Source organism: Pieris brassicae, chromosome 2 (assembly GCF_905147105.1).
Source record: "Pieris brassicae chromosome 2, ilPieBrab1.1, whole genome shotgun sequence".
NCBI classification, from domain to species: Eukaryota; Metazoa; Arthropoda; class Insecta; order Lepidoptera; family Pieridae; genus Pieris; species Pieris brassicae.
Window position 1 is genome coordinate 9,255,598 of NC_059666.1, and position 54,618 is coordinate 9,310,215.

The 54,618-nt window shown below is 35.0% G+C and overlaps 4 protein-coding genes and 1 pseudogene across 6 annotated transcripts; all 5 read left to right on the forward strand.

Annotated features, from left to right (window-relative positions):
- Positions 1-7,305: 7,305 nt before the first annotated feature.
- LOC123720409 (sulfotransferase 1C4-like) lies at positions 7,306-17,475 on the forward strand. 2 transcript variants are annotated; one of them, XM_045677001.1, is made up of 10 exons: positions 7,306-7,396; positions 8,120-8,300; positions 8,752-8,847; positions 10,000-10,457; positions 10,891-11,013; positions 11,357-11,456; positions 12,175-12,494; positions 15,947-16,041; positions 16,495-16,675; positions 17,268-17,475. In XM_045677001.1, the coding sequence occupies exons 4-10, from the start codon at positions 10,394-10,396 to the stop codon at positions 17,378-17,380; spliced, it is 996 nt and encodes a 331-aa protein (XP_045532957.1). In that variant the 5' UTR covers positions 7,306-7,396; positions 8,120-8,300; positions 8,752-8,847; positions 10,000-10,393; the 3' UTR covers positions 17,381-17,475. The 2 variants fall into 2 exon arrangements, with proteins under 2 accessions (XP_045532957.1, XP_045532956.1); XM_045677000.1 differs by having other exon boundaries at positions 8,752-10,457.
- A 3,283-nt stretch (positions 17,476-20,758) lies between these two features.
- LOC123720220 (sulfotransferase 1C4-like) lies at positions 20,759-24,248 on the forward strand. The gene is made up of 7 exons (XM_045676759.1): positions 20,759-20,931; positions 21,388-21,522; positions 21,918-22,017; positions 22,699-23,018; positions 23,167-23,261; positions 23,657-23,837; positions 24,051-24,248. Exons 1-7 carry the CDS (start codon positions 20,853-20,855, stop codon positions 24,155-24,157), a joined length of 1,017 nt encoding a protein of 338 aa, XP_045532715.1. The 5' UTR covers positions 20,759-20,852; the 3' UTR covers positions 24,158-24,248.
- A 2,343-nt stretch (positions 24,249-26,591) lies between these two features.
- On the forward strand, positions 26,592-32,225 carry LOC123720157 (luciferin sulfotransferase-like). 2 transcript variants are annotated; one of them, XM_045676673.1, is made up of 7 exons: positions 26,592-26,713; positions 27,686-27,820; positions 29,890-29,989; positions 30,361-30,680; positions 31,228-31,322; positions 31,538-31,718; positions 32,113-32,225. In XM_045676673.1, the coding sequence occupies exons 1-7, from the start codon at positions 26,644-26,646 to the stop codon at positions 32,223-32,225; spliced, it is 1,014 nt and encodes a 337-aa protein (XP_045532629.1). In that variant the 5' UTR covers positions 26,592-26,643. The 2 variants fall into 2 exon arrangements, with proteins under 2 accessions (XP_045532629.1, XP_045532630.1); XM_045676674.1 differs by lacking the exon at positions 26,592-26,713 and adding an exon at positions 27,332-27,372.
- A 3,586-nt stretch (positions 32,226-35,811) lies between these two features.
- On the forward strand, positions 35,812-38,837 carry LOC123720133 (luciferin sulfotransferase-like). The gene is made up of 6 exons (XM_045676632.1): positions 35,812-35,923; positions 36,284-36,383; positions 36,993-37,312; positions 37,886-37,980; positions 38,175-38,355; positions 38,651-38,837. The coding sequence occupies exons 1-6, from the start codon at positions 35,875-35,877 to the stop codon at positions 38,761-38,763; spliced, it is 858 nt and encodes a 285-aa protein (XP_045532588.1). The 5' UTR covers positions 35,812-35,874; the 3' UTR covers positions 38,764-38,837.
- Positions 38,838-39,484: 647 nt separating this feature from the next.
- Positions 39,485-45,639, forward strand: LOC123720743 (annotated as a pseudogene).
- The last annotated feature ends 8,979 nt before the right edge of the window (positions 45,640-54,618 follow it).

Below are 54,618 nucleotides of genomic sequence, written 5' to 3' on the forward strand. Positions count from 1 at the left end.
ATTTTACAATAACTTATCATGTTCCTGTTTAATGAAACTATTATTTAACATAAAAAACCTACTAAAATACTGTACGTAAAGTTGTAATTGGGTACTACGAGAGTTACGTGGTCAGTCAGTAGTTAGTCGAACAAAATCCAAAACCCGTTGATAATTTCTACAAGAGACATTTGCCGTTTTGTGTTACGCTATTGTGCGAAAAGTAAGGAAATACCTATACAGGAGATGTATAGGTATTTCCCTACTTAACTTTTGACCCCTGAGTCGATTTGTCGCTGTTACCGAAGCTGGTTATGTAATTTGTCCAAGTGCAGGTCCCTATCCCTTAAGCGCGCGTATAAATTTTAAATCTAACGAATAAAGAAGTTGTGATAATAGTTGTAGTACCTTAAGATCCTAGGAATAGAAACACCAATTAACTGTAGATACAAATAAATGTAAATTAATATCTAGAAAGTAAACAATCGCATCCTATTAATCTTAACTGTTATGATTTCGTCACAAGTGAACTAAGCTGTAATGTTTACGTCCCGATTGTAGATATTCTTTTGATCCTATCGAAAGGCGGCGGCCTAAAGAAGGCGTCGGGACGTGACGACCCCATCACCCACTGATGAAATAACCTGTGACAGAGGTTATTTCACCAGTGCAGTCAGTCAACCCCCTTCCTAGTGGGAGTGCCATGCTGTTGCTTTCGGGCTTCAGCCAATTGGGCAGGCACGACCGGGGCAGTACCACTGTCTCACAGAAAACCGGCGTGAAGTGATGCAATAGGTTCATCTTATTGTACTCGCGTTTCGTGCGGTGAATGAGACTCCCGGAGCCCATCAATTCCCCCCCCCCCCCCCAGAATATGAAGATGCAGTTTAAACAGAGATTACCCCAGGGGGGTACCACACGTTTCCGCTGTGGAGAATCCCCCTCTGAGCGTCCATCATCGGAACAATCAGTATTCGGTGGTGGATGCACAGGCTGCCCTTCGTATTCTGGGGTGGGCAAAAACTGCGCAAAAAACTATAGGTTTCGATCTCGGGGCAAACGGAAGAATTTACTGAAGGCATCCCCTTCCACGCTCTCAGTGGACTTTACCAATGTTAGGGGGCTCAACTCTAATCTTAACGCGGTTCACTTTCACCTCGAAACTGCGAAGCCGGCCTTATTCTTCCTTACTGAGACTCAGATATCCTCCCCGGCTGATACTTCCTACCTCTCCTACCCGGGGTACAAATTGGAACATTCATTTGTGCCGCGGGCGGGAGTTTGCGTGTACGTCAGAGAGGATATCTGTTCTCGTCGCCTCGGGTCGCTTGAAGGAAGGGACCTATCTAGCCTCTGGCTGCGCGTAGACTGCGATGAACATCCGCGATTCTACGCATGCCTGTATAGGTCCCATAGCGGAAATACCGAAACTGAGCGAAATTCATTGAGCACATCCAAATGGCTACAGATTCCCTGCTCGAGGGGGTTCCTACCGCTGAAATCGTGATACTTGGCGATTGGCTCGGTTCGGAAACCACCGATCACGCGGGAAGATCGTGTCACGACTTTGCTTTAGCTTACGACCTGTCACAAATGATTACGAATTACGCGAATACCAGATGTGGATGGTCATAAACCCTCTTTGTTGGACCTTCTGCTGACCTCACATTCGGAGACCTATCAAGTCTCTGTTGACCCGCCATTGGGTTCATCGGATCATTGTGTGGTCCGGAGTACTGTGCCTACTACGCGCCCTCCTCGGCCCCGTTTTTCGGGTTGTCGTCGTATTTGGCACTATCGGTCAGCAGATTGGGCTGCTGAAGACCGCATCCCATGATGCGGTGTTTCTTTGCCTACCCTTGGGGCCTATGTGCTTTTCGTCGGAAGCTCCAGATTCCGTCGCTGCCTCTGTCGCCGAAGTGGTTCTACAGGGCATGGAACTTTTTATTCCATTCTCTGCGGTGCCGATCGGTGGCAAGTCACAGCCCTGGTTTAAGCGTTCTTGCAAGGCGGCATCGCGTCGAAAGCGAGAATGCTTTAATGCATGGGCGGAAGCGGCGATATCTCGTGATGCCAATACCAGCGAACATAAAAAAGCATATAACTCAGCCTCCAGGTCCTTCAAACGGGAAATCGCTAAAGCAAAGTCAGAGCACATCGCCAGATTTGGCGAGAGATTGGCCCAACTCCCTTCTGGGACCCGAGCCTTCTGGTCTCTCGCCAAAGCTGTACAAGGGAATTTTTGTCAGCCATCGATACCACCGCTGCACAGAGAGGATGACTCGCTCGCCCACACTGCGAAGGAGAAGGCCGACCTCTTGGGCTGTCTCTTCGCGTCCAACTCGACTTTGGATGACCGGGGGAGATCACCACCGGCGATTTCGCGGTGTGATAACTCAATGCCGGAAATCACATTCCGGCAACGTGCTGTTCGCAGAGCACTATCTTCCTTGGACATTCATAAGTCGAGCGGGCCGGATGGTATCCCTCCAATTGTGCTGCGTACTTGTGCTCCTGAGTTGGCTCCGGTCCTGACGCGCCTTTTCCGGTACCTGTACTCGCTCGGCACTGTCCCGAAGTGCTGGAAGACCGCTTCGATACATCCGATCCCTAAAAAAGGCGATCGCTCTGATCCATCCAACTATCGCCCAATCGCAATAACCTCCTTGTTCTCCAAAATAATGGAATCCATTATTAATGGCCAGCTCTTGAGTTATCTAGAGGGCCACCAGCTGATTAGCGATTATCAGTACGGCTTTCGTCGTGGTCGTTCGGCTGGTGACCTTCTAGTATACCTTACTCATAGATGGGCAGAGGCAATTGAGTCCAAGGGGGAGGCACTAGCGGTTAGTTTGGACATAGCGAAAGCCTTCGATCGGGTGTGGCACAAAGCACTGCTCTCGAAGCTTCCAGCCTACGGGCTTCCTGAGAAATTATGCGACTGGATCTCCAGCTTTCTAGCCGATCGGAGCATCAAGGTCGTCGTCGACGGAGCATGTTCCGACCTTAAACCCGTGAATGCTGGGGTCCCACAAGGCTGTGTTCTGTCCCCGACCCTGTTTCTTCTGCATATCAATGACATGTTGCAACTTAGCAACATTCATTGCTATGCGGACGACAGCACTGGGGATACTCTTTACACTGGCCGGGCAGGTATTTCTCGGGCAGTTGTCGATGAGTACCGGAACAAACTTGTGTCTGAAGTCGAAACTCTTTTACGTACTTTTACAAGAAGACACAAGTTTGCGCGTTTTCCGCGAAAAAAATACCCTTTGTCGCTACTCCTCTTTTCGAAAACACTCTTCTTGAAGCCACAGCCAGCATCGGAATACTTGGCGTTGACATATCGAACGACGTTCAGTTTCGCGGTCATTTGGAGGGAAAGGCTAAATTAGCCTCCAAAAAGCTTGGTGTGCTCAGCAAGGCGAGACGGTACTTCACTCCGGGCCACCGCTTGCAACTCTATAAAGCGCAAATACGGCCCCACATGGAATACTGTTCTCACCTCTGGGCGGGGGCTCCCCAGTACCAGCTCCTTCCACTTGACCGTATCCAACGAAGAGCGGTTCGAATCGTCGATGACCAATCCCTCTCCGAGCGGCTCGATCCTTTGGCGTTGCGTAGAGATGTGGGGTCACTCTGCATCTTCTACCGCATTTACCATGGAGAGTGTTCAGAGGAGTTGTTCGGATTAATACCTGCAGCTGAGTTTCAGCATCGGACGTCGAGGCAAAACACAAAATTCCACCCGTATCACCTCGACGTCCGACGTTCCACGACTGAGCGTTTTTCAAGGCAATTTTTGCCGCGCACCACCGCTATGTGGAACCGGCTGCCCGCTGAGGTGTTTCCGAACCAATTCGACTTAGGGTCCTTCAAGAAAAGAGCGTACAAATTCTTAAAAGGCCGGCAGCGCACTCGCGAGCCCTCTGGCATTGAGAGTGTCCATGGGCGGCGGTATCACTTAACATCAGGTGAGCCTCCTGCCCGTTTGCCCCCTATTTTATTTAAAAAAAAAAAAAAAACTAGCACGGCAAAGCCCGGCATTGCCGTTCTTCACCGATGAATGAATTTGTTCATTTGATTCTTGAGAATTTATTGACCAGATAGGGTCATAATATTTTATTTCTTAAACTTAGAATTTATCACATTAGGTATGTTGCTGTGGGAACAATATAAACGTAAACGTAAATGTAAACGAACTGCACTTTTTACGCTCAATTATCAATTTTTTCTCACTTTGGTTGCCTGGAAAAAATCGCTCAAAAGACGCCGGTTGCCTTCTGATTCAAAACTAAATTTCTATAACACCACGCTAATACTAATAGGAGGACACCATCAAGGAGAAATGTTCAATAAATGTGCTTAATTAGTTTATTAATACCAGGTACACTTTGAACATTTCTCCATTAGGCCCAAATACGAGCACCTATTACTTAATAAACGTAATCACTGATAACAGTCGTAAAAAGATAAATCGATAATCAGATATTTTACGTAAAGAAAACGTGTAAGGCATATTAATTTATCAGCGGTTTCGATAGGTCGTTAAAAAGTTTTAGCAAAATGACCAACAAAAACTATCCATATGAAATTAATGTTGTGGAAATGGAAGTAAAAGGAACTGCACATCGGTTTCCAGGTTAGTATATGCTTCAAAATTTTGCCCAGCTTTTAATACATTATAATTTAGGGTGCTGGCGGACATTTAATTTAATCACATTTTATTTCGAATTGAAAGAAATTAAAGTTCCGATCCATACGACAAAATCTTGTAATAATGAATTGAGATCGTATGTTACTGCGTTTTTAAGTTAAAGCGGTTTAAATGTATAAATAAATAGAAACTAAATGATTTGTATATCTGGTGCTAGATTAGGGACAAGTTTAAATTACCTATAACTGATGAGCATGCCTGGTGAATGTCATGAAAGTGACAGTGTGAAGGAGGTATGGCTACGGTCCTCTATCAAGTCCTGTAACCCCTTCGGGAATAAGGCGTGATAATATAATTAAATAAAAATGAATTTGATTTGATTTATTTTGAATCAGTTTTATAATTTCATACAAATTTAGAAAAGCATATTTTTAAATTTTACAGTAATAGTTCGCGTAGGACCTAAGGGCTATGTGTTTCCCGAAAATTTTAAACACGCAGCGGCAGATATTTACAATATGGAGATCAGGTCAAGTGACGTTTTTGTCGACAGTTTCCCAAGATCTGGTAAGATATACACTATCTCATCGTTATCGTCATTGTAAAATTAAAATTTTCAAGGCTTTTCGATGAATTCAATATATGACTACATTATTTTATTTGAATTAATTTACTACTAGGATTGGGATTAAGGCGATTTTGATAAATGTATTTGACATAGATTAAAGAACATCAAATATCATTTAATTTTAACACGTATTTATTACATATGTTTAGTAATATCAAAGTATTCTTGAGAATGACACAATTTCGATATAACGAAATCATAGTACAAGTAAATAGTTGGATACCAAATCTAGTCATAAAAGTTTATAAATAGGAGGGCCAATTGTTAGATGTACTAAAACAGAAGTACTTTTTTGCTCCACCTCACCTTATCTAAAACATGCTGTTTAAGTTGTCTCTGTTAATTTATTCCAGGAACTACGTGGACTCAGGAAATGGTTTGGCTGATAGTGTCAGACTTAAACTACGAAAAAGGATTGAATATACCACTTACAGAGCGATATGCTTTTCTCGAGTGTGTATGACATAACAACTAATACTAAAAATGCTTATAAAAAGTAGGGATAAATATTAATAAAATTTTCTGGCTTTGCGGTATTAATAGTAGCAATCATTTTTTTAATCGTACAATTACAAGTACATTATATCAGTTTAGTTTAATTAAAAACTAGAACTTAATCACTCTTTTTATCTATTAACATAATTTGTCAAAAGAACAGGATAGTTATTAAGGTGAAACAGATCAATAAGAAATATTTATTTTTATAAAAATAATCAAATATGAATATTTAACATTTAAATCAAAATATTTAATATCCGCACAGGATAAGGTAAACGTCAAAATTAAGTGTGTGACTGACTTTCTGTTCTATGATAGTGAACACATATAACAAAATGTTACAGATATTTTGCAAATTTCGATGATGAAGTAAAAAAGAAATATTTCGACGCCTACAAGGACGACGAGGCGAAGCTCAAACAAATTGAACTTTTTTTTAAACCGGCGCTAGAGATATTGGAAACCACACCATCTCCACGGTTTATAAAGACCCACCTACCTCTCTCCTTAATGCCACGGAAGGCTCTTGAAGCGAAGGTAGTATATGTGGCAAGAGATCCGCGGGATGCAATCTTCTCTTTGTATAATTTAGTAAATTCAATGAGATATAAAAACATTGACGGAGATTTTAAAACATTTTGGAAGACAACAAGGTTGTAAACAATTCTCGTAAGTATAAGTTAATCTTAAATATAAATATTTAGTATATGGTGCCAACGGGCAGGAGGCTTATCTGATCTAAAGTGTTATCGCCGTGGTCACTTAATGCCAGACTTCTCGCGAGTGCATTTAAATATAGCGGAGCGGCACAAATGTTTTACGATTTATTTAGCGAATCTATTCAATATTGCCCATATTTTTATTTAAATAAACTGAAACAGCGTCTTATAATGCTCCTAAAATGTTAATGATAATATGGCTTTGATTTTCGTATACGTGATGGATGTATAAAATGATAGGATTTTTAGGTAGGTAGGTACTGTATATACTAGTGATTGAAGAGAACATTAACATTTATATACAACACACAAACATACAGTTTTTGCAATATTCTAGTTTTTGTATATAGCTGATTCTTGTGAAAAATAATAAATATTAAAAATTAGAGAATTAAATATGTAATAAATAGAAAGTTAAAACTAATTTAAAAAGTTTGGTTCCTGTGACACTTAAAATCCACACGTGTGTTCCTTTAAATCTGGCAGCATTTCCTCTCTGTATATCAAAGAAACGATCTCTAATCTTAGACCAAGGGTTGTAGCGCCATATTATTATTTTTCCCAAATTACAATTTATTGTGCGCAAGATATTACTATTGAACAACCTTACGCCTACAGTATATTTACTTACCTACTCGGTAGCGCAGTTACGGATAGTACCTTGATGTTGACTGAAATAATTGTTTCAAGTTCGAATGTATTGGCTAATCATATAAATAAACATCAAAGGAACAAATGCAGACGTAAACGCATACTTAAATCATTATTATCTAACTGCCCTTTCTTTACACACAATGATAAATAGCCAACATCTTTATAGAACCTTGGACGTCATATTTCGATAATGTTAAGGAGGCATGGGAAAAGCGTGATCATCCGAATATGCTGTTTCTGTTCTACGAAGACATGAGAAAGGTACAATTTCATTATTATTTATTTATTTCATGTTTATAAACAAAATATAAATACAAGAATGCAGTGATCTCATGGAAACCTAAACAGCAAAACTTTCGACAATAGATGGCGTTAAAATACAATATTTCAATCTCTCATAATAAACAATAGTTACCTGTGAATTTGGTGTGGCAGTCGTAAACATACCACGATGGCTGACACGTCGAGTTATACACATATCTTTCGCGATTGTAGCTATTAATACTTATAAGTAGGTTTAGTTAGAGTTAGTAACCAACGGTCTTAGTTTCTATGTTAATATTGGTTGAAAAACAAAACAGAAAAATTACTACTAAAGGTATTACAAAGAACACTTTCAGGATATCATTCAGGAACACGATGCATCATTGATGCTATTCTTTTCCGATGGCTTGAAACTGTCATTTCGGGTCTTAACAAACATACCTGACACACTGCAGCACCTCAGCCTGCATAATAGCAACCTAAACGTTATACTGAATACGGAGCGAATACACGTTAATTTATTTATCAGTTTTGGTTGTCAATTGATAGAATGTACGGGGCAGGAGTGATACTTTTTAAAAATACGAGTTCAAGACTAGATTTAGATTTAAGTTATTAAGTTGTAATTACTAACATAGTTATTGAACCATGTTTTTATTTATTTTATTTTATAAGACATTCATCACCTTTAAATTATAATGAATTTCTCATATATTGCAGGATCTGCCTTCAGTTGTACGCGGCGTTTCAGATTTTTTCGGCAAAAAATACAACGAGGAAGAAATAGCGCGGCTCTGTGACCATCTTAGTTTTGAAAATTTTAAGAAGAACCCTTCAGTTAATTACGATCTTATGAAGGAGCTTGGCTTAATGTATACTGATAAAGACTTTATTAGAAAAGGTATATTATTTATAATTAATGAAAAAATGTATTTGTTTCCGGTTGGTTAATTTCACTTAACTGAATACTTTCTAAACCTAAATATTATATTAGGCTAATTTACTTTAATCTTAAATGAAGCTAGAGCTGTAATGAATGATATGCTAAGCGATATATATGGTTGACAATTAAATATTAACGGTAATATGGTGATTAAAACAATAACCTGGAAGGTTTTGGAGGAGTATTGAACAAAGATTGTGATACGAGATTTTTAGAGATAGAGATATATCCACAGTTTTTGTAAACGTAATAATAATTTTATATCTATGACACGTTTTATTTTGTATTATAAAAATGCTACATTTTACCTACTTTCATTTTGGAAATTAGATTTAAGTTCCTTCCATTAATTTTATGTTTTATGTAGCTTTGCACTTCTAACAAATACCTTGTCTATTTTTTCCCACAGCGGTTGCCAGGTTTTCTGCAACGAAGTATTAACAACTAAATAAATGGATTCAATATATAAAAGACTCCTTTACGTAAATTTAACTGAAGATTGGAGGTTAGTTTTAGTGAATTTATTGAATATAGCTTACTAATGCAGAATACATAAGTTGCGCAGAACACAAAACTAGAGCAGCCTGGAAAGTAATTAAAATTTATTCAGAAATAGACGCAATTAATATCGATAATAATTCGAACATATGAGTTCGATTCAACAGAATCGCGACCGGTGCGCCCTTCTACGTGAGAAACGTCCATCTCCACTACGACCTGGAGCTCCCTACCGTAGCCCTACCGTAGCAAGGGATGAAGTTGGCGTCCACACGCCACTTTGACAAAGCAAAACATCATCCCAATCCGGCGGTACATAAAAGCATCAATTATTAGCCCTTTCCGACAAAAAAGGCTCGTGGGGGCCCCACACGTTCTAACGGATCCGGACGATCCAACCACCATAGCTAATGACAATTAAAAGCTGTCGGCGCGGCAAAAATAATAATAATTGCCAGAAACAGATTAGGGTAGAAAACCGCTTTTACGGGGAAGGCAAGGACCTTTACTGCGTACTTCGCTCTGTTATATTAAAACCTTGCAGCCTATCTGGCTGACACAGTACCTTCTGTTTAGTTAGCATTTGCCACCGAAAGGTGAAACGAAACTTCAAATATGACATTAGTTCGGTATCACCCTTCGTCGCGGACACACATTTTGTTGGTAAATTCTTATAATCAAATAAAAGTTCAATTGTATCCTGAACTTTTTTTTTAAACCCAATTACTGGGACACTTCTAACAGCTCCCTCCAGTGAGCTTCCGTCAAGCCCCTCAAGCGATCGACCACCTCACAACGACCCAAACCGAGGGTCGAGTCTTACAGGAGATGCCCTTGCGCTAGTAGTGGCAAAACCGCCCTTTCAGGCCGAGCTACGTTCGCCAAAACGGCCTGAGTTAAGCTGTAAAGGCCCTTAAGGCCAACAGACAGATCCTAGTAAAAAAACGCATTTTTTCTGGATGCGTCGAGGTACACGGACCGCAGTCTTAACCGACTGTCACCTCTCTCCCTCACTGCTAGTCAGTGTGCCCTACATTAATGGTTTGATATACGTATGTTATAATAATGATACAAGGTTTTAGAAGATATTTCTTACATAAGTAGTAAAATAATCCATCCACTTTAATTGATTATTAATTATCATTATTATTGATTACAGTATCTCGTCTAATACGTTTGATGTCTGAGCACATTCCGACATCTATATTAATATAATAAAGCTGAAGAGTTTGTTTGTTTGTCCGATTGAACGAGCAAATCCAACATCACGATAATACTAATAGGAGCAAAGCAGACCATCAATGAGAAATGTTCCATAAATGTGCTGAATTCGTTTTTTAGGTATTACAACACGCAGGTACACACACATATCCCCATTATGCCTAAATCCAAGCTACAAGTAAGTATAGCAATACTTAGTAAACAATAGCTGATAACACTCGAAAAAGATAAAACAATAATCACATTTAAGTGTTATATTTCATGTCAAGAAATCATGGTAAGCATATTAATTTATCAGAGGTTTAGATAGGTCGTTGAAAAGGTTTAGCAAAATGGCCAACGAAAACTACCCATACGAAATTCAAGTTGTGGAAGCAGTTGGACATAAGTTGCCAGGTTAATATTTGCTTTAATATTGTGAGTGTTATCCGGGCATTATAATTCAGTATTGAACTCGAATTTAGTGTTACCGGTCACAAAATACTTGTTTAATTTGTTCTTTGTTAAAAGTACGTGCTCCTACTTTTCCTGGGAGTGCTAAGCGTGTGTTGTTTTTGTCTTTAAAAAAATTCAAATTCATCAAGGAGTTATGGTGGCACTTCCTTATATATATTTCTTGTTTACCAAAAATTTGGCGAGTAAAATGAGCGGCGAAGAGTTTCTTACCAGTACTTTTCGCCCGATTGGGACCTGGTAGAAAATGTGAATTAAGGACATTTTCATTTTTGTATGTGTAGATATTCACCTTTAATGAACAAATGATGGTGAAATCGGATTGGGCCTTGTTTGTTAAGCAATTGCTAAATCTGAGTTTAACTAAATTTTACAGTTATCATACGCATAGGGCCTAAGGGATATGTGTTACATGAAAAATTTAAAAGTGCAGCGGCAAATGTTTACAATATGGAGGTCAGATCAAGTGACGTTTTTGTCGCCAGTTTCCCAAGATCTGGTAAGAAAGTGTATTATTATCGTCATTACATTTTTCAAAGCTATTCGATAAATTAAATATATGGCTTAATTATTTACTCGAATTTATTTACAACAAAGAACATCAAATATAATCGTCGTTGCTTTATTATTGCTTTTATCCTAAATGGCAAAATCTGAAATATACATACATTTTTGATGTAATACAATTTTTCTAAGTGTTAATAGTAGATTACCAAATCTAGTCCTAAAAGTTTACATAATAGTTGTTAGATGTTAGATGTACTAAAACAGAAGTACTTTTTTGCTCCACCTCGCCTAATCGAAAGCATTTATTTCAAGTTGTCTCTGTTAATTTATTCCAGGAACTACGTGGACTCAGGATATGGTTTGGCTGATAATGTCTGATTTAGACTACGAAAGAGCATTGAATATACCACTAACAGAAAGATATGCTTTTTTTGAGTATGTATTTGTTACGCTACAGTAAATGCTTGTAATAAATAGTATTCATAAACTTTTCTGGAAATGCCTTTTTAATAGTAGCAATAATTTATATCTTTTTTTAAATTGTACAATAGTCAATGATATTAGATTTTTAAGTCAATTAGATTAGATTATATTAGATTAGTTTAATTAAATACTGAATTTTATCACTCTTTGGATCTCAGAATAAACATAATTTGCCAAAGGAACGAAATAGTCACATGTTAAATGAGTGAAAAATAAGAAATATTAATTATTCTAATCGATTAAGGTCGAGATTAAGCGTGTGACTGACTTTATGTCCTTTGATCTCTATACGCGTCATACGTCTTCCACAGTCAGTCTCCTCCGTGTTCGTTCTTGAGCTTCACATTTCATCTCGCTCCATGTCCTTCGTGCTTTTTGCCTAATCTGCAACTTTACGATCCCTAGTTTGCTTGGGATCGTAAAGTTCCTTCGCTCCTGCTTTTTTGCGGATCCAATCAAGCATGTGTGTGTGCTTTAATCAAATAAATGTCTTTTTCTGTTTCTTATGTCTAAATGTATAGTTATAACGTTTCTTATGTTAATTTATATTAATGTAAATGTAGTAAATTAATAAACGTATATTAATGGAATAATGTTATCCTCAATAACTTTACTACAATGACTTATTTCACAGTTTGCGATAGTGAACATGTATAAAAAAATGTTACAGATTTTTCTCAAGTTTTGATGACGGAATAAAAATGAAATTATTAGACGCCAACAAGGACGACGAGGCGAAACTCAAAGAAATTAAACTAATTTTTAAACCGGCGACAGAGATATTGGAAACCACACCATCTCCACGGTTCATAAAGACCCACCTACCTCTCTCCTTAATGCCACGGAAGGCTCTTGAAGCCAAGATAGTATATGTGGCAAGAGATCCGCGGGATGCAATCGTCTCTTTATATCATTTAGTAAATTCAATGAGATTTATGAATCTTGAGCATGATTTTAAAGCATTTTGGAACACATTTGTAAAAAATTTGCGTAAGTATAAATTAATAATAAATACCTATACATATTTTTTTTTGTATAAAACTGGGGACAAACCGGTAAAATTATCTGATGTTAAGTGATACCGCCATGGACACTCAATGCCAGAGCACTCACGAGTGCGTTGTCGGCCTTTAAAAATAAAGCGGCGCGGCACTTAAATGTTTCTACGATTTATTTAATGAATACTTTATGAATAGTTTTTATAATAATAAACTGAAACAGCGTTTAATATTGTTAATAACATACGTCATACATGTTAATGACAGGATTTGACGTTCGTATACGTGATAGACGTATAAATTCATATCAGGATAGGATAAGAAGTTTTACAGGTCAAGTAAATTAATAACATAACATTAGTATTGTCTTATGTTAACATAGCTTTTACACATTAAGAAAAACACTTTTTGAACGGATTGAAGCTATGTATGTATGTTATTAAAAACTTATAATTATTAACATAATTTTAAATAATAATAATGATAAGTCACCGTGACCACGCACGCTGAAAAGCACGCGAAACGTCGGATTTTTTTTAAATTATGTAAATAATTATAAGTTTTTAATAATAATACATAGCTTCAATCCATTCAAAAAGTGTTTTTCTTAACATAACATTAATATATATATATATATATATATATATATATATTAAAATTTTCTTAATATATATAGTAATAATAATAAAATATGTATAAACAGAAAGTAAAACAATTTTACAATAAAATATGTAATTAATAATGAAATATGTATAAACAGAAAGTAAAACATTTAAAAAGTTTGTCTTCTGAGACAGTGTACCTTTAAATCTGGCAACATTTCCTCGCTGTTACTTATTCGTTAAGCGAGGAAAGCACCAGCTCTAGGGCTGCCAGTACTATCTACCAAGCGCCAACTTAAACGCCATGTCCACAGATACAGAAGGATACCTATTCTAGTCTGTAAAAAAATAACAAAGAAGCGATCTCTAATCTGAGGCCAAGATCTACTTTTGGCTATAGCGCCATTTTATTATTTTTCCCAAAATGAAATCAAATTATATAATTATAAGTTTATGTTGAACAGACCGAAAGCACCGCCCAAGCGCATTACGTTCAGGCCATTAAATGATATTGATATATCTAATCTTAATAAGGTTACTGCATTGATACCTTGGCATTTAATTGAAAGGATTACTGATTTGTATGAAATGGTTGATACTTTCAATCGTAATATAATCGAACTATTCGACAGGTTTGCTGCAATAAAAACAAAAGTGATAAAAAAGGTATCACACCCGTGGCTGACTTAGTAATGTTCGGCATATGATGGAGTCGCGAAATGATGAATATAAAAAGTACCGTAAAACCAGGCTGGATGTTCATTTTGAATCAGATGAACAGTTGAAAAGAATGGTTAATTGCAGTTTATTTTATGACAAATAAGCTTCAACTACAACATCAATCTCCATCATAAAAATTCTAAGTTGCTTTGAAAAAATTTAAAAAAGAATATCTTGCCTGACTTTGCACGTACAGACATTCTACCCCAGTACCTATGTGATGCTGATGAGATGAATAAGCATATCCCGGAAGATAATATTGTAGACCCTTCCGATGTCGCATTCTTTGATGGCAATCGATCCAGCGAACGGACTTTTACTTTAGAACTTGTTAATGCGCATTAAGTCGGAAAGCTTATTTTGGACATCAATACTAATGCACAGGGGGTTGTTGGAATTAATAGGGATATGTTTATTTTAACCCTTCCGTATACTCTTAATATTATAACAGCCATAATAAACAAATCTCTTTCAACCTTTTCATCACAGTGCATGATAGCCCTTGTTCGGCCAATTCCTAAAATACAAAATCCAATAGAATTCAAAGACTTAAGACCGATCAGCATTCTCCCTTACCTTTCGAAAAACCTGGAACGAGTAGCTTACAACCAAGTCATCAAGCATTGCGAAGCCTGTAACATACTACCTGAGTTTCAGTTAGGTTTTAGACAACTCCATAGGTCTACTGCATTGCTTGATATAGTGGATAACTTGATCGACGAAGGCAACCCATCCATTCTCGCTCTTCTTGACTTCTCAAGAGCTTTCGAATGTATCAATCTTTCCCTTCTTATTTCTAAGCTGCGTTTCTATGGGTTTGACCATATAACTACTTCGTGGTTAAGTCTCCATCTCCAGCATCGATATCAGAGAGTGTGTTCATCGTCTCTGGGCCTTGTAGGCCTTGATAGAGGAGTTCCGCAAGGATCTATTTTAGGACCCCTCTTATTTGTCCTATATTCAGCAGACAATTTCACGAATACAAAATTGTCACTATCATTTATACGCCGATGAGCTGCAATATATCTTCCTGTTGATAGGGCCTGTGTCAATGACTGCACCCGAAAAATAAATGAGGACTTGAAACGAATTTCTGTTTGGTCCCATAGAAACGCACTCCTCTTAAATCCAACAATGTCGAAATTTCTTATGGTCCTCACCAGAAAGTAAGTGTCTGATCTCGCAAGACTAAGTTCCACAATTCTTATTAATTCTTCGCCTAGAGCCCAGGTCCCGTTGGCAAGAAATCTGGGCGTTGACTTTGATAGTCATTTGAGGTTCGATGATTATTTTTCAAATATAGTTCGTAATTCCTTTTTTCGTAGTTATGGGTACAAGAATAAAGTTAGGAGTTGTACTCAGGAGCTCGCCATTCCCCAACATCGGACGGCTTCATTTCGTGGGAGTTTTAAATATAGCGCGACAAAATGAATCCGTTGAAAAATCTTCAACTAAAATCAAATTTTCTTCGCAGTTATAAAAAAACATCTACTTACTCAACAAAAATTTCACGAAATATAGTTTTTTATCCGCCCAAAAATATTTATTTATCTGCTTCTTATTTTAATTTTTTTTGATTTTATTTAATTTACATGTTTTTCTTCATTACTTACAGTACTAACTTTTACTACTACTACTATTATTATTTATTTCTACTGAGTATTAGTTTTATTAGATTCTTATTACTTTTTGCGACTGAGGCGCAAACTAGTTGCTGTGGTCTCTGGCAGAATGACCAGCGCTGTGGAACAACTCTGCTCCTCAGCATAATGCTGAGATAATTACAACCACAGTACATACGCATTACACAATTAAACCTTTCATAAAAAAAAATTGTTAACTCTCTACATTATTTTTTTGATTATTGTTATTTTATGTGTTTCTGTGTGTGTTTTGTTTACTTTGTATTACTTTTTACAGTATCTTTAGTTTCCAACGGTAACGCAGTTATACGTATAGCACCTTGATGATGACAGAAATAATTGTGTCAAGTTCGAATTTATACGCAAATCACATAAATAAACATCAAAGGAACAATTGCAAACCTAAAGGCGTACTTAAATTATAATTAACTAACTGCACTTTCTTTGAACACAATGATAAATAGCCAACGTCTTTATAGAACCCTGGACGCCATATTTCGATCACGTCAAGGAGGCATGGGAAAAGCGCGATCATCCGAATATGCTGTTTCTGTTCTACGAAGACATGAGAAAGGTATAATTTCAATTTATTTCATTTTTATAAACATAATATAAATACCTGAATGTAGTAATCACATGGAAACCTAAACAGCAAATTTTTGATAATAAATGGCGTTAATATACAACATTTCAATCTCTCGTCATAATAAACAATAGTCATCTGTGGATTTGTTGTGGCAGTTGTGAGCTTACCACAATGGTAGATACGTGGACACGTAGATTTATACATAGATTTTTCACGATTCTAGCTGTTAATAATAATATTAATTTCGGATTAAATCCATATGTAGCATAAGTTAGAGTTCGTAAAAATCCGTCATCAATGAAGCCCGACATTTCGAGCAAATATACCTGACGCACTGCAAATCCTCGGCAAGCCTACCTAAACGTGAATATGAGTCCAAGACTAAGCCATATAAGACATTAAGTAACCTTTAAATTATAATGTATTTCTCATATATTGCAGGATCTGCCTTCAGTTGTACGCCGCATTTCAGATTTTTTCGGCAAAAAATACAATGAGGAAGAAATAGCGCGGCTGTGTGACCATCTTAGTTTTGACAATTTTAAGAAGAACACTTCAGTTAATTTTGATCTTATAAAGGAGCTTGGATTTATGTACGCTGATAAAGATTTTATTAGAAAAGGTATATTATTTGTAATTCATAAAAAAACGTCTTTGTTTCTGGTTGAAGCTAAACCGCGGCACCATTAGAATGAAATGCCAAAAAATACATTTTCTCTTTACTGGATACTTTCTAAATCTAAATATTCTTATAGGCTAATTTAGTTTAATCTTAAATTAAGCTACAGTGCTAATGAATGATATGCTAAGCGACAAATCATTGGTGACAAAATGATGATTAAAAGGCCGGCAACGCACTCGCGAGCCCTCTGGCATTGAGCGTGTCCATGAGCGGCGGTATCACTTAACATCAGGTGAGCCTCCTGCTCGTTTGCCCCCTGTTCTATAATTTGTATTACAATTCTCATTAACAGTATACTAAAATATATATGCCAATGGCATTACAACCTTTTAGCTCTTCAGGTAAAAATAACTGAACAGTGTCTAGGCGTGAAATTTTTTTAAGACGGAATCGGTCGGAAGTGCTATTGGCGCACAGTTTAGAACGAACGGCCTCGGGGTTGAGAATCACACTCTAAGCCTTTGTATATTTAACATTTAGCATAATTTAGAAAGCAAACCCCAAATACAAATGAATCATTAATGTATTACAGGAAAGTCCGGAGGTTGGCGCGATTACTTTGATGAGGAGATGACAGCAGAAGCAGACAAATGGATTGAGGAAAATCTACGTGATACAGATCTACGCTTTCCAAGCATGCAATGATATTGCTCATTGGGTCTATATTCACATTTGCATAATAACAATTATTATTACTGTAAATAGTTTATTTGTATTAATGAATTATAAGTTGTCTGATAATTCTATTTTAATCCTACTTTTTAAAACAAAATTGTTTTCGATCCGATTTTAATGTTGCTTCGCTAAATGACTTGTAAAGGAAAGAAATATTAAGTTACTTGTCAGTTGACACGTTGTTACATTGTGAGAACGGTGTGCAGTCAAGACTGGAGTAATTGTTGTCTGTGATATATAAAATTGTCAGAAGCCTCTTCCAATTCATTCTCCATTTGCATTCGTTGAATTGTTCAATTTTTTTATTAAAAAATTAACCTTAAATTTACCTCTTCCAGCGTTGAGTAAGAACCTGTTAAGTAGTTATCATGCTATCACTAAAATTATCATTTCTCTGATTGTTATAATCATATATTTATATATTTTTAATTAACACTGACCTCATAAGCGAAGGGACAACTAATCCACAAACATGATAAGAAATTTAATATAAGATTTTATTGTAATATGGCCAAACCTTTTTGTTAAATAAATAAAACATCTCGTACCGTGAAATACAGTTTCCACTAAAAAAAAGTATTGGAAATTATCACTAAGTTTAACGTTATTTATTTACTACAAAAACTTTGTAAATGTCAAATAAACAGTAATAATTATTATAGAAATAAATACCAGTAAATGGCATATTTAATGTTTTTATATAAACTCGAAAATATACTAATTTTTAAGAGGTTTTTATGATTTCGGCGGTAAGTCGGCGGTAATTCTATACTGGCAGATTATGAAAATTACAAAATCCCATGGAATCAAAATTCTAAGGAACGAAATCGATGTGAACGCATCTTCATCATCCAGATCGGTTCACGAACGGAGTAGCAATGCAAACGCCTTTTCTGATATAGTTTTCGATAAGGAGTTATGGAATTGTAATTGCATTCTACTTAAAAAAACAATGGTTCTATAACCTTTTTAGGTCTGGGCCACAGATTTCTGTATCTGTTTCATGATCATTTGTAAATTGAATTGGCAAGTAGGTGACCAGCCTTCTGTGCCTGAAGCACACCGTCGACTTTTTGGGTCTGAGGCAAGTCGGTTTTCGCACGATGTTTTCCTTCACCGTTCGAGCGAATGTTAAATGAGCACAGAAAATCCATTGGTGCACGGCCAGGGAACGAACCTACTACCTCAGGGATGAGCGTCGCACGCCGTCCAACACTGCTCTGCTCTCTGCATTTTACTTAGAAATAAAAAATCTGTGAGGCATAGCTCGATCATTAGATATAATAATGATAAAAACTCATCAATTATATTTTGTTTTTTGAAAATAGAAGTCTGTAGAAATTTGTTTGCAACGAGCTCTTACAAATTAATAAAAATTAAGATCATGGGGTGAACTATCTCTACTTATTTTTTTTTACAACGGAGCTGGTAAATCAAGACTTTGAGGTTCATGCACCTTGATGCAAGGAAGAACTGTAACGACAAATTGCACGGGACGGGCTACATCGGTTATAACTGAACAATTGAATTAAAAAGTAGAAAACATTGGCGGATCGTCGTGTTTATAGCAGAAGAAACGTTGATTTCTATAGGATGTATCCATAATATTATTCATTACTCAATTTCGGTATGAAAAAAGTGACAGCTGGCTAGGTGCCCAGAATGCATTCTGACGCGCTAAAACAAACGAGACTTAGAATTTAACAAATTGATAAATGACAATGAATTTAAAAGCCATTGGGTTTGTTACAAAAAGACCAACCAATTTTTACTCAATTCATAACTATATATAAACTGGAAACAAAAAAAACAGTCCATGACTTGGACATTGGATCGTCATATCTTACTCCGGAGAAATTTAAGGCAATTCATCCCGTGTAAAATTATAGGGGTTGTTTTCTGTAGGAGCCACTTTTACGAGAACTTTATACGCAGGACAAAAAACAAAGTTGCTTGAGGAAACACGCCTGTATCGTCGTTGCAAAGTCGCATAAAATCACCACACTGGTTGCGATGCTGCAATTTATAAGCTGGCTTCGAATTTATGGGACATCTTTATCCATCAGAGCTCCTAGTGACTTCTACGCGGTAAAGAATATGTGAGAGGCCATACATTTGGAAACGATAACACCGTAGATGCCGCACACGCTTTTTATTATGAGGAAGAAGATTTATTTAAAGGGAATTTTAGCTTTAGAATAAAAATGTACAGTGTATATACCTAACCTGACTACGTGGAAAAATTAAAGAGATAATTGTGGCATACTCACAATCACAATTTATTGAACGTCCTTATTTTAAAGTACAGATGGAAATGCAAGGAAATGTTCTTTATTTAACAATTACCACTAGAGTGCGAAAATAGTTGGAACAACTCCCTATAAGTTATCTCTTTGTCACTGAAACACTTAGAAATGATAGGTTAATATTTTGGGTGTTTTAATGCGTAATTGGTGTAAAATTGTCACACTTAAAACTATTAACAAATATGGGATAAACAAATGCTACCAGCCTTACTTTCTAGTATGCAGCAGGTAATTAATGTTGCTACCTACGGGCATACGGACTCAGTATGGAAGACATTATCGCTGATTGCAAATTGAAGGCCAACAAATAAAAGATACAGTGATAATATTAGATATAATTTCTAAATCGTGACCATTTTTTTGTTTACCACGCTTCACAAGAATCAAATTATGTATAAGTTGTTTTGACAGTTCATGCCAACATGACCAGCCTAAAATATATATTATTAGTAATAGTTTGTGAAATGACTACAAATTAACAACATACAAAAAGAACTGGCAGGTAGTAGGAGCCTTTCATTACGTAAGCACAATAGGGGGGAGGGGGATCCTTGATTTTCTTATTTGCTGATTACGTCAACAGAAATTACATATGTTACCTATTACCAGACATTGTCTATGCTTGAAAATGAAATGCTTGCGAATTATTAGTGTTTTTGAGAGCTTTGTTTACTTTTGCTGACAAGAGGAAGAGGGTATAAATTGAAGTATGTGAATACGTAATATTTGAACTGCCCTATATCCCGGCACTAATTTTAAGTGTCTTGTCTGTAGACAGAAGGAGCAGAACTTATAGATTCAATAGGAAGGCTGTGTATGTATTCTAAAATCTTCATTTTTATACTATACTTCTATTGTTTTACTGATTTTAAAACACATACCTCACTGTAGCATCAACAATTTTCAAATCACAGTAAATAATTCCTATTGGTTTTAATCAAGATTTAGTATGATAATCATTATCAATAATCTTCATCTTCTTTCTCTATATCACATTATTACAGTCTAAATACACTGTATGACGAATCTAAGATTAAATTGTACATAATATATTGACTCACAAATAAAATTATTTACCAGTTTTTAATCATTATCAGACATAATCAGGCAACTCGAAGGACTTCAAAAAATTTAAAATGGCTGACGCGGCAACTGCACTGAAAATTAAGGAATTGGATCAGGAGACCCAGAAAACGATGAGAAAACTGTTCACAGGTATTTTTTTCATTACAATTGTAGATATGAGTATAATACTGAAATAAAATGATCTGTACGTATTTCAGTTACTATAAATAAATGTACGTGGTCACTAAAATATTTTTATTTTACATAATTTTCTTAAATATTTGATTACATATAATAATTATTGTTTTCTGTATTTTTTTACCTACTTTATTTCTTGTAATGTTTGCAGACGCTGCTTAGATAGTTATGTTAATTGTAATAATTTTAATGTGAATAAACGCGAATTCTTGTAGTGTTTTTATTCGTATTGTCATTTCTAAATTTATTCGTAAAAGATCTGGAGAGTGTCTGGTCAGTTCTCGTCTATTCTACGTCCTTGATTTAAGAACCTGTGTCAATACAACATCATATATCAACATCAACGTCATATTAAGTCTGTCTGAACTTTGGTGTGACACGTGACCGTCTACTGTTATAAATTTACAGGTGAACGCGGTGGTTTTGTTCGCATCGGTCCTAAGGGGTACCTCGTTACTGAGAGATATAAGGAAATGGCAGCTGATATTTATAACATGGAAATTAGACCGGACGATGTTTGGGTTGTGACTTATGCACGATCAGGTAAGAATTGTAAAGGAAATTCTACTGTTAGACTCCGAGACATGCATACTGTGACTTGTCCAAAGACATACTTTGTTTAGCCAGTTTCATGAATTGTTTTTCTTGCTGATATCTTTTTATCCAGACATATATTTTGTATTTGTCTCCCATGAAGTTTCAGAGATAAGATCAAATTTTTGTTGTGGAGTTTTAAACTTAATATAGTTTTCTTATTAATTTAGCAGTGTTAGCTTTAGGCGTAGAACTCTTCACACTGAAATGTTAAATTCATATCCCGGATATGTAAGCAATTTTCCTTCTTTTGTGTGTAAATAACATTTGTTTAGTGTTGCCTGTCTACATCTTGCCTATAGTTCCTGTATTTTATATTTCGTTTTAACTTACTCACTAAACAGGTACGACATGGACCCAGGAGTTAGTTTGGATGGTGGCCAACGACTTGGACTATAAGACATCCAAAGCCATCGTACTTCCAGAGAGATTCCCATTTTTAGAGTAAGTATTTAGTATCAAAGATAGTTTACAAGAAAGAAGCTCGTAAATTCCCGAGCAAACAAAAATTATACAGTGGCGGGTGAGAAACAATATCAGTAATGGTAATCCAGAAATCTGCTCATTATTAAACATACGTGAACTGGGTTTAATTCTAGGCTATTTATTTATTTAGTTTCAAAGGCAACGCACTTCGAGCCTCCTATCAGTTTGCCCCCTGTTATATAATATTAATAAAAAATGTGTGCGTGCACTAGAGTACACACGTAAGAAGTGAAACTTCTTTATGACCTTATTTTTCGAAAAGGTTTCATTGGTTAAATAATGTTAAATTAGATAAAGTTTAGCAAAAGGCTTTTATTATCACAGACATGCATACAAATAATACAATTATTTAATTTTACCTTATTACTACAAGATTATTACGAAATTTCATTAATTGTAATAGAATTATCATTATTATTGTTATTAATGGCTTCGAATCCACCATAGTAGGGACAAGAAAAAGATGGCGCGTAACCGAAAAGTTGGCTTGTGGACTCAGTTTCCGCACTTAGACGCTCAGTAGGTCCGTTATACGTAGACGCGTAACCGAAAAATGTGACGGTAATTTTTTTTCCAACGCCGATAAAGAAGTTTCACTTCAATAACTTATTAAACTAATGTTCCTGTACATATTTACAGACACGCAATGATGTTATATCCATCGTTAAAACAAGAGATTTTAGAAGAGAAAAATAATGATCCGCATGTAAAAAAAGTACTAGAATTGTTTTCGGAACCCTTCGCTAAGCCATTAGCATCAACACCCTCACCGCGTTTTATTAAATCTCATTTACCGATCAGCCTGCTATCACCGAAGCTTTTGGATGCTAAAGTAGTATACGTAGCAAGAGACCCAAGAGATGCTGCTGTCTCCTTCTGGCACATGGGTTCTTCTTTAAGAACGATATCATTTGATGGAGACTTCAAAACATACTGGAACTTATTCATCAAAGACTTACGTAAGTGAATAATGTTTAGAATCTACGTATAACAGAAAAAGATAAATAATTAAATTCAATAAGTTGTAAAAAGTTAAATTTTATCATCAATTTTGTATAATTTATTCGTTATTAAAATTAAATATAAAAGTAAGTTCGTTACTTTCAGTTTACTGGACACCGTTTTTCGAGCACTTAAAGGAGGCGTGGGAACAACGTAACAATCCCAATCTACTTTTTATATTCTATGAGGAATTACAGAAGGTAATAATATATGAAATAACTACTTTTAAAAATAAACGGCTCAATATCACTCCAATACAGTGAGGAAATGCTGTTAGCGTTAAAGATACACCGCCACACAGAGGGACCAAACCTTTTAAATTTGTTTTAATTATTATTGTTTAGGTTAGGAAAATTGTAAGAACAATTTTTTATTCTAATTATATTTAGTGTTAGGTTATTAGGGTTAGGTTAGGAGTCAATGTCGGAATAATAAATAATACATCGATAACACAATGTACACACAGTTATTAACGTCAGTTAAAGACAAGATGAAGTCACGTTTAACTCTTTTAAATGGTCAAGTTTTTTTACAAAATGTTTATTTGGAAGGAGGTGTGACATCATCACATCTTAAAGCAATCCTCAAATTACAGGATCTCAAAGGCGTAGTACATCGCGTGGCTGACTTTTTGGGCAAGACATACACTGAAGAACAAATCATCGAGCTCTGTGACCATCTTAACTTCAAAAATTTCAAAACTAATCCAGCCGTAAATAGTGACCTATTAAGAGATATTGGTTTAGTTCACAATAAACACGAATTTATCAGAAAAGGTAAATAATTATTTAAGATATATGGATTATTCAATAATCAAATGTACAAATGCCGATTATAAAAAGCAAATAAGGAAAGCAAAATTTTGTAGTTTTTCATTGTTTTCACCTTGAACACAGTATTTAATTAAGCGATTCAGACAGTCTAAATAACGGTATTATTTTGATGCAATTTATTTATGTACTAAGAATATTCTTCTACTCTGTCTCCAGGTAAGACTGGTGGCTGGCGAGACTATTTTGATGAAGAGATGACGGCCCAAGCGGATAAGTGGATGGAAGTAAACCTACGTGACACAGACCTTCGTTTCCTACATTAATAAATGTATTAAAAGTAGCACCACCTATAAAACCATTTAGACTTCTAAAATCGTGTTGATTGTGATGTCTTATTAAAGAGTTTTTAACATACTCCGTTTTTTTCTTTCACTAGTGCTAACTACACTAGGAACTAATATCATTAGTATTTGAATAAGGACTGACGTATTACAATAACGTTGTGGCGGGTGCCTTGATTTGGCCTCAGATTGCGCCAGCTATGATCATTATTCTTTCACTGCTAGTAGACAACAAATTTTTCTAACACATTTTTGTGAAGCTGTCGAATATCTTTCAATGTTTGCCTCAATAGAAAAACTTTGATATATAAACTTCGGCGTAGTATAGCACGTAGCTCACCACAAATCAAAGAATTCTGTTCAAGACGTGTTGTCTTAATTTAACTCGTTGAGCCTATGTGCCCGTTTTATTGACGTGACAACGCTCTGAGGCGTTCCATTTTAGGGCGAAACGAGCGATAAATAGGCACAATCGGCCTCCGCGTTCGGCAACGTTCGACATCTGTCTCTCTCCTACTGGAGTGAGCGATGAAAAAAAAATGACATAATTGTATTTATGCGTACAAATTAAATGTAACTTGATCAATTCAATTGTGATTTCCATTTATCTACTTCTCTATATTCATACAAAATATGTATCAAACAACTAAAATTAAAATTTTCTTTTGAAAAAGCAACCATTACATCAATATTTTCTTATGACGTTGTCACGTTCAACACTTTGTACAAAAACTGAACTTCCAGGCAACCACTGTGAGTAAAGAAAAAAAATGTATTACCTTTATTCAGACGGTGTTGAATACGAACTGTATTCATACGTATAACAATACAATACGTCGCCAAGACCCAACCAAATGTTACTAGCATCTGGAATATAATTATTATTATATGGAAACGGTTGACATAGGTCAGTTTCAGTTCTGTTAGGGCCTTCAGTTCTGTCAGCAATGCTTTGACTGGCTTTAATTCCGAGGAAAACAAACCGCCACTGGGGTTTCAAGGTATTCAGATATAAGTTTGCATAAAAAGCACCCACATACGTATCGAATTACAAGTTCCACCTCATTTCTGTAAATCGGTTTTCGTAATCGAATTAAACCTAAATAAATATCAAGTAATAAATATGAATATTACAAATAAATATGAACACTGTCTTTAAGTTTTTTAGTATACAAATAAAATACCTCTGACTCACCAACCATTAGTAGTAATACATTTAATTTTTCTTTTTTTTAATTCTCTGAATGTCGAATATATACAACCACAGCGCTGTTATAATTGTAAATCCCTGTCATTACAAAGATGGCTTGAAACAGTTGAAGGCAAATTTTAATAAATAATAGGAACAGTTATATGTTTATTTTTTTTAAAATAATGTCGTATATAAATTAACCTCATAAACACAACTTACCAGTTTTCATCGTCTGTAGTCGATTTAAACAATTGGTTATCTAATGCTACCCGAGATCTCGAAAATACCGAGATCCCGCGAGATTGTAATTCTTAATCCCACGAGATCTCGAATTAACGATCTCCAGATTGCATTCTCATATAAAGCTGTATTACATATCAGCTTCCGACTGAAACAGCCGTCTATATTGTAATAAATTTTACCACAACAACATAATTTGCATAATGCAAGTTTAATTAAAACAAAAAATATTTTCACCCCATTTTAAGGATGGAAATTTTTCCTATATTCTGAGCACTTGTGTTTTTAATAGATAATCTTGGAATCGTAGGTATGTATATTACAATATTTTAAAGTCATCATGATTTTCAATTGTAAAGATAAGAAAAGTAATATGTTCCAAGATGATATAGATTATACACGATATCCGATTAATGGGTGTGTATTATTACATAAACAATATGAATATTGCGTCAAGACCAATAGCTAACAGATCGTATGCGTATATTCGTCTTTGTCCGTTTCGTTAAGTCTTATTTGCACTTGAAGATTTTAACTCCCATGTAGCCTATGATGTAAAATCGCCATTAACATTGTTAATAGTCGCTACGTTATTTATTACATAAGCACTTCTTGGTTTTGCAGATCTTCTGATACTCTAATAATATACTGGCAAATTATACAGAGCTCCCTCGAGATAATTCTATATTTACTTTGATGCGTAATAGTATAGGGTTATTTTTACTTTGTTAATAACTTTCTTGTTCGACAGTCAATGACCAATAGAAAGGAAGAGAAGCGAAAGGCCTTTTAGTATATAGTGTATATATACATTATATATTTTTACAATCGTCACATCGAGGCGAATATAGATCCCGCGATTGTGATAAATTATTTAACACTAATATAATCAACACGAAAATTATCTTTTAGTATCTTCTTCAAATTGTATTTTTACGATTCATATTCGTGAATAAAAAGGGTTTATCAAGAAATAATTTTCAGTTCAGTTCAATCGGCGACGTAGATATAATCAACGGAAAAAAATTATTCTAAAATGGAATATCCATTGGAAATTAGGGATGTGGAACCAGAAACGAATAAAGCAATGATGAAACTTTTTATAGGTAAGACATTTTAGACTGGCTTGTATTAGTTGTGCGATTTTATTTGGCTGTATTTTTTTAACATTTTTACGTTTAACTAAATGTAGGTAAACTCAGGGCTGATAAGTATTGCTGGCGTTTTTCATGAAGAATTTGTATGAAAAACATATAAAAGACTTTCCATATAAATTCGCGTCGTAGGAATGCGACCTACCAGTTAATTTATTAAAATTCACCATATCATATATAATGCTTTATCTACAGTTAATGTTACAAGTTATCTATTCTAAAATTAATGAACATTTTGTTGACATAAATGTCACAAAAAATAAAAATATAATAAAAATTACACTTTCAATTTTTGTAGTATTTTTGCTTGACAATGCGGATAGGCACTTAATTAAACAGCCCAATACCGAATATATCAAAGTTTAGATAATTGGTTTATTTTGCTAGATTCGCAATTCGAATGAGAGATGCAACAAAATTATGCATTAACATTGAATTATTTAAAAAAAAATATTGGTCTTTGTACGTTTTTATTTTCTTTTTTGTAGCTATATCTTATCGACTCAATAATATTAAGCCAAGGTTTCCTTAGTTTTATAAGCGTGGCTATTTCCAAAAAAGTCGGAGTCACGCCCCGAGAGTATAGCCAGACATAGGCACTCTCTTCAACGGTTAGATTAAATTCATTCGTTTCTTTGATATTATTTATTTTGCATATATTCTATTGTTGTAAGCAAGTAGTTTAATATAACGTAAAAATAAAATCCTCTATTATTTAAAGCTTGACTGGATGACCCAGTAACCGTACAATAAGTTCTTTTTTTCAAGTTTTTCAAAACCTTAAACTTATGGTTACTCGATTAACCTCCTTAATCCCTCTAAGACACGTATTTTATTCGATGGTTATAAGACTATAAACGCATTAAACAAGAAGAATATTAAAGTGTATGTTATGTTTAGTTAAATCCCAGGAATAATTTTCAGGAGAACTAGGCGGTTTCATTCGTGTAGGACCTAAGGGATATGTTCTCACTCAAGGGTTCAGAGATATGGCAGCAGAGATCTACAATATGGAAGTCCGACCAAGTGATGTGTATGTTGTTACCTATGCAAGATCAGGTAATACTATGATATTTTTATATAAATGTATCGCTTCATTTCCACTTTAGATTGCGTATACTAATAATTTAATGAATTAATGTGCTTCAAACGTACGACCCTCACGTTGTAAATGATTTATCGTGACGTTATGGTTGTAATGTATCTTTACAAGAAAATGGATATTGGTATTCATACTGCAATGCTTGCTAAAATCTCTATCCAGTGCAGTAAACGTTTGACTAGATACAAATATTCAAAGTCAAAGTCAAAAATCATTTATTCATATAGGTAACACAACGTACACTTATGAACGTCAAAAAATACATGAAATGCTCTCATTTTACATTTACTACCAGTTCGCAAGTCAAGGGCTTAGTGCGGGTAAGAAGAACTGGCAAGAACCTTTCCGCCATTCTTTTTAATCGCCAAGTATTGAGTCATACAAATTGTTTGAACTGGAGCAAATCAATCCCAAGGATTAGGATCATTTAAGTATTCGTCAAATTTATAAAAAAAAACTTTATTGAATTAATCTACGTTTAACGAGGGCTTTGAATTTATTAGTGATAACTCTCTAATTTCCCTTGGCGGTTTGTTGTAAAAACGAATATAATTTCCATATAAGGAGTGGTTTATCTTACTGCCTGGTTAGTCGTACACTTAAATTAGTTCTATTTCGCGTATTATACTGGTGAAAGTCACCATTTGTTTTAAAATCGTTTATATTTTTTTGTACATAGGGGAAGCTCGGGCAAGAAGAATAACTGTTTTTTCTATAAATCTATAATACTCACTCACTATAATAATCACTTTGGCATTTTTTTTAAAAAGTATCATGTGCGACCACTTATGCCATGACAGTTTAACCAAATCTATATGCTATTAGAAATCTTGCTGTGTTAATTTATATGCTATGATTATTATTTTTTAATCTTTGATAATAATAATATATTTACGGTGCATATGCGCGGATGCTTGGCAATCACATGGAACTGCTTCAATACTCCCCTTGTGAGTTGTGTGCTAAGATATTGCGGGTCTGGTTACCGCTGTGCCTTCTTAAGTTCTCAGAATTTTCACATGTACACGAATGATGATCTTCATAATATAAATAATACTATAGCCAACTGGAGTAAAGACTTTGGTCTTAACATTAATTCTGCCAAGCGTCAAGTAATTATCATCGGACTTTATTTCAAGGGTCAAATGGGCTCAGCTCCCTGGCGTTTACCTTGACGGAGTGACCTTGACTCTCAATAAGACTGTTAAAAACCTTGGGGTCTTCTTCGACGACTTCGGTCGTCATCACGCAAAGGAAATCAGCCGTAAACTTGACGCCGCTTCTTATGCTCTAAGACGTCCTTCTAATTTCCTTCCTACCCGCACTAAAACCATGTTAGCGCAATCTCTTCTGCTTCCTATTCTGGATTATGCGGACTCATGCACCTCTGATATGAATAAAGAGTTAATTGACATGATGGATCGCCTGCATACGTTTCATATTTGGGCATCGGAAATATGACCATGTGTCTAAATTTCGTAGGCAGGCTGGGGTGGATACCAATTCTACTCAGACGTCACGCTCATCTTAAAACTCTTCTGTAGAAACACTTCTTAACCTTATCCTATCCTAATCAATCGTGACTTGTGTAATTCTTGTGTTTCTTTGTCTTTTGTATTCCATTTGCATCGCTTTTTGCTGTTCATGAATCTGTATGATTAGCTTTTTATTTTTGGTTTGTTATTAAGATTTGTTTTTTGTATTACTTTAGATTAAGGATTTAGGAAGATTTTATAAAATATTTGGTTCTGCACTTCTTGCACTCATAATTTTTCTTTTTTAGTTTTTCTCTTACTAGGGTTGCCTGCAAGAGATCGCTTATTAGCGATAAAGCCGCCCGTTGCATACCTTGTAATTTTTATTTATTGTGTTATTTGTGTTTATTTTATTTTTGCAACGAAGTGTGAATAAATAAATCCTATCCTTATCCGTATCCTTTCTATAACATATATTTATAACAATCTGTTTGTCTTCTTCAGATCATGTGTGATGTTTGAGAGCAAATATAAAATAAAATAAATTACAGGAACCACGTGGACTCAAGAGTTAGTGTGGTTGGTTGCTAATAACTTGGATTACGAAACGGCAAAATCGGTTTTGCTAACAGACAGATTCCCATTTATAGAGTAAGTTTTTTTTAAAAATATTCTGACGCTTTATAAGTTTCTTAATTATATTAACTCAATATCAGATTATACCTTCTAATAAGAATAATTTAGAATTACACGCGTAGAATATCAGAAATGTTTACGTGGTAGGTAGGTAGGTAGGTAATGTTTATTGGGTTACAGTAGTTTAATTATAAATAAAAACTACCTATAATCGTTCATATTTTAAAAGGAACAGATTCGATACAGAAATCCTTAACATCCTTTTCAGATAAAATAATTGGCTTGGATTTTTTTGGATTGGATTCTTTCGTTGAATTGTTTAATTAGGAATTGTATTGAACATACGTAATAATTCTTAATCCTCTAAAGATATTATTATTTCACAGGAGCACTATGATGTTTCACCCAAAGCTTGTAGCTGAACTTGAAGAAAATCTCAAAAGCGACGAGGTAAAACTGAAGCAATTGAGTGCATTTTCTCAATCCATTGTACGGAAAGTGGCGAGTACACCTTCCCCAAGGTTCATTAAGACTCATCTACCACTGTCGCTGCTGTCACCGAAAGTGTTGGATGCAAAAGTGGTGTACGTAGCAAGAGACCCACGCGATGCAGCCGTTTCCTTCTATTATTTATGCCGGTCCTCAAGAAATATGGGCTTTGATGGAGACTTCAAAACATTTTGGCATTACTTTACTAATGACTTACGTGAGTATTCTTTTTCAAGTGAATTTTTATTGTAGATAGCACTACCTATATAATCTTTAAAGTGTAAATGTGATGTATCTTAATATTATATAACATCTTATTCACTCATCATAAACATAATGCCACCAAACCATACTTTACCGAGAATCTAGCCCAGGTTGTATAAGAGTCCACAATTCCGTATAAATTTCTCTTAAAATTAGTTAAATTATACAGTAATAATAAAAAAATATAATCATAAATATAGTAATAATAAAAAAAGTATAAATAGAAAATAAATTTAAAAAGTTTGGTCTCTTGGTGGCAGTGTACCTTTAATGATGCCAGCGTTTTCTTGCGATTGCGATATAAGAGAGGAAAGCACCAGCTCCACCAGGTTACTGGTATTATCTAGCAGGTGCCCACTTAAACGTTTAATTAACGCCTGTGTACCAGAACCCCACGGTCATATAGTCTACTTTTGTGCTTTTGCCAATTTTTTATTATTATTATTATTACTATGTTGGTTAAGAATATTGTATAAAATATATTGACTGTATTATTATAGATTATTGGACGCCATTCTTCGAACATCTAAAAGAAGCATGGGAGAAACGGCATGATCCAAATTTGTTGTTTTTGTTCTATGAAGACTTAAAGAAGGTATATTTGCAAAGCAAATCACTATAATTGAAATGAAAATGAAAAAATCCCTTTCGAGTTATCGTTGTACAGTACGTCCATTTACACAAGAATGTATGACGAAATTGTTCCCGACCTAATTTCTATTTTTTATCGTAACTAATTTAGTTCTAAAATAATTATTACAAATGTTTTTTTTTACAATTATGACTTTACCACACATACTATTTAACCAGGATCTCAGTCACGAAGTGCGCAAAGTGTGCAAGTTTTTGGATAAACAATACACGGACGACCAAATAGCAGTTCTGTGTGACCATCTCGATATTAAGAACTTCAAGTACAATACATCTGTGAACAATAACATTATGAAGGAACTCGGTTTGATGTATCCCAAAGACGAGTTTATAAGAAAAGGTAAACTATGTTAACACTTAGGGATTGTAGATAGTCTCTCGCTCTTAATAGTGGGCTCGTTTAGTATATATTTTATTAATAAAGCCGAGGAGTATTTTCGGTCCAAAGATACTTTAGTTCTCAAAGAATTACAATCACTTAGTGAGAAAATTCTAGTAGGTTAGTTATGAATTTATTTTGCTGGCCGCTAGTTGAAAGGTGATGTTTAGTAAAGAGACTAGCTTCTTAATGGACCGGCTAAATATGCTAGTTGGCTGCGACATAGATATCGTATTAGACGTAAATATAATGAAAAATAGCCTTGTTTATTTACAATTTATAAAACGTTCTCACAATTTATATAGGCATCGGTTGACACATTACAATTGTTGCTAATTAAAAAACAATTCATCAGGCAAGTCAGGCGGTTGGCGCGATTACTTTGACGAGGAGATGATAGCACAAGCAGACAAGTGGATGAAAGAAAATCTTCGCGATACTGATCTACGTTTTCCGCATTTGCAGTAGATCTTTTTTAGTAAATTTTTAGTGAGTTACCTTAGGAATGAGAGTCAATACTGCTTTATACATCACAATTACGATTCACTAATAATGATAATATGGAAACACACAAGATGTAACATGTTGTGCTATTTGTTAGTAGATAAATTGTAAACATATTATTAGTTAATAAATTTAAAAATAACAAGCTCGTTTCATTATAACAAGCTCGTTTCATTATAACAAGGTATTGAAAATGTTTTGATGTTATTACTCAAAAGTTGCGAAATTGCTTTCGAAGAAAGCTTACAGAAAGGCTCGCATTTTGATATTAGGGAATTATATATTTGTGGTTTTTATATAGAACTAATGATGTCTCGCGTCAGTCCGTCCTGAGATTCATACAAACAATAATAATAATAATACGCCTTATTGACATACAGTATAGAAAACTTGATTTTAACTGCTCTAGGATGCGGGAGAAGGCCTTTTCACCCTGTTTTATTTTTTGGCATCATACATTTTTTTTCCAGCTACTTAGGAGGTTTAATGTCAATTTTGTAAATAACTTCATTGTATTTTATTTCAGTTTTATGTAATTCTTAGTTAGAATTCGTCCGTGTATGGGATGTAAATAAATAAGTAAAACTGCCCAGCCTCCAGAAAAATAGGCAAACGAAACATTATGCAAATTGCAATTTCCTATATGTGACTGACCCTCTCCTGAAACGGTTAGAAATCACATTTCGCTTACTGAAAACTTCTGTAACTCCTAAAAATCAAGAAAACATTGCAGTCAACCCGTCTTCGTAACAGTATTAACAAGGTCTACTATCGTTAAGGCAGCGTTCGTAAGAAACGTTTGTTTCCTATTTGAAATTCCGACCTCAATAAAAAAGTATTTTCATTAAGTTTGTTATTCATAAATAATCTAATCTCTTGAAGCCAAGTCAGTAAAATAAATTTCAAAATCTAGTGTAATTAATTTACTATCAAGAGATCTCTCCAAACTCGCTTATAAACTTTAGATTCTTATAATATTTGCAGATAAAGTTGTCGTAAAAACACAATGATTGTCGCAATGACAACGCAAATTTTTGTACAACTGTGTTGTTTTTAGGAGATCCTTGCACACATAATGCATAAATGTACGAATTGTATATAAAGATTTAGATTCAGCCAAACCTTAAAATGTAATATGAAGAAATAATTCATTCTTAAGATCATTATGTAGATTTAAAATAAAATAAAAATTCTGTAATTTGAGTAAAATTTATCCAATTCCAGCAAACAAATAATATCGCACATATGTTAGTGGGCTGTTTATAGATACACAGATACTAAATGTAAACAAATATTTATCTATTTGTATTTTTTTAATATTTATTTACAGCTTGTCCCGCTACCTTTTTATATCGTCCTCCCATATTATCGTGCCACTCCGTTACGATTATGTTCCCGTATTGCTTCTTTCCATCGAATGACCCGTCCAAATCTATTTTAATTTTCGGTGTGTGGTGTACCTATGCCTGTTGAAATTTTGTTTCTATTTTAATATCGCTTAATTTTTTATCTCTCCTTCTAACTCCTGTTGTCCTTGTTTCGATGTTATCCAGTTCTCACACCCGTTCAACAAACAAAATATACAGACAACCGAACAAACATTTTTTAAATAGTTTTAACAGCCTGTAAAAGATAATCAATACATAAATAATAACCTGCTGTATAAAAGGTTTACAAAATAATATCGTACGATAGATAATTCGGCAGTTGGGGCAGAGTTCTTGTAGCAGCATTACTGAATTTGACAAAATGGCCAACAAGCCGTATCGTTTCGAAGTTCGTGATTTGGAACCCCATGAAGCGGAGAAAATGAAACTATTCTCCGGTAAGTAATAAATAGTCCTTCCTTCAGACCTTTTAAGGCTTCAAATTTCCGTATCTATTTCGTGACCATTTATTTTGCTTAATAAATAAGCAAGCAAGACGATCAACCTTCTGTGCCTGACACACCCCGTCCACTTTAATGGGTCTAAATAATGGAGGTTTCCTCACGATGTATTACTATTCGTATTCCTGTATACGACGACATATGTATAATATAATAACTAAAGCACAAGTACAGCTTCAAACATTCTTAATATGTAGAACTAAAATATGACAAATACATTTTTTCAAACTGCTTCTTAATGCTGGGTTTCGGTAAATTCGATGGTGTTAAAAAATGAATGGAACAATAGGGAACAACATTTTTCATTATTAATTTCTTAATAAGTATCGTTAAAGCATAATAATTTATTTACGGTAACTATAATAAACGCCCAAGTAGAATAATAGGGATTTAATGTGTTCCGAACCGTGCAAGAGGTACTTGCGTAAGGAAACTGGGATCCATGCCATTTCCTAATGGATAAAGTAGGCGTCCATACTTCACTTTGACATGGCTAAACAACATCCCAACCCGTATTATTTCCCCATTCCGGCAAAAAAGGCAAGTTGGAAGCCTCTACAGTATTAACGGAGGTGGTTCACTTCGTACTCCAGTCAGCCGATATCTCGCAGGACTAAAAAACCCGGGACCAAGTATAAGAATCAAATATTACATAAATTTGTCAGGCAACGCTACTTATTACTTCGTTTTTGCTTGAAACAATATTATTTTGGAATTACATCGCCGAAAGATGATCGATATCAAAAAAAATCTATACGTATGTAAAGGGTCTACACGATCGTAATTCGACGTTTATATCGCGTTAAGATAAATTATTGTTATTTTATTTTTGATATAACTAATCATAAATTGATTGATCGTATTTTTGTACGTAAAATTTATCGTAATCTTGATAACTCAATTTGTTTCAATCCCAAAACTCCGTCTCATATTTAAAATATTTTCCTTCTACATGTTACGCTCTTACAATAGATGTTTCTTGAAAATTCTATCCCACAGCTCATCCTTCATAGGCAATAGGATCTCCGACTCCATACGATTGGCTACCTCCCTATCATCTTTTAAAACTCTTCTGCATAAACATTTCGTAACCATATCTTTTCCTGATCAATTGTGACTTTGCAATTCTTATATATCATTATCTTTTGTATTGCCATCCATGGATCCATGAGATTAGCTTTTGAATAAAAATTAGTATTTATTTTGTAATACTTTAGATTAAGGTTTTACGATTATTCATGATTATTGTTTTAATAGTTTTTCTCTTTAAAATCAGACAATTTACGTCAACTGTGGTTAACTGTGTCCGTTAACTAACAGTTGATCAAATTATCATCACGAAAATAATATATACTTTAAAGACAGATTTACTGTACGCAATATTTTTACCGTATCATATTTATTCTTCAATGTCAAATTATTATCACCAAAATTATCACATTCTGTAATCTGACTAAGGTCAGACATATTTTTTTTTCAAAATTCACTACAAAGTACATAAAGTGGCGCCAAATGCAAGTATATAGCGATGCCACAAAAAATATAAACATAGGAAGTATTTGCGATCCACTAACAAAAAATTTACTTAAATATAAAAAAGTCTGTGTCCTGAAATTCATAACAATTTTATATTTTTTAGGTGAAATGACAGGTTTTGTACGCATAGGACCAAAAGGCTATATCCTATCACATAGATTTTTGGAAATAGGGGCAGATATTTATAACATGGAAATACGACCGAGCGATGTATTTGTTGTTACATATGCACGATCAGGTAGGTGCCAATTTTTCCAGATTTAATTGCAACACTCATCTGTGGTATTAACTAATTATTTACGTTATTTAATATATCTCCATATTTCGAGCTATAATATTATCTTTTTAAATAGAACAGGGGCTCACCTGATGTTGTGCCACCCATGGATACTTTTAATGCCGAATGCGTCGCGAGTGTATTGCCCGCCTTCTATCCAGAGCCATATTAGCGCTAAGTGGGATTCACCTATCTCAAATCCAATATAACTTTACTTACCGCAAAGTATTGCCTCTAAATATTACCTACCTCAAAACAGTTCGTATACACATAAACCAAAGACAATATTACTACTTATATATTCATTCACTAAACTTTTAGGTACCACGTGGACTCAAGAGTTGGTATGGCTAGTTGCGAACGATTTGGACTACGATACAGCAAAATCAGTTTATTTAACGGAAAGGTTTCCGTTTCTGGAGTAAGTATTTTATAAGAAATAATAATGGAAGTAATTGAAATAAAAATGAAATAGCTGACCATGTCAGTCACAATTTGTCACTTGAAAAGGTACTATTGCAAAAAAATATTTTCATTACGATTTATTCTCTGTCTTTTATTAGATAATTCAATCTAACATTTGAATTGAAAAAAAACTAAACAAGCAACCTAAATGGTTTCGAATAGTGTAATCTGTCCGTCTCAATACAAACAACCAACAAAATGCGACCGACACAGCAAAATATTCTTATTAATACTTAAAATTAGAGGACCCAAGGTGTTTACTATATCATCCACTGAATTCGATAAAACAAACCATTCTATACTTCCACTTCACACTTTGAAATCAATTTTCCGTTAGTTTTATAATTTATAATTCAATGTATTTTTTTCTCATCATGTTTGTTATGATTGCCTATAACTGCTTGTCACATTTAATCTTGTATTTAATTTTTCTTAATTACCAATGAATGAGTGTGGCGAGAATTGGCAAGCATTTGTTAATAAAGAAATTTTGGATTGGCATAATTTTTTTGTCTCCACGTGTATAATAATTAGGATTAGTTACGTGACTTATTAAATTTTATAGATTCTCGATGATGGTCCATCCGACAATGATACAGCGTTACCTAGAAAATAGTCATGGAGATGAGAAAAAGCAGAAGGAAATTAAAATCATAACGTCGCATGTCGTGAAACAAGTGGAGGAGGCGCCTTCCCCTCGTTTTATTAAAACACATCTCCCGCTCTCCCTGTTGTCACCAAAGTTGCTTGACGCTAAAGTAGTGTACGTAGCAAGAGACCCGAAAGATGTCGCTGTCTCATTCTACCATTTATGCAGTTCAATGACATTCATGGGATGGACGGGTGACTTCAAACAATTTTGGGAATTGTTCATTAGCGATTTACGTAAGTTGTATATTTTTTTCAGATAATTTCGTAATCCTCTGAGAACTATTTTGGCCATTTTCATATTCTATTCAATTAGTGAGGCTATTACCGATGTTACGTTACGAAGTTCATTTAAGATTTAGACAATCGATTATACACCGTCACATAAACGTACGTAGAACATATGGACGTGTCCATGACTCAGCCACATCGCTCGCTGTATCAGTGTTGGAAAATAATTTACCGTCACATTTTTGGGTTACGCATCGGGTTTTTCCGTTACCGTTATCATTTTCTTGTTCTTATCACGGTTGATTCGAAGAGATTAGAAATCATTAATAACATAAATATAACAATGGTATTGATAATTCTATTACAATTAATGAAATTCTGTTAAAATCTTAGTAGTAAAATGAACTAAAGTTATTATTTGTATTCATGTCTTTAATAATAAGCCTTTTGTTAAACTTTATCTAATTAAACTTTATTAAACCAATTTCTGTACAGTTGAATTTAATAGATCATTTTCCGAAACATAAGGTTATAAAGAAGTTTCACTTCTTACTTGTGAACACGCACTTTTTTTTTTAGAATATTGGTCACCGTTTTTTGAACATTTGAAGGAGGCTTGGGCGATGCGTCATCATCCAAATTTACTCTTCATATTCTATGAGGAATTACAAAAGGTATTTGATTATACAAAAATATTGTTACTAGAAAAAAAATCAGTTTTTAAATTACATTACAACTTGAAACTATGACTAAACACTTCTATGAACCAACATATTTTAATTAAGTATATATGAGATGTATAAACATTCTATATTTTGGTGATTGGTATTGCCATTTACTTATTTTTAGCATACTATTACGTTTTCAGGACTTACCAGGGGTGATAAAACGTGTATCTGCTTTCATGGGAAAAAACTACAATGACGTGGAAGTGGCAACACTCTGTGAACACCTGAACGTTAAGAACTTTAAGAAAAACCCTTCTATCAACAACGAACAGTTCAAAGAACTTGGCCTAACGACACCTGACTTGGAATTCATCAGAAAGGGTTCGTAAATGACATTTACTCATCTGTTCTAAAAGAAAATTATATATGTTGCCCAGGATTTTAGGATGGATATGATAAAAAAAAGAAATCAATCTTCAGCTACGGTTTAGTTTCCCAACTTTTGAACTTTATATTATTGGCTTAGGGATAGTGTATGTATTTTTAAGAATAAAAAAAATAATTTACAGTGAAGACTACATTTTAAAAAATCTTATAAGTTTTATGATATCCCACTCCAGTAATGGTAGTTTAAGACTGAAATTGCTACGTTTCAATGACAATGAATGCATTACAGGCAAATCAGGCGGTTGGCGCGACTACTTCGACGAAGAGATGATAGCACGGACAGATAAATGGGTGGAAGAAAACTTGCGCGATACAGATCTCCGATTCCCAAGTGCAGAATAGTTCTACCTTTTTAATACTGTATATAACTTTTTAATTTACAAATTTAAATAAAATTTACTGAATATACTATTAAATATGCTTAAAGAATTTAAATTATGTATTATTACGTAAAAAAATGCCATAACCCACGTCATTACTTCCGCCAAAAGGCGAGAACTCCGTATGGAGTGGATTCTATGCTTTGGTAAGCATCGACCCAGAGTGAAGTTACGCCTTGTTGGGCACCTTCCTTCCATATGACCAAGAAACGTATTCATGCGTGATTCTTATGAATTCTCGGACAGAGCACAAGACGATGCTGTCTTAGGAGTCTTTGGAAAGAGAGGTAGGTTACAAACTTGAAAGTTAGATTATTTGGGTCTACAATGGATTAAAGTATGTCGACTCAATCGTTGGACATGATCCCAATAGGTTAGGTTAGGTTAGGTTACGGAACGATAAAATGATTTTCATGCAAAGCGCGGAGAACCGGTCCTACTGGAAATTTAGGAGTATGTCCAGCAGTGGACGTCAGGCTGAAATGGCAACCGATCTGAGACTACATTATAGTCTCGACTTTATATAAAAACATACATATATCAGAAAAAAATAGTATCTGTATTAGGTTTCGAGGCAAACAAACAAACCAACAATATTTCACAATACTGATTAGAATGCATGCGATATATTGTAGGCGTACTATATAAGGCATATAAAATAAATTAAGTCACATTACTTACGACAAATCACCAGTTTATTCAAACTTCTCGTAAAACACTACTGTTTTAGAATTTATTTAAAAAATGGCAAAGCCCTACCCTTTTGAAATTCGAAATTTAAAGCCTGATGAAGCAGAGAAAATGAAAGCATTTTCTGGTAAGTTTATCTCTGTTTTAACCTTAATTTATAAAAATTGGTCGCTGACGCAATAGGATCATTTTCTCAACAGATTAAAACGTATGTGTGTAAAATATAAAATGACTAAAATATGACATACCACTTCCATATAACATCATAAAAATAAACTCCTTTACAAAAATCGGACACCTAAGAAGAAACTTTAAGTTAATTTAATTTAATTGTCTGACGTAGTCTGTATATGTATAATCGTAAATAAATGCGAATTATGGCAATGTTTTAGTTAATTTTTGATGATTTGGCAAGAAGATTTTTTTTAATTAAATAAATTTACAAATGTAAAAACCTAATCTCCAGTATATTTTCTTGAACACATCACAGCTTAAAACCTTCTGGGCATGTTTTCCACAATGTTTTAATAACGTTTTGAGGAATACGGGAAATGAATGTCAGTCTGTGTCAATATTTATGGCCACGCCAAGCATCTATGCTTTTGTCTACAGTGTATCCTGGGTCAAATAGGACACTTCTAAGCGGTTTTCCGAGATAGAAATAAGCGGAGATAATCCTAACACCATCTTATTTTTTATAATAATTTTCACTTCGTCGTAGACTGTTTTTGGTCAATTATAATATTATGTGTCTTTTTTTTAATTTAACTCATATCGCAAATTGATTATTAACACATAATAACTCGACGTTAGTTTAAGTGTAACACGGTACGTGGTAGTTGGTCGTAGGGACTGGCGTGCGACGCCATTTTGCCTTAACACTTTTGGCAGGATCTTAAAATTATGAATGTTGAATTTGAATTTCTAAACGCAACACTTAACAGAAATTAAAATAACAATTAGTGTAGTACTATTAAAAAATCAAAAATGGTTTTTAGTATATTGGCAAGCACTTCGGAATGTGACCGTATTATTTTATTCATTGAAATGTTTCAATTTGTTTATATTTTCTACGCTTCACAATTGCATCGAGTTTCATGCAAACAATTCAATCAATTTTTAATACTGTAAAATTCTCAAACACGCTATACCTAATTGTAGATTTAATGTTAGGAGGCATAAATGTTCATTTCATAGGTCCAAATAAATGCTTTCGTATAAGGCTGGACCTTAAATTGTTCGGGTAATACGTTTTTCATTAACTAATTAATGCATTTTTATTTACTTGTCAGTCTCACATACAAACTTTTTTCTCGAATGCGGGGAAAATTATCGTACTTGATAAATTCTATCCAGATTAATGACTCACCAATACTTGGTGATACTTCTTGAACCTGGACAAAAAAAAACAATTATTAATAAAATTACAATTTTTTTTAATATTTCGTCGCTGGTTTCGGACAGAAAAATCTAACACAACCTTCACGCAGGAATTTTGACAACTGAAAACTTAGTTTAAAAATGATATAATCGAAAAGAACAAAATGAGTAACTTTAGAGACGCCGAAATGTACTCACGGAAGTTACAAAAGATATTTGTTTAAGGTGAAAAGACGGGTTTTATACGCATAGGACCAAAAGGGTATATTGTTCCAAGCCGATTTTTGGAAATAGCAGAAGACATATATAACATGGAAATACGACCGAGCGATGTATTTGTCAATACATATGCACGATCAGGTACCAAATCATTTACTGAATTTAAACTCCCGTATACGAGAGAATATAATATATATACTCAATTCACGAAAACTGGAGCATTGTCATATGTCATAATTCGAATAGATAACCAAATTTGATACCTCCTGAAACACGATTTATGTCTGTGCAAAGTCTATTATAATAAACACATTTTTAAAACTGAAGACCACTCAATGATATAAATTCCCTAAAGAATCTTCTCGCAATTCGAGTAGTGGCTGACTGCAATAGGCTTCCGGAAAGTGCACCCTCTTTGAACTCTTTTAAAAATGGGTTTGATAATTTCTCCAAATCTGCAAATATGGGCATCAGCTTATTAAGCTGCTAGTTTATCTACTATATAAGATTTAATTAATATTCTAGGAACCACGTGGACACAAGAGTTGGTTTGGCTCGTTGCGAACAATTTGGACTACGACACTGCAAAATCAATTTTACTAATGCAAAGATTTCCATTTTTGGAGTAAGTAATTTCTGAGTAACCATTTTTACTGGATGATCTTTTATGTCCTGAATTGGGACCCTGGTTTGCTTCTATTTTATTGTTCATCTTTCAGGTATACATTAACAATAAAGCTTCTTCAATAAAAATTCTCATGTTACATTCATTAACAACAATTTCATCAACTCAGCCTTACTTAGCATGTTAAAATAGTACGTTAAGTTCTGAGAAAAAGGAATTTGCGAACAATCTGAAAACTGCTGGTGTTCAAGCAAGATTTAACCTGCATACGGAACACAATAACACAAGGCAACTTCGTAGTGTCGGCTGGATTTACTAATTCTGGCTGTCTTCTCTGTCTGGTCAGCTGTACAGTAAGATATGGCGTGAATAATTTTCAGGCCTGCGCTTTTTTTGTCCGTTAATCAATGTATATGATTTTATCAGTCCTTCTCGTTGGCGTCCACGCGATCCTTTCCCGGTGTAGCTAATCACGCTTAGCTTCGCTAGGTTCTCGTCGCCAATATACGAAATGATGCGTTGTCAGTATAATTAATATGGAGCTGGATACCGATCGAAGCATTAGTGCGTTTCACAGTATTCTTAACATCCACCTCCAGCACATTTCAAAATCATTAATCCTTTGCCTTTCCATCCTGCCATATGCCATCCACTGCTGCTTGCTTGCTACCTGCCAACTGAAAGCGAATGCGAAGTCCGAGAGAACTATGTCAACCATTTGTTCATTATTTTCAGTAAAGTTGTGTTTAGTCTGTAATGAAAATTACCTAGTAGAACAGTATAATAAGTTTTTTTTTTCATTAATGTGAGTGGAGTGGACTTGATATGACTCGATAGAAATATCGTAATGTCAGATGCACCTTTATAGGAGTTATAACATTATTTCGCAGATTTTCAACCATGTTCCACTCGGAAATGATACAGTATTATCTAGAACAGAGTAAAGGAGATGAGAAAAAGCAGAAGGAAATTAAAATGATGACGACGCACATCTTGGACCAACTGGCGATGGCGCCTTCTCCTCGTTTTATTAAAACACATCTCCCGCTCTCCATGTTGTCACCAAATATACTAAACACTAAAGTAGCAAGAGACCCGAGAGATGTCATTGTCTCATTCTACCTAATAAGCAGGTCAATGACGTTCGTAGGATGGACGGGTGACTTCAAATCATTTTGGGATTTGTTAATTAACGATTTACGTAAGTACAATATAAACTGTGTGAACTCTCTGTTGTCGATCCAGGACAGGCGTCAATAATATCCCTGGGGCCTCAACTCTAGCTCTAATTTCATCAACTTTAATCTACTTCTAAAAAAACAGAAAGAGGAAATCTCCTCTATCGAATGAATAATCATTCATTCGATTTTATTAGACATTGTTGGTTGGTTTTATAAAAACGGAACAGGGAGTTCTGCAATTAAGATATTTTTAGGAATATTCTACTTTAACTGTGGGCACCAAACATAAGCCTTTAAAGACGCCTTATAGTAACTATGGTTATGCTAGTAAAGTGCTGTACCACTCTTAATTCTTCAATACTAGAGTTATGCGTGGACTCAAGTCCACAAAGTACTTAATAGAAAATAAAATTGTGCTGCTTAAACGTCAATTTATATTGTAATAGGCTTGAAGAAAGTGATTAAACACATTATTTCAGTGCATTGGACGCCGTTCTTCGAACATCTGAAGGAGGCGTGGGAGAAACGTCATCATCCAAATTTGCTCTTCATGTTCTTTGAGGAACTAAAAAAGGTTGGAACAAAAATATTAAGACAATCTAAGAGTGCTTTGAATAACTTTCAAAATTTGACATCGACTCGGGCTTCATAAAATAATAATTACGAATATGATTAGTGAATATTATTATATAGTTCTAATAGATTTACTGCCAGGAGACGAACAAGGTGAGGCAAGTGCGACAATTATCACATTATTTATTTTACTAAGGAAGCAGGCTGCAAGAAAAGAGCCCTCTAGGAATGTATATGGTGTCACTTAAGATCAGTATGGTGAGCCCGTATGCCCCGTTACTTAAAAATCAACTTGTATAGATTTAGAAAAATCAAAATTAGGATTACGATGGATTTCTGAGTTTGAAAGAAATTATTATTATAAACTTATAATTAATTTACATAATTTTAAATTTTAATTTTTCCGACGTTTCGCGTGCTTTACAATGTGCGTGGTCACGGTAACCGTGTCAATACAATAGTTATATAATACAAATAGCTTTAATCCGGTTAAAAAATTGTTTTCTTTCAATTTGTAAAAGCTATGTTAACCAAAGTCAATACTTTCTGAGTCTGATTCATTCTGATGTATAATGTGGAATGTTGTCTCGCATTTGGTTTAAGGGTTTTCAAACAAATACTTGAGTGACTGAGTTGTTATGTAGCGACACCTACAGCTGCAGATTGGCTACAGATAATACGATGACTTCATACCCTCAATCCCACTAACAACACTTTTCCAACTGCTAAGGATATATTCAACTTCTCGGCCTTAGCCATTGGGCCGATCAGTTAGTGCTTAGATTGGTCGAGTATCCTCCCTTGGTGATCAATCCCACCAAGTACTGGACCCGAGCTCCCCTAGCTATTTCTAAAAGCGTATGGCTCGGTCTGTGGAGGATCCTTGCTGTGTCAAGTATCTTATGGGCGTGGAGAGGCGGAAGCAACCGCCGCATAGCAAGTCGGGAAGCGGACAAGGCTCTATGCCTATGACGATTGGCGGTGGTTGCCTTGGGGTCTTTGTATGCACAATTGCGAGTCCCACATAACCGTCCGTCACTAAGCAGTCGCGCCAAGGTAGCGTATGCGCAATGGATTTCCCTATAGGTTGGAGAAAAAGTACACCACCCTCCTTGTACAGTTAAGTCTTAAGCAGTATTGCGTTCGACTTATAGGAATAATAATAGTTGGCTATAAAACAGTAATTTCCATTGGTCACCTTTGTTGACATTATCTCTTCCTATTACCATCATGCATAGATTTAAAAATAATTACGTTTACAGGATTTACCGGCGATGATAAACCGTGTATCCGATTTCATGGGAAAGAAATACAGTGACGAGGAGGTGGCAACACTATGTGAACATCTCCATGTAAATAACTTTAAGAAAAACCCTTCTCTCAATATTGAAATATTTAAAGAACTCGGTCTCACAAAACCTTCGAATTCATCAGACGAGGTAATTCATAACATCTATAGTTATTGATAAAGAAAATTCAATCATTATAACAATCGACGTTTTTTAACACGTGACACATTTTTTATTTAATTTTATATTTTTTTATAATTTTACAGATGTATAAATCATGAAATCTTACATTAGAAAACTACCGTGGTTTGTATTCACGTAACCATAGCAGTCTTGTTTAGGAGCGCGTATAAATTGGTATTTCCTGGATCAATTCTTTACACGCAAAAAGGCCATTAGCTTTCTGTGTGTCACGCGTCGTCAATGGAACCTAAGTATGTAGCTCTCTTCAAGAGCTACCCAATTCTTAAAAGGCTGGCAACATACTCGCGAACACTCTGGCATTAAGGTCCATGGGCGGCACGTTTACCCCTGTTCTATAAAAAAATGTACTATCTAGAAAAATATTGATGGTCTCAAACCATTCTCAATGTGGCGTGTCTTGTTAGACAGTGCTTGCAGATACGTATTGTTATATAATTGACTTCAAAATCAAGACCGGATTATATGTCAAACATATCAATTAATTTTGATCGTATTGCAGGCAAAGCAGGCGGCTGGCGCGACTACTTCGACGAAGAGATGATAGCACGGACAGATAAATGGATGGAAGAAAACTTGCGGGATACAGATCTCCGATTCCCATGTGCAGAGTAGTTACAATTATTAGAAATTATATGATATTAGTATTTCTATAATAAATATGCTCTGATAAATCTTTAGAGGTCGTTATTCTGAAAGCATTATAACTTTTGGACCCCTAGAGGTATTTTATAAAGGAATCAGAAGTAGAACCGTATATAAGCACATTCATCCAGTTAATGGAAAGTCATTAAGTATAAAAAAACTCCGGAAAATATTACCACTATTCTTCTAAAAAATCCTCTATTGCCTTGAGTAAACTTAGCATTTGAATACTTCACATTCAAACATTTATAAAAGTAATATGATATTAACGAAGTTATATTTATTGCAAACATCAAAGCCATACTATTTTGAAAATCGAAATTTAGAAAAGAAAGCATTTTCTGGTAAGTAGTAAAAACATAATCGTCAAAGTTTCTAAGATATGATCGCTGTTAACCGCTCCTTAAAGCCTTGAATTTTATTTTATTACCACTTCCATAAGTCATATTCATCTGTAAAATTTGGCGGACAAACGACTGGCAGAATCCATATAATGACGTTCAGTATCGCGGTCATTTGGAAGGGAAGGCTAAATTAGCCTCTAAAAAGCGTGGAGTGCTCAGCAAGGCGAGATAGTACTTAATATAATATATAATAAATAAAAATACTTTAAATATGCCTTTTTATTGAAACCTTCGTTGAAGATTTCATTCATTGAACTTTATTATATAACAATTTTAAATGTATTGCCTATTTGACACTAACAGTGAATCTCCTTATTTTAACTCCTCTTATATCGTTTATTAAAACCTAAAGAACAATAAAGTATACAGTATTAACAATTTCTTAACCTACATAGTAATAATAAAAATAATAAAAAGAAAATTAAAACAAATTTAAAAATAATAATAATAATCTTTATTTCTTCTCTCACTCTTTGGTGTGTGTTTGTGTCTTGTGTGTGCGCGCGTGTGTGTGTGTGTGCGCGTGCGTGTGTGTGTATGTGTGGGTGAGTGGGTGTGTTACAGAGTAACAGTTATTAAATCTTCTGTTTCATCATAACTCAACGTCTTCAGCCAATTAGTAACCATTTTTTTACATTCATATTTCGATAGTGGGTAAATGTTAATTTTTTCATTTAATTTATTATACAGGTAACAGCCTAGGAAACCAAAGAATCTTTGCGAGAAAGAAGTTGTCCATCGTGTAATACGACAGCAAACTTTATGTTTAATCCGCTTGTTTATATTTAATTCGGGGTCGTAACTAGTTTTATAATGTTGTTTTAAAACTGTGTTGAGAATAAATAATTGACGAATTATTAACACATCGGCTAGGGCATAAAGCTCTTCAGTGGGAAAAAGAAACGGTAAGGAATGACTTACTTTTAACACTGCTCGTTGGGCTCTTTCAAGTTTTAGTAGATTGGTTTTGAAAGTACCTCCCCACACAGTGATACAATAGCTTAAAATTGACTGACATAAAGCCTGATATACTACTTTAACAATTCTATTGTCTGCTATAAGTCTTAAAGTTTTAAAGATGTAAATGAATTTACGAGTTCTGCATGAGAGAAGATCCACGTGAGAATTAAAACTCAAGTTACTATCGATAACTACACCCAAATACTTAACACTATAGGCAATGGAAATGCTTTTGCAATGGCAGAGTTGATTTGAAGAGCAAGTATGGGCTGTGATAGAAAAATAATCATGAATGTGAGACGGAACGTTTTTAATAGAGAAGGGCATAAATTTTGTTTTATCAACATTAAGCGTAAGGCCGTTGCCTCTCAACCATTCATTAACAAGGCCAAAACTAAACTGAGCAGAATTATACACCTCATTCCAATTATTGCCAGAGAAGACAAGGGCAGTGTCATCTGCAAAATATATTATCTTACCATTTGGCAACTGGAAGTTACATAACTCATTAATGAATGTTAGAAACAACGTTGGGCCAAGTACGCTTCCCTGGGGGACACCGTAAGTTATTGGCAAGTCATTACTTATAAAGTTTCTCAATTACTTTTGCAATCGTGGGTAGTTTAGATATTTGTCTATAATTATTGACACATCCTCTGTCACCACCCTTGAAAATCGGAACAATATCAGCCAGCTTAAGCTGATCCGGAAAAACGCCTGTGGAAAAAATCAAATTTACAATGAATGTCAATGGTGGGACTATTATTTGATGATACCGTTTTAATATAGCACCTGAAATATTATGCCGTCCAGTACATTTATCTTTTTTTAAGTTGAGAATACAGTTACGAACTTCATTTTCATCGGTACTATCCAAAACTAAGGATGATAGTGGATTGGCCATTGAGGATATACAACCCCTACCAGAGGAATATGCCTTTTCAGCCAGATCTTTACCAATAGAAACAAAGAATTTATTAATAAAATTGACCGATTCAGAGGGGTTATCAGGAGAAATAAGTTGCTCAGCAGGTCTGCAAAGTTTTGATGTATGCGTTAATTTTCTAATAGTGTCCCAGAGTCCTTTATTATTTGTGTTTGCCGCCGCTTTTAACTCTTTCGCCTCATATTCCCTTTTAAGTTTCTTAAGGAGCCAGTTGCAAAAATTTATGTACCTTTTGTAGGTTATTTTCTTAATTTCATTGTTCAGGTCTTTTTTATATATTTTATGAAGTTTATCTCGATTTCGTACACATCTTAGAAGACCAGAAGTCATCCAAGGCTTCTTTAGCCTCTTGCGATTAGGTACGGTGTGATTTTGAGTATTAGATTTTATTTTAGCATTAATCTCCGAGATAAGAAAAGAAGTAGCAACATTTGCATCTGAAACCCGATAGATCGGTTCAAAGCAAAGGTTTTTCATATCATTATCTAGGCCTACATAATCAATTTTATTATGGATGAAGTCTTTATTTTGTTTGTGAGATTGCTGAGATAGTATGAGAACTACGCTGTCATGATCAGTTACAGATGATTCAACTATATAACAAGCGGAAGAAAAAGTACTTTTCATAAAAGCGTGATCAAGGCACGTCTTGTTGTGAGTGGATATTGTATGTGCGGGTAACAGACCATGAGAAGCTAGTAGATTTAAGTAAAATTGAGAATTCACATCCTTAGTGTTTGGCATAATATCGATATTGATATCACCAATAATTATGACTGAAGACAATTTTAGATTGGTAAGAATTTCGTTTAGCGACTCTCCTAAATTGGGAGACGTCTTTATACCCTGGCGGTCTGTAAATGGCAATGACGGCAGTATTGTCATCTATTTTTATTACAAGAAAATTGGACTCGAGTACTTTTGGTTCAGATATTTTTATGTTTAGGCAATTTTTGAAGTAAACTACAACGCCTTCATTTTGAGTCAGGTTGTGTTCGGTAAGGGCATGATAATATCCGTCAATACGGGGAATAATATTTGTGTGGCGTAGCCAGCACTCAGTGAGCACAATAAGGTCCCATTCAGTTTTAGATCTATCTAATAGTGTTAATAAGTCTGGGAAGTTCCTATTTATACTTCGAATATTTTGGTGAATCATTTTCAAACAATTTTCAGGATGTTTAATTAAGGTCTGTAAGTCTTCTACTTCACAATTAGAGGAATAAGCTACGGTAAAGTTATCAAGGTCTTTTAATATTTCATTTGTTTGATCGAATTTTCGTAGGTACGAATATAAACAAGGATGTCTTCAGTGTTAAGGATTTTTGGTGCAGGTTTTGTAGCGTTGCATTGGCTGTTGAGCTATCCTTTTTCATACATTTATGGAGTAATAGGTTATAACCAATATTGTGTTTATAAATGTGTCCAAGTGTAAACTTAAATAAGTGTTTTTGGAATGTAAGTGTATGTAAACGTTGAGTAAATGAAGTGAGTGTGTAAATTATAACAATAATTTGTATTAGTATTAAAAATAAACATCTTAGAACTCTTACCATATAAATCAAGTTAAACAAAAATAAACCAGAATTAATAAAATAATAAACTGGATAAATACAATAATACTGAAAAATAAATTCTAAAAAAGACAGTCATATGATTTGTTTTACAAGATCATCAAGACATTTTTCGGAATCTATTATAACAGGCTTACCAGCTGCGTCCATGCGCAGGAAAACTCTGCCGTTAGAATACCAACAAGCATACTTAAATTTTTTGGCAATTTGTCGTGTTTCATACATGAGTTTCCTTTGGGCTGGCGGAAGGTGCTCATCAATGTATATCAGTGATTTTGCTCCTGGGAGCCCAAGTGTTTGAGTGTTTAACTTTTCAGGTATTAATTTTTCTTTAATGAGTTTTCTTACTCTGGATAGTAATTCATTCCTGGTGTGAACGCAGCTGAACTCTGCAACGATGGGTCTTGCTGTTCCAGGCTTCCCTGGCAAACGGTAAATATCACGCAACTCTTTAGAGTCTATAGTTAAATCCAAGTCCTTGCCAATTCTCGTAAGGATAGACAGAAGACTTTCAAAGTTTTCGCTATCGTAATGAGGTATATTTCGAGCCTCTATAGTTGCGACTCTTGATAGAAACTGCAAACCTTGAATTTTGGTCTCCAAGTTATTTATGGCTTCAGAATTTGCCTTCTTTTGACCTTCAAGATTTTTGACTTTGGACGATAGCTCTTCGTGTTGTTCATTCATAAATTTCATACCATTTTCGATGTCTCTATTCGTGTTTTTAATTTCTTGACATTCTTTTTTTCGAGTCGAGATCGAAGTTGGAAAAAAGACTCTAATATTTGAGCTGTTTATTATTTTCCGGCGGCCGCCCCAACTTTTTTCCTTGTCCGAGGGAGGTGATACACTCTATATCGTGAGTATGGGTGTACACATATTTTTACTTTATTTTAACAAATATCCACAAGCAATAACATATAGAACAACCTTTCTTAGTGCTACCTACATGTTTTCCTTTAAGATGTCAGTTAAAGAGCAGTGAGCAGGGTTAAAAGAGGACATATTGACAAGGATATAAAAGGGGTTGCTTAGGTGGTTTGGCCATGTAGAACGGATGAATAAGAAACGGTTAACAAGTAGAATATACAAGGCAACCCTGGATGGTGACATCGGCTTGGGTACGCCTTGTTGTATATACCTGGATCAAATCCACATAACAACATAACCGACGAGCATGGTGAATTTCATGAATGTGGATGAAGCGAGAGAGGTATTTTAGGAACGTAGCAAATGGAGATCCATGGTCTTTACCTACCCCTCCGGGTAAAAAGCGTAATAATATAAATAAATAAATAGATTTGCTTTGCTTTTAAGCAAATTAATGTAAAGTAAAGTAGCCCTCGTCTGTCAAAAACGTATTGGATTTGATGCATGGGATCATACTTACGTTTAGAAATGCGTCGATACATCCAGGAGAAATAATTGTCTTTGTACATGGATACCTTGCAGACCGATTTTTGGAAACAGAAACAATAACAATATTTATAAAATATGCAAAAAAGCAATAAAATAAATATTTATTGAAATTAAAGAACACTTTGTAACTTTGATACTTTATTTAGCTAACGTTTTTAACGTTAATTGTGAACGTAAGTAACTCTTAGCAATCCTGTGTAACATTGAAGAGTTTGAAATACAATGAAGCAAGTCCACATTGTATTTGTAAACTCAAGATAACTAAGTAAAATAAAAATAAAATTATAGTTTATAAATGCCTAAGCTTAACGTTCTATTATTAATGAACACAATAGTGCCTGAAACGAAAGCGCCTAGTATAAACATAATAGCAATTGTATCAGAAAACAGACTGTAGCAGTCTCAATATTATTTCACAGGCTCAACGATGTCCGATTTGAAAATACTACAGTATGCAGATCAGAATAAAGGTGATAAGCAAAAGTAGAAAGAAATGTTAATTTCGCATATTGATTAAGATATGCCGGCCTCGCCTCGTAGTATTTTTTTATAGAACAAGGGGCACACGGACGAGACGCTTATCCATTGTTAAGTGATTCCGCCGCTCACACTATCAATGCCAGAGGGCTTGCGAGTGCAAAACTCCGAAAAACCTAAACACACCTGCCACTCCCCCTGTTGTCACCAAATTTGCTTAACGCTACTGTAGATTACGTAGCAAGAGACCCGAGAGATGTCGCTATCTAATGCTACCATTTATAGAATGTATACTCGTAGGGTATACCACATAATGGTCGGGTAACTTCAAAATATTTTTAGTGATAACCTTAAGTATAATTATTATAAATAGTATTTAAATTACCTCAAGGACGGGTCTGAAGGGCAGAACGTGTGCCCAGAACTGCGAACATTGCCGGGACTAGACCGACTAATTTACATTCAGTATTTATTAGGTACTGTTTGTCTCTTAAGAAAAACATGATACCATCCCGTTTCGCCATATTTCAATTTTTATCTGAAGTAAAAATGATTCATAGTTTTAAGGAAAGTTGTATTAGTTTAATTTGAATTGATGAAACGTGAGATAACACGCCTTGAAGTAACTATAGGTTTACTATTTCTACTAGCGCTGAACCACTTTTTACTCTCCAATACGCGATGACGTTGGGGTCCACCAACAGGCGAAGTTAATAGAAAATAACAAGAATTAAAAAAGATTCCACAACAAAAAAGATGTTCAGTAAAATGAAAAAATGCACGAGCCGTATCAACGTCCGTCGTTCCACAATTGAGCGTTTGTTAAGGCAGTTTTTGCCGCGCCCCACCACTATATAGAACTAGCTACCGACTAAACAAAACAACTTAATTCTTAAAAAGCAAGCAACGCACTCAGGAGCCTCTGGCAAAATGGCTGGCTGTATCACCCAATTGGGCATCCTGCTCTTCGCTCCCTGATATATAAAAAAGTCCCTACATATATTCTTAAATTATATCTTTTTTAATTTCCTTTGTGTAATTTTCTATATTCTATAGAATTATTTCTTCACCACGTCAGAAGTATGGATTCCCGGGGACTGCTTCATCTCAAATTTCCTTAACATACAGGTTGCCCGCTCATGGCAAAAAAAAAAACTAAAAATCATAGCAGACCAAACCTATAACACCAACAACCTATAACCTATAACGGGTCTATACAAACAACAATAATGATAGGCTTACATAGTAAAATAAAACATTTTTATTCCAGGTAAAATTCTTTTATTTATATGTTCATTATATATTGTTACGAGCTAGGGGATCGGATAGAAAATGCCGTAGAGTTATTCAAGGGTTTATTTCTTGAAAAATCAATGAGGAATTTATGGCACAATTTAATCGCAGAGATGCACTTATAACACATAAAAACACAGTCACTAATTACTTCACTTATGCACACTTCACACAGTACTTTATCACTTATATTCACTTTATTCGCACTTTATCGCTTCGGTGTTTCGCTCTTGTTATCGCATTCAAAACTAAGTGACTAGTCGCGTTTCGGCTCGCTTATATATCCCTGGGAATAATTCTAAACAATATTCGAGAACTTTCTAGGCGGGCTTGCTACTGAGTAGCGATTGCACAATTCTAGAACGTTCGCACTCTTTGTCTCTTTCGCACGTTTCTCCGTCCTTGTCGTACGGCGTTCTAGAGTGCTCGTCTAGTTTCGAGAAAGTTCTGATCTTCTCTCTCTCTCTCTCGTATCATTTCGTCCTTGTCTCACACCTAGAAAGTTCGGTGTAGAATATTCCTTCATCAAAGGGGTATAACTAGGCCTGAAAACGCCTGAAAACGGGTCTCCTGAAAACTGTACCACTCGACTACACATGTTCTGAAACCGACTGAAAAAAGGTTTCAGCTTCCTGAAAACTAGGGTAACATTATGAAAATTACAATTTTCTAATATGTGATTGACCCTCTCCTGAAACGGTCAGAAATCATATTACAGCCTGCTGAAAAGTTCTCTAACTAGTGGAAAAATCTAGAAACATGCAGTCGACCCGTCTTCGTAACACTACCCCCTCCTTAGACATGCTCGTCCCGAGCATCATTACATCCTTTATAGGGAGCCAATCGATTTATGTGAACGACTTTCGGTTTGCTCCTTAAACCACCCATTTTCTTTATGCGATAGGTAACGTCATTTATCTTCGTGACTATCGTGTATGGACCGTCCCAGTCAGCTTGAAGCTTTGGTGATTTGCCTTTTCGTTTTGTTGGGTTATGGAGCCATACTTGCGAGCCTTCTTTAAATTCTATGTGATTCGTCTTTCTGTCATACCTAATCTTCGTAGTCTCACTTATTTTACTTTGCCATGCACGTACGTGTTCATGGATTTCGTCTAGTTTATTACGCAGATCCGCAGCATATTCTGTAACACTCTCCGGTGTGTCAGGTGGTCGCCCAGTTACAATATCCGCTGGTAATCTAAGTTGTCTCCCAAACATGGCTAAAGCAGGAGTAATATTCGTGGTTTCATGAACCGCAGACCGGTATGTGGTGGGTGATATGGAGTAGTCCGCGTCTTATGAATTCCCATTAATCGGCACAATTCTTGAAATAGTAGAGACTCAAAATTTCTTCCCTGATCACTGTGCATTTCCAAGGGTACTCCAAATCTAGAGAATACGTCATTTACAAGTATCTCAGCTACTGTAACTGCCTCTTGATTGGGAATAGGGAATACTTCGGGCCACTTCGTAAAGTAATCCATAACAACCATGATGTACTTATTTCCTTTTTCTGTTAACGGAAATGGTCCAGCTATGTCAACTGCTATCCTCTCCCATGGGGCTCCGACATTGTATTTCTTCATACTCGCTCTAGTTCTCGTCTGTGGGCCTTTAACAGCTGCACAAGCTTTACATTTTCGAATCCAGTCTTCTACATCTTCGCGGCAATGTATCCAATAAAATCTCTCTTTAATTTTCAAAAGAGTCCTTTTTACACCTAAGTGTCCACCTGATGAGCCGTCATGAAACATTTCCAATATGTTGCGAATCTTGGATCTTGGCACAACTAACTGTAGATGAGATGCATCCCCACGAGCTTTTTCCCATTTGCGACATAACACCCCATTATGGAGAACTAAGCTATCCCATTGAGCCCAGTAACTCTTGGTCGTGGTACTAGTAGATGCAACATCATTCCATCGCGGCTTTATAGCTGAA

What these genes read in the sequence shown, in the direction of transcription:
- LOC123720409 (XM_045677000.1), top strand. Translation starts at nt 10,394, where the DNA reads ATGGCCAACGAAAACTACCCATACGAAATTCAAGTTGTGGAAGCAGTT. An exon ending in CACATTTGTAAAAAATTTGC is followed by an intron (nt 12,495 to 15,946) that starts GTAAGTATAAAT and finishes ACGTCTTTATAG; the next exon opens with AACCCTGGACGCCATATTTC. An exon ending in TAAAGATTTTATTAGAAAAG is followed by an intron (nt 16,676 to 17,267) that starts GTATATTATTTG and finishes AATGTATTACAG; the next exon opens with GAAAGTCCGGAGGTTGGCGC.
- LOC123720157 (XM_045676673.1), top strand. Translation starts at nt 26,644, where the DNA reads ATGGAATATCCATTGGAAATTAGGGATGTGGAACCAGAAACGAATAAA. An exon ending in TGTTACCTATGCAAGATCAG is followed by an intron (nt 27,821 to 29,889) that starts GTAATACTATGA and finishes AATAAATTACAG; the next exon opens with GAACCACGTGGACTCAAGAG. An exon ending in GACAGATTCCCATTTATAGA is followed by an intron (nt 29,990 to 30,360) that starts GTAAGTTTTTTT and finishes ATTATTTCACAG; the next exon opens with GAGCACTATGATGTTTCACC.
- LOC123720220 (XM_045676759.1), top strand. Translation starts at nt 20,853, where the DNA reads ATGGCTGACGCGGCAACTGCACTGAAAATTAAGGAATTGGATCAGGAG. An exon ending in GATGAGAAAACTGTTCACAG is followed by an intron (nt 20,932 to 21,387) that starts GTATTTTTTTCA and finishes ATAAATTTACAG; the next exon opens with GTGAACGCGGTGGTTTTGTT. An exon ending in GAGAGATTCCCATTTTTAGA is followed by an intron (nt 22,018 to 22,698) that starts GTAAGTATTTAG and finishes ACATATTTACAG; the next exon opens with ACACGCAATGATGTTATATC.
- LOC123720133 (XM_045676632.1), top strand. Translation starts at nt 35,875, where the DNA reads ATGGAAATACGACCGAGCGATGTATTTGTTGTTACATATGCACGATCA. An exon ending in TGTTACATATGCACGATCAG is followed by an intron (nt 35,924 to 36,283) that starts GTAGGTGCCAAT and finishes CTAAACTTTTAG; the next exon opens with GTACCACGTGGACTCAAGAG. An exon ending in ATTGTTCATTAGCGATTTAC is followed by an intron (nt 37,313 to 37,885) that starts GTAAGTTGTATA and finishes TTTTTTTTTTAG; the next exon opens with AATATTGGTCACCGTTTTTT.